A 72,089-nucleotide genomic window follows, 5' to 3' on the forward strand; every position below is an offset into this window, starting at 1 on the left:
GAATCTGTGCCTCATCCACCTTTGTATCATTAATGTGTAGTACAGTACCTGGCACAGAGTAGTTCCTTGAATAGTTAATGAATGGATGATGTTCTATCTGCAGAACTGTGAAAGATGCATAGTTTGGCATTTCACTAGATCCTGAACCACATCATCTTTTGTCTCAGCTCCTCAAGATTGGCTAATAACACCTTATTGAAAAAATATATGAATTAGCAAGGGAAAACTGAATGTGTAGTGCCAGAGTGGTAGCACACTTCCAGTACTTCCATCTCACCACATCTTTCAGAAAATAACACATGATTCTGTTGCTGTCACCAGAGTACGAACTGCTCTTAGTAGGGGTTTTACACAAATGAAGAAACAATACAATTCAAAAGTCGTAAGCATAATGGCTCGTTACAATCAGCTGTGAACTAAAACAGGAACAAAATTTGTTGCACTAACTTTTGCGATCAAATTTTAGAAGGTTTTGCAAAGAGGGGTGGGGGAAATGGGGACAGGGAAAGACAAAAGGGGAGTAGAGAGAGATGAGAGGAGGGAAGGGACAGAAAGAGGAGAGAAAGAGAGACAGAATGAGACAGTGCCATTCAAATAACTTTAAAAAGTTTAGCTTCCAAGCTATATATTTGGACTCCAGGAGGAAAATTAATTCCAAGGAAATTGTTCAAAATACGAGTGTACATAACCCTTTTATCTACAGAAAATTAATAGTTGCCTTACCTATGGACTAAAGCCAGAAGTTGAGAAATAAGAATAGTTTGAGATTATACACAGGCCTACAAAAAGAGCTAGATGGGAAGTCAGGATATGTGGGTTTCAGGTATGACTTCATGGCTCTAGTACTCTTTCTTTGTAATTAGAAAAAAGAATTTTGGGTTTTGGTCTAGGTGCCTCAAAGGCCTCTTCTAGTTTTAAAATGTCATGTTAGAGAAAAAATATTTTTGTAGGAGTATAAAATTTACAAAAATATGTAACATATACTATGGACAAAGAGAATTCAGATTATGATAAAACAGAGAAAACTGAAGTCCCTAACATACCAAATATTACAGAAAAGAAAGACTCTTTACTCCAGATGGCTAACTGAATAGAAGATTTCTGTGAATGCACATGAAAATGGCAAGCATAGACATAAACTTGGTGTGAAATAAATCAGAACAATCATGCATTTTTTTTTTACAGTGTAGAAACTTGTATTTATAAACAGGGAAACAAGAAAAGTAAAGGACAGAATAAGATAAAGGAGCACATGTAACTCATATATTCAAGGTTCATGGCATCAGTGAAAATGACAGATAAAAAGAACTTTTTTTTCCTTCTTGGATCCATTACAAGGTATTTGTAGAGACTGTGAATACTATTTCAGCTAATGTGTATAGAAGCTCTGGATTTTCCTACTAAAAACAGCACTTTTTTTTTTAACAGTCTGACTTTTAACAATCAGAGATGAAATGCAGCATGTGTTGAGACTCTCCATCTTTGGCATTCCAACTGTTTTTTCATAAAAATGAAAAAAAAACCACAAAATGCAAAAAACACTGTATCACACAAATAACACATTAGTTGCTATTTCTTCTGCTTGATGAGCCTTTTTCTTGATTCAGTCAGCTCTATGTCTCTGGCACAGAAAATCTGGGGGAAAGGGGATGAAGGGATAGCAAACATGAAATCAATTCTTGTTCTCATTAAGTGAATTCTTTCACATTAAGTGAAAGAAAGAAAAAGATAACAGATTAGTTATCCACCACCAAAGTGCCTGGATGGTAATGGATAGAAAAAAAATTAAATGGCATAAATTGATATGATTATCAGTAGATTTGTATCCAATTTCTGAGCTCTTGATGAGTGTGTAGCTAACTTAGTATCAAGAAGCCATGGCAAAGCAACTGCACATTATTTACATCAACAACAAACCAGTACAAACTGAGGGCACAGATTCCAGTTGCTGCTAGAATTGCTCCATCCATGACTTGCAGGGCAGAGTTTCAGCTATGGAACAGCCAAGGAGTCTTTAAGGTCAGAGACAACGTTGTGCAAACATTTTATATCCCGTAACACAATACGGAAAGATCCTGTATTCAGCAACAGAGAAACCTAGATCAAAAGAAACATTTAGAATGAGCAGTTTATGTTGAATTCGACTCACAATGAACAATGTCTTGAGAGAGTTGTCATTCTTGTCACAAACTTTGCAAATATGTGACTCTGCTGTCCGTTATCCCAAAGCCCACATACTGTCCTTCATTTTCTAAAAGCAATGAAAATTGCAGACGGCAACAACCTGCCGAAAACCGAATAGCAACTTAGTAATGAGATGTTTAAAGGAATCATGTTGAGACAAACCAGACTCTAGATAAATCAGCCTAAGTATTTTTCAGTTATTGTTGAGGATCTCCATGATCACAGTTTTTGACATGGAAAGAACCTGTGACAGTTCTGGATGATTGTTTCCAAAGAGTAACTAAAAAGTTGTTTGTTTTTGCCCCCCCAGAAAGTCAAACACCATTTTTAGCTAAAAACCAAACAATAAACAGTAACCATTAGGTGATTTCTAGAACTAAGAATGTTTTCATTTCTTTTTGGTTTCTAATTAAAAAAATAACATCATCAGTAGGGTGTACTTTAAAATAAAAAATAAAAATCAAAGGACATGTTTGTATTGTATAGAAAAATGACTTTCTGGAATTTTATTTAGCTCAGTAAGGCTCACAATGAAGACGTACATGATGAGAAACTCAATATTCCTCGGATCAATATTGATACTTGAATGCTGTTTTGTGATGTCTTCATATACTTAAATATATAAAATGGCACATCAGCAGACTAAGATTTCTTGACAAAATCACCACTAGATTATAGATACGTTTCTTTCAAGGTTGACCCTTCTCTCCCATTTTAAAAAATTTTGATTATGAAAAATTTCAAACATTCCACAAAGTTAAAATGTATTGTAGTGAACATCTGTATGCTCATCACCTAGATTCTACCATTAACATTTTACTGTATTGCTTTATTCTCTATTCATTTGTCTGTCCATCCCCCTAGGTATCAATCAATCCATCTTATTTCTTGATGCATTTCAAAGTACGTTGCAGACTTCAGTACATTTCCCCCAATTCCTCATTAGGTGTATTATCTAGAATTCAACATTTCTTTACAGTTTTATTCTTATGATTAAAATTGATAATCAATAAAAGACACATATCTTAAATGTGAATTCTGTGTTTTGAAAAATGCATGCATCAGTGTTACCAGAACTATCACAATGTTAAATATTACCATCACTCCAGAAAGTTCTCTACACCCCTTCCCAGTCAGTACCCACTTTCTGCCCCTCAGAAGCAACCATTCTTCTTATTTTTGTTCCCACTATAGATTAGTTTTCTTCAGAACATCCTTTGAATGGAATTATACACCCTTTGAATGGAATTATATGTATTACCTTAACTCTGCCTACTGCCCAGGCCAACCTGCGTTCTGAAACTTATCTGAGCTTACATAGAAAGCATGCAATTCATTAATTCTAATTCTACTCTTGCATAAGTCATCTTTCAATTGGCTTGTTGTTTGGTGTATCAGTAGTTTGATATTTTTTATTGCAGAGGGATATTCCGTTATGATTATACCAAAATGTGTTCATTCTATTTATGAACACCAGTGCTGTTTCCAGTTTTTGACTATTATGGATAATGTTGCTGTGGACATTTCTATATAGACCTTTAGATCCTGCATCTTATCTTCAGGTTCCCAGTCTCTCCCCACAAAACTGAGAGTCCATTGGGTTTATGTAGACAACTGTGTACTTCAGACTACCGAATAAGTTTCCATTTCAGGCCCTGCTTGGCCTTGATAAATTCAGTGTAGCACTTTTTTTTTTTTCTCCATCAAGCATTTGAGCACAGATGGAAAGAATAAAAAAAAGAGGAAGTAATGACCTTAGGCGTATTCTTGAAGTGTGAATGCACAGTTTTCGTCAAATAACTTCTATGTAAAATATCAGTTTGCAATTCTAGGAGGAAAAAAACTAAAAGAATTGTTGTATAATCTCTGTACTTCTTCCATAAAGATTGACTGTGACTTAAAATAGCCTGGAGTTATTAGTGCTGTAAATCCTTCTGAAAGAGATTTCAGTGCTTGTTCTTCTTGCTCTCAAAAAACAAAATAAAAAAAAGTGTAGCTCTCATATAAGTGACATAATTTCGAAATCTATCAAGATTAGTCTGTTTCTAATGCCCAGGGCTAAAATAAATTGTGAAATTCTTAGATATTTATTTAAATAACTAAAAGTATTGTAACAAAGTTTGCTGGTTTAGATAGACCATTTCAAATGGGCCACCTGAATATTTGAAGCTTTGACTTCTGTAAGACTATACAAGGATGATGACCATATTATTGAATCAAATTCTTCAAAGAAATTAGAAACAACTGCTTATGTGTAACTGTAAGGGGGTAGTTGGGTAGGAATAAACAGAAGAGTTTCTCCTAATTTATGCAGTTTTATGCCAAAGGTTATTATAATGTCATCTAAATTCTTTTTTCTGGAAACCTATGACTATATGAACACACAATTGAAAATCCTGCATAAATGTCATAGAATGAGTCTTTTAAAATATGGAATAATTTTTACATTATGAAATGTCTAGAGATTACATACTTATTCCATGTATTTAAAAAATAAATGTAGTTATCTTTCTATTTTGTCTCTATCAATTCACCTACAATAATTCACTTCTAAGACTTCTGTTTTTCAGGAAGAAAAATGGACACTATAAGCTATTACAAGCAAAAAGAGATAAAGTTGTTTCATTAGATTAATATCAAGAAAGTGAAGTGCATGCACAATGCATGAGATCTATAGAATGATGCAGACTATTACTAATCTTACTGAAATGAATATTATGTCAGCATTTGAAGTGACAGTAATAGCAGATCTTTTAAAATTTTTGTTTTTATTATTATTATTCTTTTAAATAGATGAGAACAGAAAACAGGGTATGGGTCAGGTGAGCCATCTGGCACTAATTTTAACCACCATGGAGGAACCAATAAACCCTGTACTAATATTCCAATCTCTTCACTAATGGTGATAATCAGAACATCTGGTTAGGGTTTCCCTTTACTAGGGTCTCCTGCAAAGACTGTATTAGGTAGAGAAGTTCCTGTTGAGCTGTGTTGACTATCAACAACAGCTTCCTCCACCCTGTCTCTGTCTAACTCTAGCCAGGCATATTACCTTACCTCTGCCTACAGCCCAAGCCAACCCACATTCTGAATCTCATCTGAGCTTACATAGAAGGCTTGTAATTCATTAATTCTAAGAGCCAAACACAGTTTCTACTAATTTTGTGCCTGTTCTTAAACCTTTTGTCTAAACTCTGATTTCTTGTTTTCTAGACTATATCTTGGGTTTCTGCTACCATATTGTTCAGAATCTACTTTGGGAGCTGACCCTTGGTTCTTCACCCTCTTCAATATTTCTTCTCTGTGTTCTCAGACATTCTAGATTGAGCTCTTGTTTCTCTAGTGACCCTTGATTGCTTCTTTTTCTCTATACCTCTTAAGCTGCTTGGATTGCACCCAAGAGTTTAAAATAGATGATAGATAGATAGATAGATGGATGGACAGATAGATAGATAGATATCTCTCCTTTGGCCAATCCAAATTATAAGTCTAATTAAGTATAGCAGAATTCTCAGAGCAGAATTCTGAGGTATGTGGATTCTACTTTGGACTTACCATAATTAGCATTCTGATCTGGGATTTCTGTTCATCTATACAATGGAAAAGCCATACAGCCAATTTTGTTTCCAGTTATGGCATTCTGTAATAGTATATATATCTTTATGGGAATAACAATTATAACCCACTGTGTGCTACTAAGTAGGTTCAAATATATTCAGAGTTCTCCAGTTACAATGACTATCCCCAGATAAGTGAGAATATCTAGTCAATAGACATTTGCAGTAATCTCAACCTGGCTGCACATAAGAAATATATGGGGAACTTTTACAGAATGTATTGCCTGGGTTCCATTCAAACCAGTTAAATTTAGACCCTGGAAGCAGGCATATATGTTTTGTAAAATCTCCCACATGTGATTCTAATGTACAGCAAAGATTGTGAACTACTGCAACAGTCAACATGAGTCAGCTTATTGGACACAGATATCTTTTAAATGACCATTTAAGGAGTAAATCAGACAACGTATTTCCTGGAACAATATGGAATATTAATAAATGCATGAATTCATGAAGTAAAATGTCCTGTCAGTGTAGACAAAGCTTACCTTTTAGAAAATATAAACATAATGATTTTTGGCCCTAAACTTTATTTGACTCATATACATACTGGTTGATCTAAAAGATAATAACTCGTCAATCTTTGAAATATGATAGAGATGCTAGTCTTTGGGAAATTGTTCCGTTTCTCCTAATAATTTAGTTATATACATTATTTTTAGTCAATAAGTCAGTAGGGTGTGAATGTGGTGCTAATATCACAGACCTGCAAATAGCGTTGATCAGGAAAATCACCTGGATTTACTTGATTGATAATGAATTGATCTCATTACCTTTCCACACTCTTGCTCTTAATAAAATTTCACACATATTCACACAAGTATGAAATAATAAGAGCAGAAGACAAAGCCCATGAGTAAGATAAAATGGATAACAGAAGTAATCACTGTGTATTACTACTGCAAAAATCAATAAAGCAAATATGTTATTCTTTTTAAGTGTCATATTACAATAATGTTTTTCTGAAGACTGTTGTCTGCATCCAGTTTAAAAAGGCATCTGCTTGTGTTTGCTTAAAACAAAAGGGTGGTTGATTTAATGAATTATTTACAGGCATGCAATATGGCAACAGTGTCATTATGAACTCTCTTCTAAGATCTCCTCTGGCTACTCCTGGCAGGGTGTCAATTTGCTTGTTTTTATGGTAGGTGCACGAAATTGTAAAGCTATTCAGAGAAATGAGATTTTACCATTGGACTTACTAATGCACAAAAACCCAGTAAGAAAGCCCTGGTGACAAGAATGGCAAAACATTTATTTCGCATTAACAATGTGTAACGTGGAGTTTGAGTAAAGAAAGAACCATTAGAATTACATAAAGCTGAAAGCAGCATTGAAAATAGGCCTAAAAGAAATCAGGACAGACCTATGAAAGGAGCTGAAGAGGAAAGAAAGTACACTCTGTGACCTCTTCTTCCTGCCGTATATACTACCTATCAGTATCTACTTGATAAGGAATTATTGGGAGTGTTTATGTATTTGCACCCAGTGATGAAGCATAAGAAATTAAATGAACTTTGCTGTTTATAAAAAATGAAACAAAAGGCTTACAAAGAAAAGTCATAAATACAAAGTAATTTTGACAGATTTAAAATCTGATTATTTTATTTGGCATCATCCTACCAATCCCAAATTTTCTAAAACCACCTTCTATTAAGCCAGTGTACTTAGAGTCTAAACAGACAATGTATGAAGGCAAGTGGCTGTTAGTCGGAAGCATGTCAGAATCCAGTGGAGGCCAAGAAACCAAAATCCCGTAGAGATTTTAAACTACTTTCACATAAAAACCACGTGTAATCTGGCAGAATTTCTTTACTCTAATCACTGATCAATGATATTGTCTGACAGAGTGATGTGAGTGAACTAAAATTTCATTTTTATAAAAAAATGAAAAGATGTTTGTAAACTAAAACCAGATACTGCTGGTAATTTCTTCTGCATGATCCTACAATGCCAGTCCTGGAATAGAGGGAAGGAGCTCTGAAGAGAGCGAGTAGGAGTTGTAGCTCTGTATTCATTCTTCCGAAACTATTTGGTAATCATCTCTGCTAGGCCTGGGACATGCAGTGGTGAAAGGTGTCCATATTTTCCTTGTTACAGAACATTATAATATGATGGGGAATTTTCATTTGAAGATTTGATGGGCTTTCTGTGTTAGAGGTTCTCGTAGAGAACCAGTATTTTTAGCTTAAAATGTTTATTACACTCTGAGGGTCATAATAGTTTAAAGCTATCATTTCATATTTGAATCAAAGACACCAAAATATAATTATAGTAATTTTCTTATTAACTCTTTCAAAGACAAACTCTTAAATGCTAACGAGAAGTGAACAAAGTATAAAAGAGTATGATTTATGCTTAACGCTTGAGCTACATACCCTCTCTTGATGGTCTGAATAACAGTGGTATGATTTTATTGTGAAAATCATAGCCAAGGAAAACGGGCCTCTGGTGAATTCGCAGGGCCAGCATATAAATGCAAATTGTAGCTGTAGCATTTTCCATTTTGAAGATGGAAGAAAATCAGGAAAATCATCCCCTTTCCCACAGCGAGTAACGTCATCTCTGACTGACATGGCTTCGAGACTCTGATCAAAGAAAGTAAGAAATTAGCAACCATCAGACCACTGGGTAGGACTGATTAATTTTCTCTAGCTCTAGTCACAGATCAAATTCACCAGAATATTGCCAAAATACAATTTGCCCGTTGTTAGTGCTAGATAAAAATTTAACACTGGGGTTGCCAAATCTAGTGGGCTTGTCTTTTTATGGTTCCTGTAGTCATGTTACTTTTATACTCTGAGAGCAGCAGGGGAAAGATCTAAGAGCATGGGCTCTGACTTCCAGAAATCCGGGATGTGAGTCTTGACCCTTGCCATGTATGAACTATACAGCTTTGGACAAGCCGTTTAATATTACTGAGCTCCTGTGTTTTCATTAGGAAATTTGGAAAATAGCAATTACTATTATAATAATACCTAAATAATAGATTTACATTAAGGTTAACTAAGATAATTAATGTAATAGCTCTTAGTCTAAAAAGTATAATACAAGCTCACAAACATTAGACTTTTATTTTTACTTTAAATGTTTTAGTTTCCCTACCAATATCCAACCCCTGGCAATCTTTTAATGCTGAGTCACCGTAGCAATTTGTAAGTAAGCCATATGAGACCCCAGGTCTACCAGTTGCATGGCTGGGAACCATCACACAAGAGAAAGGCAGAAGAATGGCATTTGAAAATTAAATCAGAAATTTTCATGTGCTGGCTATAAACTCTAACTTCTATGAAGAACTCAAAGATTTATCCCTCCTATTTGCATTCATTCCACCCCCAACCAGGGAGAACTCTGATACATGCATCAAGGGCAAGGGCAATAGGGCCACCCCACTCCAGGGCACCTCGTGAAGAAAGAGGTCAAGGGCTCTTCCTGCTGGAAGAGTGCTCTTTAGACTGGTTTCCTTCAGGATTTATTTTCTCTTTGGAATATGTGCATTTTCTTCTTCAAATTTCTTCATGTTAGTTTGTCCCTCCTTCTCTCCCAAGCTGCAAGTCAGGGACTTAACATTGTCCCTTGTTTGGGAAGAGTTTCTGAAATGGGGAAGATTCACAACTCAGATGGGATCCATGGGAAAGAAACGAGGGAAGCTGTGCTCTAGGGGGAAGGACTTTTCCTTGCATAGGATTTTCACTTTACTGTGTGGTTATGGCTCAAGGACAAAAACCAAGGAAGAGAGGCCAATGGGATCTGTTTTCCTTTAGCCAGCAAGGTAGGAGACCACAAAGGGTCCAGAGACTCTAGAATTAATTAAGAGTTCACTCACTGAGAGGATCTCTTCTGCAGTAGCTATTCTTCAGAAATATCTGGGTGTGGTATTCAGTGATGAAGGGTTCCAGGATTCTAATTCTTTTAATATACTCTGGAGTATGAGGGAACAGAATTGATGTTTATCATCAATAAGTAAGAAATGCCATTTAATTAAACACTTCTTGGAAAATCAAATTTGACTGATATCTTGCTAATTTAACTTCACTATTTTTACTGGCTTGACATAATAATACCTGTCATATAGGTCTATAATCAGCCAAAAAACAAGAAGTGAGGAATCAAATATACATTTTTTCTCACACCCTTATAGTTAATCTCAATTTCATATTTATTTTATATTTTTAAAAGAAATAAATTTCACAACAACCTGTTTAAAATATTTTATCAACTATTGTAATGCTTTCTATTTATATAGCTTATACATTATTATCTTAAAAATATTTTAAAGTATAAAGTAAAAACAAATATATTATTGTATATAATTAAAAAATAATAATTCCAAGTTATTATTATTTCAATTTAACAGATAAATGACCTGATACCTGGAGAAGTTTTAGCTTGTGTAAGATCCCAAAGTTAATAAGTGATAGAATTAGGAAATGAACCCAGGTGCTCTGAGACAAAGTTTTCAATATTTTTTTATTACACTGCAGTTGACTTTTTGTTATAGGATCCAGGTAGTGAGGAATATTGTATCCCAAAATAAAAAAATAAGTTTGTATCAACTAATTTTTCGCAGTAGAATGTAGTCCTCATGTGAAATATCATGCATGAAATGAATAAAATTGTGTGGGTGAGCATCTGCTTGATCCCCTCATCTTGCAGAGGCTCTGAGATGCTTCAGCTAAATCCAAGGGGCTTCCTACACAATGTGGTTTGAAGACGTTTAGTGTCTAGCTCTATCTCATCACCTTTGGGCATACTCATGTGTGGGCAGGACTGGCTATATAGTTTGTGAGGTCCACTGTGAAATGGAAATGTGGGGCCCCATGTTCGAAATTATTAAGAATTTCAAGATGATGACAACAGAACCAAGCATGGGCCTTTGTGAGTGCAGGGCTCTGTGCAATTGGATCGGTCACATGCCTGTGAAGCTGGCCCTGTGTGTGGACCAGGATTTAGCTTCAAACCCCTTTGCTAAATAGTCTCTAGACCAGGATCTTCATCTTTTATCAGTGATCCTTGCCTATCTCTAATTCATTCTCCTATTCATATGTATATTGGGGAAGAGTCACTGAAACAGTTAAAATTATATTGTGATAGAGGTGGCAGAAAGGAGAGTTACGTGTTCATATCCTTGTCTTCTGAGTTTCATTCTCTGGGGGTCATTTTGGAGAAGAGGAGTAACTTTAAATACCTTGAAAGGACTGTTGCAGGTAATCATTTCTTCCCTTTATTTGCATTTGGGATTCTAGGAGGAGACTTTCTTATTTCATTCAAGGATAGATCACATCAACCCGGTGCTGCACCAAGTCCAGGCAGGGGGAGTCCTTAACATTTACTTTTCCGTTGCTTCTCCTGCTTTCTAAGTTGTGTAGACAGAACATATAGTAGCAGAGAGAGAGAGTTTGATTGAAGAAGGGGCTAGGGGGATTGCTGGTGTGGGGTAAGATGGCTCTCTGGCAAGGGCAACTGAGGGAATAACCAAGACAGTGCTGAATAGAAATCATAGCCACACCTTACAGAAGTATGTGGAAAAAGTGCAAACTCAAATGAGATCAAAATCACCAGAGAGTGGTAATAGGCCCCGACTGAACTAAGTCAAGGTGTCACAGCCACAGAATTCAGCTGTGAACACCTTCAGGACCAGCAGCACATGGATGCACAAGTGACAAATTGCTTGGGGACAAGGGCCCTGCTTCTTTCCCACTCACTCCTGGAAGCTCTCAGAGGCGGTACCTGTCAGCCAAGGGCGGGGGTTGGGGGTGGGGGTGGGGTGGGAACAACCTCTGAGCAAAACATGCATACTCCAAAGACCGAACTCTGTGCAAATGGGCTGTTTAAATGATCAGAATAGATTGTACTTTAGACAGGGTTCGACATTCAGCAAGTTTTTTTCCTGTTGGACGTTAGACTGGAGTTGGGAAGTTGGTGAGCAGAGTGTGTATAGTGACAGGGTCAAAAGCTTAAATAGTTTAAGACAAAATGAAGTATTTATGTTTTCTTTGCATATCTGAGTTTTGCTATGAGTTAAATTTGGTGAGTTGGCTACATATGATTAAAAGAAAAATAAATCAAACAATTTCAAACTGTCTGCTAAAATTCCATACTCCCCAGAACTCTCTCATGTGGGAAAATCTGGTGAGGAAAGATTTTTCAAGATTTGATATTACTCCCTATATTTATCCAGTGGCACCCTGTATTTTCAAAGTATAATTTTCCCACCTCTCTTCTTGCAAAATATAACACATAAGACAGCAAAGTGCATAAAACAGTGCCAGGTTTTTCATGTTTTCTTCCTAGCAGTGCCCTGGAAAACCGAGCCTGCCAAGAACAATGTCAGAAACATCAACTGACTACAGTGATAACAACATACCCAGAAGGCAGGTTGTCTGACGATAAAGTTGCCAAAAAAGAAATTGCTGTACCTGTGGAGACCTTTAGTAGTTCCACAGAGGTGGCCCATAACCAATAATAAAGGCAGCACGGAGCAGCCAGACATTCTTTTTTAACCCATTGGGAGCTTCCTGAGGATTCTCAGCCATTTGGCTTTGCTGGGTCATCAGGAAAGATACAAGTCTTACCTATAGAACAATGAACATTTTACTGAGAAAACAACGACAGCCATGAAGCACTTCCTTCCTCAGCCCATCTTTAAATTTCATTTTGGCCAATGATTGCAACTCCATCCTTTCTGGTTAATTGGCTACCAGATATAATTGCGTAAGTGGAAAACAGCTAAGCATAAGTAGGAGAGCAGTTGGTGGCTCTCCCTTCGTGTGGTGGTTTCGCATTTATGCTAGGTTGCTTTAACCATCTTTTCTAACCAATGCTTGAGTGCAGCAAAATGGCCAACCATGTAAGCAGTAGTAGGAGAGTCTAAGCTTGAATATTTCAGAGCTTAACTGCAAACTGAGTGTATAGTTTCTGCGTGGGCTAGAACATTTCAAGTCATAGATTATATCTGTGTCCAGGGGACTTGCCAAAGTGTTTTCATCAGGCTGGCTTGGGAAAGGCTGAAAGCATGGAAAGTAAGAATAGAGATGAGACGTAAAGGTCCCGAGATAGATGATAAAAGTCTGGGTGAGACCCTGTCCAGCTCTTGAGAGTGATGCTGACTTGTAGATTTTTTTTTCTTTTCCTTTATCTTTGAAGTCTACTTGTACAAGAGAGGGAATGAGGAGAAAATGGCCTAGACTTCATGATCTTATCACCTGGTGAAGTATCAAGATCTGTGTGTGTTCAAGTGTGCTACACACTTGCAAATAACCCAGGGCTTGATCTGTTATTATACTGATGATGCAGTAGTTTTTCCTATCAGACGACCTATATAAGCTCATTTTAGGCAGAAATATGATGTCAGTTAGGGCCCTAACAGGATGGCACATGCAAACTAGGATTGTTCAAGGAGGGCCAAATAAAGGTAGTGTTCAGAAAAGGGCAGGCAAAGTGAAAGAAGACTGGAGGGGGTGGTGCAGCACCCCGGGATAAATAGAGGGGCTGTTACCACCCTAAGCTCAAAGAAAGCCTGAGGAGGAGAATCCTGCAGAGAGGCTTAGTGGCCCCTCACAGACACCAGACAGAGGAGGGTGGGCCAAAGAGGGAGAGACAGTTCTCTTTTCCCTTCCTTGGCTCTTCTGCCAGGCGTCCCCATGGGCAGAGTTCAATAGGAAGCCAGAGGGCTCAGGAGTCCCGAGTGCCTCGCTGAGCTGAGAGCAGGGTTGAGAAGGGCTGAGAGTGGATCTGGGAGTAGCAAACTGAGGATTCCTAGCATAGACATGTCACACTTTTTCTTTTAAATCCATAGCACCTGGCTTGATGGGCGTCAGCAACCAGCTGTTTGATTAAGAGCATGCTCTTGGCAGCTCAGGGTCCCTTCTTCCTTATCCGTATAGTAGTGATGCACTGGCCTGCTTCCAGTCCCCACAGGAAAGGAGTGGTTTATATCTGTTTGAGGTGCCCTAAAAGTACCTGACTACGGGAATAATTTTAAAATATAATTTAAACCGAACCAATAATAGATCCCTAAAAGCTCTGATCAAGAGTCCTAAATAAATTCACCTTCTGTAATTGCCAGTACATGTCTATGTCCTAAATTTTATGGACCAACTCCAGGATCCTGGAGTTTACATCCCTCCTTGATCAATCTTCAGTAAGGAATTTACTTCTCCAATAACATACTTCCCAACATCAGGCAGGTCCCAGAATGACCATCAAACAGAGGCAATGTGAACAGCTGGGAGTATCTGATGGTAGTAAACACAGATGTGCCTGCCAGGACATTAACTGCTTAGCAGGTTGATGTAACTGACTTCCCTACCTTCAACAAAGCTTTCTAGTCCCTGAGATGCTACTGCTTGGGTTTAATGATTGCCGTGTTCCCCATCCACTCTTTGGCGAAGGTGTTTCTGCAGCATTTGATGCAGTGCTTCAGCTCAGTGTTAATTATGAGATCAGCTCAATGCCTGTGATTTAGAGGCTAGGCTCAGAAACCTTTCAGTAATTCAGTTCCCGTAAGTCTGTGTTATTGGCTGCTGAATGCACTTGCTTAAGCTAATTAAAAAATAAACTGAAGAAATTCATTTCTTATGCAAAATTAAATCTGGTATACACGCTGAATATTGCACCTTGTCATGTTCATTTCTAGCTCAATTCTGCCTTTTACTGCACACTTTGCAGCTTGAGAATTACCATTTAAAGCAAATGTTTGGATTCTGAAGAAACAGATTTGGCCCTTTTGAAAATGTTTGGCTGTAAAACAACTTTGATATAAAGTATCAAAATAAAAAAATATTCTTAATGTTTCTTTTGTGGCATTATCAGTCAACCGACATCATCATGAGGCTGACATGTTGATAGTCCAATGGTGAAATGGGAATCATCCTTCAAATAACATGTCCTTTGCCTTAGAAAATGGCATTGGTGGACCTGATAGGCATGAGATATCAGCATTGATAACTTGATGAATGGGTACTGTGATCTCTACCCTGTCCTCCCCAGTCTACCTAATACCAATGTCACGGATATATGTGCAGTGCAGGTTGATAAAATTAAGAGCAGGCTTTTGCAAGAAACAAAGCTTTGTTAGCTTTTTAATGCAATCGAACAAATACATAAAGCAAACAAACAAGAAAGCCACCCAGTTTCAGACTACATGTGTCTGTTTATATGTAGGATTCCAGATCTGATGAAGAAAAATCTGAGGGTGTGGTCTATCACTAATGTCTGTAATCTGCACCAACTGTCTTGCAAATGTATTCTTCAAACAGGGGGTATGCTGATCAGTGAAATATATCACTGCTCCAGAAAATTTTCTGAATAGCCTCAAGTGACTGTTGGTGGGTGAAGAGTGCCACTGCCATATAAAGCACTTGGCAAAGACCTTGAACAACTTGAGCACTATTTTCTACTACAGAATTGCTACAGTCAGGAAGGCAAGTTGGTTTTATCTCTTGGCCATTCTGATTATTCAAAGCAGTTATCTGGAGCAGTGTTCTGACCAGGACTCTCAGATAAGCCCCAGGTTCATGGAAAGAGGGAGGGTTGGCTTGGTGATGCTGGAGGGAATATTGCATCATATTTTCATCTGTCAACCTTTACTCTGCTTTCCAGGCACTGAGGTGAGCCAGTGTATCTTAAAGTGTAATTGTGTGCCTCACAGATTGCATATGTGATGATTTTATTGCAATGATTGTTTACATATAATGTATGTGTCTATATAATTGATTTATACAGAGTAAAATTTAACAAGCACATAAAATTCTGAAGGAATTCACAGGATTTGGCTAAGTACAATAAACAATTTAACTTAATGTCTATTTAAAGAAAAATATCTAAGTTCATAGGAGAGGTGATAAATAACTGTGGCAAAAATCCTACAGTTAGAAAGTAGGTCGGTGCAAAAGCAATTGTGGTTTTTGCTATTGCTTTCAATGGCAAAAACCGCAATTAATTTTGCACCACCCTAATAAATTACTCTAGGAAAATTATGTTAAATTATATACTGGTATATATATATATATATAATGATATATATATATATATAATGATATATATATATATATATATATATATATATATATATATATATATATATATATATATATATATATATATATATATATGCCAGTATATATTTATCTCTATTTATATAGAGATAAATATATACTGGTCTCTACCTTTGAAAAACTTGCATTCTTTTTCTTGTTCTTCTGGGATTTCATCCAAGTTTCACTCTCACATTAATGTCAGCTATAGTTTTGAGATGAGTCACCTTAATCAAGTACTGGCTTTCTTTGGATGTGAATGATATGGTAGCTCTTTAAATCCTGAATGTTGTGAGTACCTTGGAAGAGAAGCAAGGTAACTTCTGCACCTCGTCCAATAATCAGTTTACTTGGGGGATTTGTCATCAGTCCCCAGAGAAGTGAGTCACAGCAGTTACCATCTTAGGGCACTTTCAGCAGGCCACAGTGATAAATTACTAATATACACTGGAAATTTTAGCTATTTACTAGTTTGGAATACTTCAGTCAACCCATCAAGGCACTCCTCCCATTGGGGAAAGTAAATTAAGACCAGAAGTTTGGGATGAAGTGGTGGCTTATGTCTGTAATTCTAGCACTTTGGGATGCCGAGGCAGGAGGATTACTTGAGTCCAGGAATTCAAAGCCAGCCTAGGCAACGTAGCAAGACCCTGTCTCTAAAAAATAAAAAAAATTAGCCAGGCATGGTGGTATATGCTTGTAGTCCCATCTACTCAGCAGGCTGAGGTGGGAGGCGGAACCTGGGAGGTGGAGGTTGCAGTGAGCCGTGATAGCACTGCTACACTTCAGCCTGAGTGATAGAGTGAGATCCTGTCTCTGAAAAAAGGAAAAAAAAAGAAAAGATAGGTGCCTGCTTGGTGATTAATGTATCAAAACCAAAGGAACTGAGTGATTTACAAGTTTGGTTCCAAAACCTCTTTTAGAAGTCAATCAGTTGCTTCATTTGAAATTCTCATTCTCTCTCTTTATATATATATATAATTTTTTCTCTCCTACCAACTGGAGTTTATGACAGTTATTTACTCAGGTTAAACTGAAAAATAATTCCTTCTTTTTGGGAAGGAAATATAGTTGTACACAGAGATTTTAACCTCTGTTTTTTATCAAAGTAATTCTTTAAAAATAATAGTAGTTTTTGATGGGGTTGTTTGTTTTTTTCTTGTAAATTTGTTTGAGTTCATTGTAGATTCTTGATATTAGCCATTTGTCAGATGGGTAGGTTGCAAAAATTTTCTCCCATTCTGTAGGTTGCCTGTTCACTCTGATGGTAGTTTCTTTTGCTGTGCAGAAGCTCTTTAGTTTAATTAGATCCCATTTGTCAATTTTGGCTTTTGTTGCCATTGCTTTTGGTGTTTTAGACATGAAGTCCTTGCCCACACCTATGTCCTGAATGGTATTACCCAGGTTTTCTTGTAGGATTTTAATGGTTTTAGGTCTAACATTTAAGTGTTTAATCCATCTTGAATTAATTTTTGTATAAGGTGTAAGGAAGGGATCCAGTTTTAGAAATGCAAATGAAAACCACAGTGAGATACCATCTCACACCAGTTAGAATGGCCATCATTAAAAAGTCAGGAAACAACAGGTGCTGGAGAGGATGTGGAGAAATAGGAACACTTTTACACTGTTGGTGGGACTGTAAACTAGTTCAACCATTGTGGAAGTCAGTGTGGCGATTCCTCAGGGATCTAGAACTAGAAATACCATTTCACCCAGCCATCCCATTACTGGGTATATACCCAAAGGACTATAAATCATGCTGCTATAAAGACACATGCACACGTATGTTTATTGTGGCACTATTCACAATAGCAAAGAGTTGGAACCAACCCAAATGTCCAACAACCATAGACTGGATTAAGAAAATGTGGCACATATACACCATGGAATACTATGCAGCCATAAAAAATGATGAGTTCATGTCCTTTGTAGGGACATGGATGAAACTGGAAAACATCATTCTCAGTAAACTATCGCAAGGACAAAAAAACCAAACACCGCATGTTCTCACTCATAGGTGGGAATTGAACAATGAGAACTCATGGACACAGGAAGGGGAACATCACACTCTGGGGACTGTTGTGGGGTGGGGGGAGGGGGAAGGGACAGCATTAGGAGATATACCTAATGCTAAATGACGAGTTAATGGGTGCAGCAAAACAACATGGCACATGGATACATATGTAACAAACCTGCACATTGTGCACATGTACCCTAAAACCTAAAGTATAATAATAAAAAACAAACAAAAACAAACAAAAATAAAATAAAAATAATAGTAGTTAGTAATGGTAATGTGCTTAAATGATAAGATTTAACTCAATTTCAGCTGCTTCTCCAGACCTTGGCTATTGTGGGCATTCTGGTAGAAAAGGGAAGGTATGTGGTCCATAGGTAGAGGTTGGTGAAAAGATGGGCTGGGATGCTACTAATGAGACCAGTGTGGAGGAGGGGATGGAGGGGCAGTTATAGTGCATGGACAGTACTGAAGGTCCAAGCCCTCACCCTTCTTTGATCTCTTAGAAGCCAGCAATTGGGTGGGAGATAAGGATGCAAAGGATGCTGACCTAGGCATTAAGAGGTCATCTTGAAAGGCAAAACAAAGAGGCAGGATATCTTAGTGAAGGAAATCTGGGCCAAGACGTCAGTTCCTGGGGTTAGATAAAGATATTCTGAGTCTTTAAACACAAAAGTAAGTACTCGCCCCTTCACTCCAAAACGTACAATGTGTTCTTCAACACAAGGGCAAGAGTAATGTGTACAGCATATTATTTAGGTTGGTGCGAAAGTAATTGTAGTCTTTGCCATTAAAAGTAATGGCAAAAAATACAATTACTTTCGCACCAACCCAATACATATTACAGTTCCCAAAAAGTTGTTTTCTTTTTTTATGATTACTACATCAATTTTTAAAAATATATATAATATATAAATGATTTTCCAAAAACACATATGCTTAGTTTGACTTTTAGGCATTCAGTAATGCTAGTCTGTAAGTATTTGGGATAGTTGTGAGCATTCAGAATTCAGGTGATTCAGCTCTGTGAGGATAAGGTCTGCCCACTGGACATCATGGCATGCCAACCTGGCACAGTGTTCTCAGCATTGATGGAACTAATAAATATGTGTAGTTGGACAGACTGACAGATGAAATAGATCTTGTATAGAGAACTTTTACTGACTCATATCTGTTAGGTTGGGAGTGGAGTTGGAAGGGGATATGCTGTCCAATTCACTGCTAGGGCCAGAAGGTCAGTAATGCATCTTATTTTTCATAGCTTTTGATTTTTTTTAGGTTTCCCACTTTAGGAATATCTATATTATTTTTTTGATATCAGTCCCTAATTTCCAGGTGGTTATCTTTTCTTAAATTAATTTTAATTGGGCTGTGTCTGGTATTTACTTTCTCTTTTGCCTCTTTCTCTTCCCAGTTACTTGGCTGGCTCTGCGAGGAGGGCAGATATGGCTAATTTACAGCTGTATCACCAGAGCCTGATCCAGAGTAGATGGTCAATGTATATTTGTTGCATAAATAGATAGTGGCTGTCTACTTATTTCTTTTCTGTTTTTTTTCTTGATCAGAGCTATCTAAATAAGGTGGCCATAAAGTTTGTCATTGAAACCAGGACTTTACAGTGAAAAGAGGTGCTGTTGAATGTTATGCCAGGACAAGGGCATAATCTGGGATTCTTCCACCCAAACTGAGGAATATCATCATTTATCACTAAAGATTTTTTTTCCCCTGGGTCTTCCTTAAAGATTGATGGAAATGGGCAAACCAATTTTAGATAAATTAGGGATCTTGCAAATTTTGTTCTTGCCTTTATAGCAAATAGCTAATGAGTTGTTAATGATGCTTGCCTGTCTCCTCAGACCTCTGTAACAAGTTCTCTCTCTGGTAATTTATTCCTGGTTTTGCTAGTTTGTTTTCATTGCTCTTAAGGATTCCTTGTTATTATCATTATCAGTGTGGGTACAAAAAGAGTATGAATGTGCCAGGCAGTTTGAGTTTACGTCACAGCTATTTACAGGAGTTGTCTGGGAGAGCTAGCTTCTAGACCTAGGGATCTCTGTGGCCATGAGAAGTTGCCATCAATCCTGCTGGGAGGTGGAGTCCCTTGGATCTGTGGGATGTTGAGTTGTGAGCACTGCTTAAAACAAAACAAAGCAAACAAACCAAAACAAAACAGCTGTAGATGCTGTGTTATTCACATTCTACTTCCATCATGCTATTCATAGAATCAGTCAGCATGACTATAACTCATCAGTGTCAAATAAAAATGCAAGTAAACCTAAACGATTTCAATCTGAAAAACACATTCAGGAGATAGGCCTTCTTACTGTTTTATTGAAAGGAAACTCCATTGCTTTCTTGATTCTCTTTTAATGGAGGTGGTGATAAAAGTAAAATGGAAGTGAAAGATGATAAACAGCTTACAGGTGCCTTACTCAATGATAAAAACAAGACATATAAATAGAAATATTAATCAATGCTCTGAGCTTCGTTCAGGTACTAAGCTGTGTAATACATCCCACAGCTTAATTATTATTTTTATGGACATAGTGGCCCAGGGTACCCCAGGCAATTGCATCCATAAAATCTTCTCCTTGAGTGGGTTCAGCACAGGGCTGTGCTACTTTTCTGCCAGGAGAACAGCTTTGGATTTATGTTAGATTCATGCTAACAGTTTGAGCAGTGTGTCCTGGATCTTCTTTGTTTTAAACACACAGTTGAGGACACCTGCATTCAGTTTCAAGTAGGACCTTAGTTTTGTTCTGGAGATGTACCTGTTCACAACGACAAAAAAAAGGAGTCAATTGAAGTGAGCCATGTGATGCTACATAAAAATCAAACTTGCTGCAAAAATAAATTGCCTGAAACAAATGCTTTCATCAGAAATGTCGCTACTGAACAAGAAATAAAAAGAGATTTTTTCTTCTCTTGGCAGGGAGCAGCAGATTACAAAGATTTTTTTTGTATTCTGATATTAAATTTTAAATACATCTCTTTTACAGAGAATTAGCATTTTTTAGGGCACATAAAGCGGATCAAGATCTCTCTCTTCTGGCAATGAATCTTTACAAAAATAACTTACTTTAATGTAGCCATACTTCAGAGGAAAAAAAAATTATGGGGCTATCATGCTAGAGAGTTTCTTTTTCCCTCTGGGTTGTCACATTATAATATTACTAATTATATTATAGTCTCCTACTTGGTGAAGTTGGCAACTTCAGGTTCCAAACATGATAAAGTAAATGTTCATAGGTCTTCAAGAACTTAAGAAGAATAGAGAAAAGCCAAGGAACTCTGACCTCAACCTTCTCTAAAATACCCTTTCTATGTACACCCCAAGGACATGATCACGTTTATTTCCCTGAAACAGAATTCTGGCTGTAATTGCCATTTATTTCCTTGAAACAGAATTCTGGCTGTAATTGCCAGGTTCAAAATACCAACTCAACTAGGGAAACAAGTTTGAAAAAATATTTTAACGCTACATTCAGTATTGTTTTACCATTTCCTTTCTATAAATGTTTAATCAAATTTATTCGGAGAGACAGAAGATTTTGATTTTCATCCCTCCGGCTTTTCTCTGATATGTGTTTCTACATATATGTGGTTTCAGCAGATGCGATTTTAAAAATATAACATCAAGTGAACTATACATGAAAAAATTTTACAAAGAAATGCAGTGGTAATTTTGTGCCAGAGCCATATCTGTGAAAAATGTTCAACCATACAAATGTTAACTCTGAGAAAATTTTAAATATTGGGATGTTTTGTCTATACTGTGCTAACCAGCCACATGTTTTGAGTTATATGGCTATTCACCCTGTGTAGACAAAGCAGATGGATAATTGGCAGCATCATTCATTTTTCTTTAATCTGGATATTCTGCCATCCTGTTGGCAACACCTTTCACCAGCATTTAACCGTCGATACTGGATATAAACTGTAGATCAATATAGTTACATTTGGTAGTTTTCCCTGAAAAACTCCTGTTTTTTTTTTGTTGTTGTTTTTTTGTTGTTGTTGTTTGGTTTTTGTTTTTTTTGTGTGACACAGGGTCTCACTCTGCGGCTCAGGCTGGAGTGCAGGGCCGTGATCATGGCTCACTGCAGCCTCAACCTCCACGGCTCAAGTGATTCTCCTACTTTAGCCTCCCAAGTAGCTGGGATTACAGGTGCATGCCACCACACTGAGCTAATTTTGTATTCTTTGTAGAAATGGGGTTTTGCCATATTGCCCAGGCTGGTCTTGAACTCCTGAGCACAAGCAATCCACCCACCTTGGCCTCCCAAAGTGCTGGGATTACAGGCATGAGCCACCACACCTGGTACTGATTTTTAAACTTCCTGAGTATTTACCCATTATTATTCTGAATAAGTAACTATTCTGACATTGTTGAGTAGCTTATGATGTACTGCTAATATGCTGTTAATAGAGAAAGCAAGCTGTAATGCACATACATACATATGTATGCCTACATAGAACACTGGGTTTTTGCATTTCATATATAAATCTTATTCCATTAATTGGCTTATATATTAATAACTGATGAGTCTTTGATGTGTAAATAAGTAAATAGGTAAATACATACATACATAGCCTAAAATTTCACTGTGATACAATTTAATTTCGAGTGTTCTTTTTGGAGTATACAAAAAATATCCCATACCTCAGGCTTATTTGAAATGTACTATTTGTTAGGTGACAGTATCTTCATATAATTTTCAAATTCTGAAGAATTATAGCTTGAGAGATTCTTTTCTTCTTCCACAGTAATGACATGCATCACTTACAGCAGGAATTTTAAACTAAGTGTATTTCTTTGCATTTCTTCAGAAGCTCCAACTTAAAATATTATTGTGACAATAAATATCTTTGCTTCAAGAATCCTGCATAAAATGTAAGAGCTTTTAACATGGAATAAATAAATGCATTGTTCTCTGAGATTAGGTCAGTGTCTTTGAAATACACTGTGTTAGAATGTTAATTGAGTTTGACATAAGCATGGATATAAAATGCATCGTGCCATTCAACTTACCAGCAGTGAAACTGATTACCAATTCTAATCGTTGTCTGCATGGTGACAGCATACTGAGATGGAGATGTTGAATATTTTAGTTTCTGATATTATCATGGTTGTTTAAAGTACTGACTACGTGTTTTGAAACCAATAGAAGTAATTCGTATGCATGTAGGAACTAGCAGGCTGAGCACATCATTTATTTATAGAGTCTTTTGATGTAACTCTATGGGGGAAAAGTTAATAAAACATGGCTCAAAGATAAATTTACACTCACCACTATAATGTGACATACAGCACAAATTACTGTACAAAAAAACCTGTTTTCTGGTGAGGCATGTTCTTTATCCCTTTTTAAGCCATTTTGCCAAGGCAAGAAGGAAAGGACTGGAGGAAATAAGAGGTATACAGGTATTATTAATTATTTTAAATTTTTCTGAAGCAACTTGTGACAATAAAAATCCATGTGCCAACAGAGGGAAATCATGGGTATGATATAGCCTTCCTATTTTCTCACATAAAACAGGTTATGTTCTCAAAGGGTGGGTGACTTGTTCACCAACAAGTAGGTATTAGAAGCTGAGAAGGACTAGCAATATATTTGGGAACCAACATGTGGCCTCCTTTGAAACGCCAGATGTACAGGAAGGTCCTTCTGTACACACCCCTCTGCAGGGAGGACACTGACATGCTGGGTCTCTATTCAAAAAGGAGAACGGTGTATTTTACAATATTGACTCAATGTCTAATTGTGGTCAGAGAACAGCTAACTCCCAACTTGATTTGCCTCAGGCAGAATCGACTCTTAAAACAATAAGCTGGAGAAATATTAAACTGCTGACAAGATGAAAAATGTGTCAAGAGTGGTGATGTGGGCAGAGGTGGGAAGAGCATGAAGGAGCAAGGATGCTGTACACACACAATTATCTATGTCATGTGACTGCCTGTCTCTAGTGTGTGTACACTTGCTCCTAATCATCGGAGGCCAAATAAAGCAATGGTTATGGGACTGGCCTGAAAATCAAAAGAGCTGGGTTTTGACTTTTTTTTAACTGACAACTGTGCAATCTTAGGTAGGGATTTTAATCCTTCCGGGCCTACTTTTCTTTATCTTGAACTGGATAGTTTCTCACTCTCTTTTTAAGTCCATGGTTTCACAATGCCTCCTCTTAGGAATGTTTTTGAAAGGGGAAATTTTAGATCTAAAAAGTAGAAAAAATTCATTAGAACTTTTAGGAAGGAGCTATTTTTATAAACAAGTACACTTTTTCATCAAATTGTGCCATTAATGTTTTGTTATCAATATTTATTAACCACAATTACCTTTCTTCAAATGGGAACTTGTATTCCAGTTGGTGGATTTTCATAGGTGTAAAAGTATCTTTTATTTATTTATTTTCCCTAGAGGGCACTTTGAAAATTTATTTTGGGCCAGGCGCAGTGGCTCATGCCTGTAATCCTAGCACTTTGCGAGGCCAAGGTGGGTGGATCACCTGAGGTCAGGAGTTAGAGACCACCCTGGCCAACATGGTGAAATCCTGCCTCTACTAAAAATACAAAAATTAGCTGGGTGTGGTGGTGCATGCCTGTAATCCCAGCTACTTGGGAGGCTGAGGAAGGAGAATCACTTGAACCTGGGAGGTGGAGGTTGCAGTGAGCCGAGATCACACCACTGCCCTCCAGCCTATGTGACGGGACCGACGCTCCTTCTCCAAAAAAAAAAAATAATAATAATTAGAAAAAAGGAAAAGAAAATTTAATTTGAACAATAAGCACTGTTTATGGATGGTTGATAAGACATGACCAGACTGTCTTAGACTCAATGACGACGAAGGAAATAGAACACAGAAATATGTAATTAGGTACATCAAACTTCTTTTTATGGTATTATGTCCTCCTCTAGAGCAGTAAACCCACAGCTCAAGACTCCTAAGACTGATTATTTATTTATTCCTTCTGGGCTCCATTGACCAAAGAACTCTTGAGTGTGTTTTTCTGTGAGTAATGAAGAAAGTAATGGGCAGCTGAGTCTACTCATTTGTATTCACATTTGGTATAAATCCTTTCTACTGCTCATTGCTGTTGGTTGTATATCTATGAAAGGGCAACAGTGAACAAAATCTGAGTCTTGGTCCTTGTATTATTTATCTAATGCTATGTAGAAAAATACTGTGTCTAAATAATAATTTGCACAGAGCCTACCTGGGATGACTTGTCTCTGGTTGAAGAGGGGTTGGCTAGGCTTATGCATACATTTGCAGTCCTACCAGTTACGTTAGCTGGTAACTGACTGGTCCCAGATGGCCTCACTTGTATGTTTGGCAGTTGTTAGAGCTGTTTTCCAGAGTGAGTCTACTCTTTTCTACATGGCTTCTCTAGCAGGCTACCATGGGCTTCTTCACACGGCCACTAGATTTTAAGGAGATGAGAACAGAAACTATTAAGACTTTCTAAGACCTGAGCATAAATTGTCCAATGTCACTTCTGCCACATACTATTGAGGAATGTAAATCACAAAGACAGCCCAGGTCCAATTGGTGGGAAAGGAGGCTCTGTCTCTCAATGGGATGAGCTGTATAGTGTCTTTACCTTGTCTGGACTTTACCCACTGAGCTCCATTGTTAATGCTTCAGGTATTTATTTTGGCAACACTCCACTTCTGATTACAATTTCTGTGTAAGGAGTCTATCGTGATATAAAGAGATACCCAAAGACTTAGTGGAAAAATAGAATATTCATTTATTTTGATCATAATTTATTGACCATTGAGAAGGCCTGTATATACATACACGCACACACATATGTATAATATACACACATACGTATAATTGGCTGAGTTTACATATGCAGTTATGGTCAGTTGCCAGGTAGATGGGAGGAGGCTGTCCTGGATGGTCTTGCTCATATCTAGCTAGTGGCTGGACTGTTAAACAGGGTACCTTGATTTTCTCCTTGTAGGTTAGCTCAGCTTCTTCATATAGTAACTAATTTTTCTTCTGTAAATTTAATTTTATTTTAGACTCTGTGGGTACGTGTGCAGGTTTGTTACATGAACATATTGTGTAATGGTGGAGTTTGGGCTTCTAGTGTGCACGTAACCCAAACAGTGACTTTTGTACCCAATAGGTAATTTTTCAACCCTCACCTCCCTCTCAGTCTCCCCCTTTTTGGAGTCCCCAGTGTCTGTTGTTTCCATATTTATGTCCATATGTTTCCATTGTTTAGCTCCCACTTTTTTAAAATTATACTTTATGTTCTAGGGTACATGTGCACAACATGCAGGTTTGTTACATATGTATACATGTGCCATGTTGGTGTACTGCACCCATTAACTCGTCATTTACATTAGTTATATCTCCTAATGCTATCCCTCCCCCCTCCCCCAACCCCACAACAGGCCCCAGTGTGTGATGTTCCCCTTCCTGTGTCCATGAGTTCTCATTGTTCAATTCCCACCTGTGAGCGAGAACATGTGGTGTTTGGTTTTTTGTCCTTGCGATAGTTTGCTGAGAATGATGGTTTCCAGCTTCATCCATGTCCCTACAAAGGACATGACCTCATCATTTTTTATGGCTGCATAGTATTCCATGGTGTATATGTGCCACATTTTCTTAATCCAGTCTATCATTGATGGACATTTGGGTTGGTTCCAAGTCTTTGCTATTGTGAAGAGTGCCACAATAAACATACGTGTGCATGTGTCTTTATAGCAGTATGATTTATAATCCTTTGGGTATATTCCCAGTAATAGGATGACTGGGTCAAATGGTATTTCTAGTTCTAGATCCTTGAGGAATTGTCACACTGTCTTCCACAATGGTTGAACTAGTTTACAGTCCCACCAGCAGCGTCAAAGTGTTCCTATTTTTCTACATCGTCTCCAGCACCTGTTGTTTCCTGATTTTTTAATGATGGCCATTCTAACTGGTGTGAGATGGTATCTCATTGTGGTTTTGACTTGCATTTCTCTGATGGCCAGTGATGATGAGCATTTTTTCATATGTCTCTTGGCTGCATAAATGTCTTCTTTTGAGAAGTGTCTGTTCATATCCTTCACCCAATTTTTGATGGTGTTGTTTGTTTTTTTCTTGTAAATTTGTTTGAGTTTTTTGTAGATTCTGGATATTAGCCCTTTGTCAGATGAGTAGATTGCAAAAATGTTCTCCCATTCTGTAGGTTGCCTGTTCACTCTGATGGTAGTTTCTTTTGCTGTGCAGGAGCTCTTTAGTTTAATTAGATCCCATTTGTCAATTTTGGCTTTTGTTGCCATTGCTTTTGGTGTTTTAGACATGAAGTCCTTGCCCATGCCTATATCCTGAATGGTATTGCCTAGGTTTTCTTCTAGGGTTTTTATGGTTTTAGGTCTAACATGTAAGTCTTTAATCCATCTTGAATTAATTTTTGTATAAGGTGTAAGGAAGGGATCCAGTTTCAGCTTTCTACATATGGCTAGGCAGTTTTCCCAGCACCGTTTATTAAATAGGGAATCCTTTCCCCATTTCTTGTTTTTGTCAGGTTTGTCAAAGATCAGATAGTTGCAGATGTGTGGTATTATTTCTGAGGCCTCTGTTCTGTACCATTGGTCTATATGTCTGTTTTGGTACCAGTACCATGCTGTTTTGGTTACTGTAGCCTTGTAGTGTAGTTTGAAGTCAGGTAGCGTGATGCCTCCAGCTTTGGTCTTTTGGCTTAGGATTGTCTTGGCAATGCAGGCTCTTTTTTGGTTCCAAATGAACGTTAAAGTAGTTTTTTCCAATTCTGTAAAGAAAGTCATTGGTAGCTTGATGGGGATGGCATTGAATCTATAAATTACCTTGGGCAGTATGGCCATTTTCATGATATTGATTCTTCCTATCCATGTAGCTCCCACTTTATAAATGAGAAGATGTAGTATTTGATTTTCTGTTTCTGAGTTAATTCACTTAGGATAATAGCCTCCAGCTCTATTCATGTTGCTAAAAAGGACATGATTTTGTTCTTTTTTATGGCTGCATGGTATCCTGTGTTGTATACATACCACGTTTATTTTATCTGATCAACTGTTGATGGACACTTGGGTTGATTCTGTGTCTTTGCTATTATGACTAGTGGGTATATTTTTAATATAATGATTTCTGTTCCTTTTTTTGTTGTTATTGTGGATAGTGCTGCAATACTAGCTCAGGCGTATTTTTAATACAATGAGTTCTGTTCTTTTTTTTTTTTTTAAGAGGGAGTCTCACTCTGTCACCCCAGCTGGAGTGCAGTGGCGTGATCTTGACTCAGTGCCAGCTCTGCCTCCTGGGTTCATGCCATTCTCCTGCCTCAGCCTCCGAGTAGCTGGAACTACAGGCACCTGCTACCGTGCCTGGCTAATTTTTTGTATTTTTTTTTTAGTAGAGACAGGATTTCACCGTGTTAGCCGGGCTGGTCTCGATCTTCTGACCTTGTGGTCCGCCTGCCTCGGCCTCTGAAAGTGCTGGGATTATGGGCATGAGCCACTGTGCCTGGCCGATTTCTGTTCATTTTAGTAGATAGCCAGCAATGGGATTGCTGGGTATAATGGTAGTTTTATTTTTACTTCTTTGAGAAATCTCCTTACTGTTTTCCGTAGAAGTGTTACTAATTAACATTCTTACTAACAGTGTATAAGCATACATTTTCTCAGTATCCACACTAACATCTGTTGTTTTTTGACTTTTTGATAATAGTCATTCTGACTGGTGTAAGATGATATCTCATTTCTCTGATGATTAGTGATGATGAGCCTTTTAAATGTTTCTTGGCTACTTGTATGTCTTCCTCTGAGAAATGCCTTTCTCAGTCTTCCTCTCAGAAATTCTGTTCATGTTCTTTGTCCACTTTTTAAGAGTTATTTTTTCTTGTTGAAATTTTTGGGTTTTTTGTAGATTCTGGCTATTCACCCTTTGTTGAAGCATAATTTGCAAATATTTTCTCCCATTCTCTAGATTGTCCATTTATTCTGTTACTTCTTTAGCTGTGCAGAACTTTTGAAAATTTAATTATGTCCCATTTGTCTATTATTGTTTTTTGTTGCATTTGCTTTGAGGGTCTTATTCATAAATACTTTGTCTAGGCCAGAAGAGTTTTTCTTAGGACTTTTATAGTCTCAGGTTTGAAAATTTAAGTCTTTAATCCATCTTGAGTTAATTTTTGTATATCGTGAGAAATAGGGGTCCAGTTTCATTCTTCTGCATGTGGCTAGCCAATTTTCCCCACTGTTTATTTTTGTGGACTTTGTCAAAGATCAGTTTGTTGGAAGTATATGGCTTTATTTCTAGGTTCTCTATTCTGTTCCATTCACCTATGTGTCTATTTTTGTACCAGTACCATGTTGTTTTAGTTATTATAGCCTTATAATATAATTTGAAGTTGGGTACTGTGATGCCTCTGGCTTCATTCTTTTTGCTTAGGATTGCTTTGGCTATTGGGATTTTTTTTTTTGGTTCCATATGAACTTTAGGATTTTTTTTTCTAATTCTGTGAAGAATAACATTGGTAGTTTGATAGGAATTGCATTGAATCTGTAGATTTCTTTGGGCAGTATGATCATTTAAGAAATATTGATTCTTCTGATTCATGAGAATGGGATGTTTTTCCATCTGTTTGTGTCATCTGTAATTTCTTTCATCAGTGTTTTTGTAGCTCTCCTTGTAGAGATAACTTACCTCTTTGGTTGAATTTATTCCTAGACATTTTATTTTTATCTTGGCTATTGTAAATGTAATTGAGTTCCTGATTTGGTTCTCAGCTTGAAAATTATTTGTGTGTAGAAATGAGTAGTTAGATTTCAAGAGCACAACAATTAAAAAAAGTTTTCAAGTATTCATATCTAGCTTACAGACATGTATAGAGAGTAAATTAATGACTAAACCCTAGAAAAGAAATTGTGTGAAGGTAGGTAGAGAATAAATAATATAAAAGGACAATAGGGCGAATGTCTCAGAAATGGTATGCACCACATGAATGTTATTGAGAGTTCAAACCTAAATACCCAATTGATGAAATGATACACACTTTATTATTAGAATTGCATTTAAAATATTGATGGATAATTTTTATGTTGTAGTTAAGATCAGAAAGTTTGACCACGAAACCTAAATATAAATAATATTTATCAAAATGTTTTTCTCCAACTCCCTAAATAAGTCTACAGTTTTCTCTGGTGTCAAAGTAATCTTTTGGTAAAATATTAAATATCCTTGAAGGGGTTGTAACTCTTTCAGACCATGCTTGTATTATGTAGTATATTTATAACTGCTTAAGTTATTTATTCTGACTAAATTATATCCTACTACCAAGAGTTGACTTAGTGACTGGTAACTAGTGTGAATAGCCCCCATTTTACGTATAACAGCTTTCTAAACCCTTCATATCAACAAGCTTCCCAATAATAATAAATATCCAGGAATCACCCATATCCATCTTTCTCCAACTTTGTTGATTGAAGACTCATATGAGGTATTTGCTAAACAAACAAATTCTCAAGCCTCAACCTGGACCTTTTGAATAATAATCTCATGTGTAATTTGATGATCTCCATGTTTAATGATCACCTCTGGGAATTCTTTTATTATTATTATTATTTTTTTTTTTTGGCGATGGAGTCTTACTCTGTCACCCAGGCTGGAGTGCCATGGTATGATCTCGGCTCACTGCAACCTCCACCTTCTGGGTTCAAGCAATTCTTCTGCTTCAGCCTCCCAAGTAGCTGGGACCACAGGCACATGCCATCACATCTGGCTAATTTTTGCATTTTTAGTAGAGATGGGGTTTCACCATGTTGGCCAGGCTGGTCTTGAACTCTTGACCTCAGGTGATCCACCCCTCTCGGCCTCTCAAAGTGCTGGGAATACAGGCATGAGCCACTGCGCCTGGGTGGAATTCTTATGATTAGGGGAGTATGGGAAGTCCTAACCTAGGTAATACATTTGAGATTCATGGAGTACATATCTTTATATTCTCCCACTGCATATAACAAAGAGTCTTGCAAATGTTTTAGTTATGTTTGAGATTATTAAAAACAATCTAATTAATACTTGTGAGTATATAGTAAACACTCATAAATACACATCTCCATAAGTCAAGGTTATATTGCTCTCTAGGGAAATATATCAGAAATTTAAACCACTGCAAGATTCTGATGACAGTTTGCTCAATTTAGAAAGAAAAAGGCTATTTGGAATAAAAACAGGTTTTACAAAAGAATTTCAAAAATGTGATGCTATATCCTCTTAAAGTCATTGTAACTATTTTAAAGATACAAGGTGATACATTGTATATATAACATTTCCCCCATTTTTACCATGACTTACACTTCCATGAAGATTAATTTGAAATGTGAATTTTGATTACTTGATTTGCACGGAAATTCACTTAGCAAAACTTCAGCAGGTTGAAGCACAAGTAAATATAATGAACTACAGTACAAGAATAGTCTTATGATTTTAATAAAAATTAAACAAATATATTATTTGAATAATTAGTACCAAGCAGTCAAAAATAGCTACCTATATCAAAAAATACATTACAGTATTAATTTGCTGAACAATTCTGGCGGGCAGGTATACTGTTTGCAGATTTAAGAAAAAATGCACACACACACACACACACGCCCTCAGACACAGATGCTCCTTGACTTACCATGAAGTTAAATCCTGATAAAGCCATTGTAAGCTGACAATATCAACTTGAAATGCATTTATTTAATACGTCCAAACTACTAAACATTATAGCTTAACCTAGCCTAACTTCAATAGGCTCAGAGCAGCTACATTATAGTTGAACAGAATCATCTAATAGAAGCCTACTTTATAATAGAGTTTGAATAACTCATTTAATTTATTGAATATTATACTGAAAGTGAAAAACACAATAGTTGTATGGGTATTTGAAGTATGGTTTCTACTGAGCATACATCACTTCCTTACCATTGTAAAGTTGAAACATTGTAAGTCAAACCATTGTTAAGTCAGTGACTCACTCTCTCTCTCTCTCTCTCTCTCTCTCTGTGTGTGTGTGTGTGTGTGTGTGTGTGTATTACCTGCTTGCCAGAACTAGCTAATAGTCTAACTCAGGGGTTGGCAAACTTCTGAAAATAGCCAGATAAAAAATATTTTAGGTTTTGCTGGCCACAAAGTCTGTCACAACCACTCTACTCTGCCATTGTAGGCTGAAAGCTGCTACAGTCAATATGTAAACAAACAAATGTGTATTCCAATAAAATTTTATTTATAAAACAGGCATTCAGCTGGCTTTGGCTCACGGGCCATAGTTTGCCAACCTCTGATCAAATGGGGTAAAAAATTATAAAGTACCCGATAAAGCTTACATAATATCTATCTTGTACGTCTATTCTCCTCCCTGTGTGTACATACCATTTCTCAGATCAAAAGGTAGAGCTCACTTTCCTTCTCTTTGAATTCTGACTTATAACTGAATATGACCAAGATAATAGCAATTTCAGAAGAAAAAATGATGTTCTGAGACCTTGAAGTCCAGGCTTTAAGAGGAATGGAAGTTTCTACTTTTGGCCTTTTGGAACACAGTCACCGTGCTGTGAGGATCCCAGATCATATGGAAAGACCATGTAGAGGAGAACAGAGGTGTTCCAGTTGGCAGCCCTAACTAAGCTCCTAGTGGACAGCCAGAACCAACTGTAAGCCATTTTGGACATTCTGGATGTCCAGGTTGAACCCCCCCAGTGACTGCAGCCCCAGGGAGTATCACATGGAGCAGAAGAACTGACTGAGCCTAGCCAACTTGCAGTGTCATGAGAGATAATATAGTCATTGTTTTAAGTAACTACATTTTGGGATGGCTTGTGATACAGTAGCAGATACTTAAAACATCTCACTATTGGTATTATTTGTGTCCAGTTATTCATGCCTACCAACGACTTGGAATCATAACTTTAAGAAGAAACTAGTAGTGTTAGTGAATCACTAAAGAGCTCATGAATTTTTGTCCTCAGATTTCCTAGTCTGAGTCATATTATTCAAAATTCCATTCTGGATATCTTGTATAACATATTCCAGGAATATGTGTAATATATTCCAAGATTCTCTGAATGTGTAACTGGAGGATTGTTTAAGAAACTAAGATGACACATTTTTTAAAAGTTGGAAAGTCAGAGAATCTATGATCTGATATGTCTGGGTCTCTCCCCATCTGCAGAAGACGCAAATGAAAGCTAGACAATCTGAAATTATCCTCCTCTCTCTTACATCAAGAAGCCTAGAAAGCATAATAAAAAGACACTAATAATTAAAAATTTTGGTTGTGATATAAAAGATATGATATATTTATTATAGGCTTACTATGTCCTGGTTGTGATTCAAGGATTTATCTGGAATATCTCATTTAATTCTCCCAACAATCTTGAGAGATATTATATTCCCATTTTTCTGATGATGAAGTCAAGACTTGGTCATTGTATACAACTATAATGAACACAGCCAAGATTCAAACCTAGACTGTTTTTTTCCAGAGCACAGGTATGTATTAGTCCATTTTCACACTGCTATAAAGATACTACCTGAGACTGGGAAATTTATTTTTTAAAAAAAGATTTAATTGACTCAAAGTTTTGCATGGCTAGGGAGGCCTCAGGAAACTTACAATCATGGCAGAAGGTGAAGGGGTTACATTCATGGCAGAATGCGTAAGGGAAGAAAGGCACATCTTACGTGGCATCGGTAGAGAGAGAGAGTGTGCAGGGAAAACTCAATAAGATCTTCTGACAACTCCCTCACTATCATGAGAGCAGCATGGGGGAAACTGCCCCCATGATCCAATCACCAGTTCCCTTCCTTGATATGTGGGGGTTACAGTTAGAGATGAGATTTGAGTGGGGACACAGAGCCAAACCACATCATTCTGCCCCTGGCCCCTCCCAAATCTCATGTGCTTTTCATATTTCAAAACCAATCTCATTCCTTCCCAACAGTCCCCCAAGGTCTTAAGTCATTCCAACATAAACTCAAATGTCCAAGTCCAAAGTCTTATCTGAGACAAGGCAAGTCCCTTTTGCCTATGAGCCTCTAAAATTAGAAACAAGTTAGTTACTTCCAAGATAAAATGGGAGTACGGGCTTTGCCTATGAGACTCTAAATCAGAAATGAGTTAGTTACTTCCAAGGTAAAATGGGGGTACATTTACATGTTAAATGTTCCCATTGCAAAGGGAGCAACTGGCCAAAACAAAGGGCCTGCAGGCCCCATGCAAGTGTGAAACCCAGCCAGGGTTCTTAAAACTCCAAAATCTCTTTTGACTCTATGTCTCACATCCAGGGCATGCTGATGCAAGGGATGGGCTTCCAAGGCCTTGGGCAGCTCTACTGCTGTGGCTCTGCAGGGTACAACCCCTTTGGCTGCTTTCAGGGGCTGGTGTTGAGTGCTTGCAGCTTTTCCAGCTACATGGTGCAAGCTGTTGATGGATCTACTATTCTGGGGTCTGGGGGATGGTGGCCCTCTTCTCACAGCTGCACTAGGCAGTGCCCCAGTGGGGACTCTGTGTGGGGGCTCCAATCCCACATTTTCCTTCTGCACTGCCCTAGCAGAGGTTCTCCATGAGGACTCTGCCCCTGCTGCAGACTTCTGCCTGGACATCAAATCCATACCTCCTCTGAAATGTAGGCAGAAGCTCCCAAAGCTCAACTCTTGTCTTCTGTGCACCCACGGGCCAAACACCATGTGGAAGCTGCCAAGGTCTGGGGCTTGCACTCTCTGAAGCAATGGCCTCAGCTGTATGATGGCCCATTTTAGCCAGGCTGGAGCTGGAGCAGCTGAGACATAGAGCACCACATCCCAAGGCTGCACAGAGCAGTGGGATCCTGGGCCCAGATCATGAAACCATTTTTCTCTCTTAGACCTCCAGGCCTGTGATGGGAGGGGCTGCCATGAAGGTCTTTGACATGTCCTGGAGACATTTTTCCCCATTGTCTTGGCTATTAACATTCGGCTTCTTTTAACTTATGCAAATTTCTGCAGCTGGCTTAAATTTTTCCCCTCAAAATGGGCTTTTCTACCACATGGTTAGGCTGCAAATTTTCCAACCTTTTATACTCTGCTTCCCCTTTAATCATAAGTTTCAATTTCAAACCATCTGTTTGTGAGTGTATATACCTGTATGCTTTCAGGAAAAATCAGGTCACCTCTTGAATGCTTTGCTGCTTAGAAATTTCTTCTGCCAGGTACTCTAAATCATCTGTCTCAAGTTCAAAGTTCCACACATCTCTAGGGCAGGGGCAAAATGCCACCAGTCTCTTTGCTAAAGTATAGTAAGAGTCACTTTTATTCCAGTTCCCAACAAGTTCCTTATCTCCATCTGAGACCACCTCAGCCTGGACTTCATTGTCCATATCACTATCAGCATTTTTGTCAAAACCTTTCAACAAATATCTAGGAGTTGCAAAATTTCCCATATCTTTCTGTCTTTTTCTGAGCACTCCAAACTGTTCCAACCTCTGCCTGTTACCCAGTTCCAAAGTTGCTTCCACATTTTCAGGTTATTTTTATAGCAGTATACCACTATTCTGGTACCAATTATCTGTATTAGTCCATTTTCACACTGCTATAAACAACTATGTGAGACTGGATAATTTATGAAGAAAAGAGGTTTAATTGACTCCCAGTTCCGCATAGCTGGGGAGGCCTCAGGAAACTTACTATCATGGCAGAAGGCAAAGCGGAAGCAAGGCACATCTTACATGGCAGCAGGAGAGAAAGAGAGAGCACAGGGGAAACTGCCACACACTTACCAAACGACCAGATCATATGAGAACTCCTTCACTGTCACAAGAGCAGCATGGGGGAAACAACTTCCATGATCCAATCACCTCCCACCAGGTCCCTCCCTCAATATGTGGGGATTACAATTTGAGATGAGATTTAGGTGGGGACACAGAGGCAAACCATATCAAGGTGCGTAGTATCAGACCAATAATACCACAGTGCATATCTGTGCTTAGTCCAAACTTTTCTGCTGAATGTGACCCCTGCATTTTGTGACCAAATGACTAGCCATGGTGGTTGGCTAGCACAGCAGAATGGCTAGAATCAGCCTAAGAAGAGCCTGCTTTCATCCATACACTCACTGTTTCTAACTTGGAACCCTGATTTACAGGAGAGTTACAATGAGAATTCCTATCTTTAGATAAACTGAGTAGGGAAGGAGAAGAGGTACTTTTCTGGGTGTTTCCGCTTCTGTCTATTTCATCTCTGTACTTGTGCTTCAGTATTCAAACTGTCTACCTGAACAGCCATTAATTCATTCGACCTCAACATTCATCAAGTAGTGTATCACAAAACCCAGTTTATGTTGAAAATCCTATTCATGTGAATTTTTGAAAATGGAACACTGGAGTTTCAGAATGGCCACTTTTGGCAAAAATAGGGCTAAACAATGAAAGCAAATGAGAAAAATGTTTGACATTTCCCCTTCATACCTGAATTTATGTGTTCCTACTGATGCCCCATTCCTGCATATGAACTCAAACTCCTGCATTACACACAGCATGCTTCTGCCGGGCCTCATCATCTTTTCAGGCCCATTCATAATTTTTGTTATTGCTTTCTTGCCTTTACAAAGGTTAGTGCAAAGTACACATCTCACAGGTCTATGGCTATAGCAAGGCTAAACAAGTAATGTTCAACTTTCATTGAATACTGAATATTAAGAGGCAGAATGACAAATTCTCATCTTTTCATCCTCTGGATGGAAACAACACCAGGGTGTATAGAAAAGAAAGCTATCTTTTCTTGCCTTTCCTATTTGACTTTTATCACCTCTTCTTGATGTTTGGTAATTATTTCTCTACAAGTGCATTTTGCATGGTTCCCAGGTCCCTCCCTCAATCTGTGGCTAATATAGATCAACGTTTTCTCAGTCTAGCTTCAAATTGCATGCTGGTATGATTTTCAGAGTCTCACTCTTAACTAAAAGAAAAGGTTTAAGAAAATTTCTTAAGCAACATGTTTATATATTTCTTGATTTGTGGTTAGTTCATCATAGGAGAGGCATAAAATTTAATATTTAAGAAAGGGTAATTTCACTAAACCACAAACAAATTAAACATGCATAAAACTTATACTCTTGTAAGGTAGAAATACAGGTTTACAATAAATATATATTTATTGATTGAATAAATTAAGTGTGAAAATACTTCAGTTAGCTAAAGGATTTCAAATGTCTCCTTCTAGGCTTATGGAAAGTACATGAATGGCATGATACATTGAAGTTAGAGAAGTCCTCATTTTGCCCCTTTCCTTTCTTTCTTCTTTGTGGTCACAGTTTATTGACTCTTTAAAATGATGGGATTTTACAGAATTCCTACTTTTACCTTTTTGCCTACATTGTGTAATATAGACAAAAACTAAATAGTAAGTGAAGCAACAGGCTGAGGATAGAAAGGAAACCTCATTCTTTCACTGATATTTTTTCCTCATGTTTGTGTTTTTCTTGTCTACCAATATAGGTCCACAATGTAAGATCAATAATTGGTCAGTTTTCTTTTAGAATCGGGTGGTTGAATCAAGGCTAGAACAATATGAATAGAAAAAAAAATCAGAGATGTTACCTTTATAGATAGAGCATTTCCTAGTTGTTTTAAACTGTGGTAAGTTGCAAAATCTGTTCAAGACATTTCTCATAAAAACTGCTGTAAATGTGGAATGTTTACTGTGTGCCAGATATTGCACTAAGCACTCACAGATGTATTTCGTTTAAAACACAGAAGGACCTCCTGAATCTATTTCTCAAACGGAAAGTCTAGATCCATTTGTTAAAACAGTTTAGTCGATCATGACTAGCATTAAAAACAATAAATTAGATTGGAAAATAACATTGTGCGTCATATATAATAATTGCAAATACTGCTTCTTAAAATGTTTGTTTCAGTGTATGTGCATGTATGTGTGTGTACATGTGTATGCATGTGTGCACATGTAGAGTCCAAATGTAAAATGTACTTTTTACTGATAGACACGATTGAAAAACTTCAAAAGTCCTGCCCCATAATGTCATAGTATTATATTAATTTTTAGAGGAAAAATAAGAACAAAATAAAAAAAAATCCAGCTTTATAACTCTTATTTCCAAAGTTCCCAAATGAATTAGTTTCCACAGAGTTTTTAATGGAGACTAAGATAATGTTATTGTTGCACGTTGCTTCCTGTCTCTCTCATGGTTTGCATTTATTTTGCAACAAGGCAGGCCTAACACGGGGTGATTAAATCTCCTCCTCAGATCAGGCCATCTGTGCCATTGAGTAAGTGAGATACTTCAAATAAGTGAATGATGAATTCTGTTCCAGACTGTCCCATAAAATTATAATAAAAATAATAATGAAGTGCTCTATAATAAAAAGAAAGTCGTTACAAATACCGTGCTATTGATTTCAAAGGGCAGTAATTTTAGAGGAGCTCTTTCATCTGTGTTATAAATCTCGGCAACCAGCGGAGAAAATGTCAGGATTTTAAAAGCAAACAAATAGAAAAAAAAAAAAAATGTCTTCCTGCTCGTCTTTCATGCTGTTTTGAGTAAAACTAAGGTAGTACAAATATTTAAACAGATGGCTCAATGATATGCTTTTTTCTTTACTAATCATAGTTATTAAAGCACTCACTTTATTTTTATTGTGTTTTAAACGGGCAGAGAAAATCTGAGTCTGATAATGACCTTTGTACATCATGCTGCAAATTGATTTTGATGACCTTTCACTCTCCGATAATTAGGCTGGCTTCATGCACATTCATCTCCCTCCCTCCACTCTCCAAGTGCGTGGTGCGGTGTTTTTCCTGCCTGCCCCTCCAAACCCTATTCCCCTCCCCCTAGCTTTGTCTCTCCCATTGCTGGCTTGGGTTTCTTTCTCCTCTCTGAAAGCCATAGATTCTTGAATAAAGAATGAATAGCGGTATTTAGAGGCTGACAAAAAAGAAGAATAGTTATTTTACTGATGTTTTGAATGATCAGATATCTGAATTGTCATGTAATTATGACCATTACAATGATGTCATTGCCACAGTCATTTGGCGATTGTGTACATTGTGTTGAAGACTTATTACCACATTGAATTATAACTCGGTAGTTTAATGAATTTTATAAGGGTGTTTCTTTGTGACTAATGTGAACAGATGGTAGAAGTGGAAAAGAAATAAACTATGCCTCATTTTCCTTTACATTTTCTTTGCTATTATGCTCTGAAATTAAAAACACTAGACTAACACACATTTATACACATATTTTAAAATTATAGCCTTTAAAAATGTACTTCATCAGATACCTCTAAACCCCCTATTTACTTTCTTTAGTCTTCTTTAGTTTTGCTTTTTTATTGTGGTAAAAATATAATATTATTTATTATTTACGCCATTTTTAAATGCACAATTCAGTGGCATTAAGTACATTCACAATATTATACAGCCATCACCACTATCCATTTGCAGAACTCTTTTATCATTCCAAACTTTTAGACATATTTTTAAACAACCACACATTTTTAGTCCATTAGGAAACGTTTCTGTCTTTCTTACATGAGGTTCATTAAATCATATTCTTAACGTAATTGTTTATGTATGAATCCCTAAGCCTGAGGTTCAGTATGAATGTATTTTCCTCAGGATTCAAGATTTCAGAGGACAGTTTATTGAGAAATAGTAAATACAAGAAACTTTATAAGTGATAGTAATATCTAACATTTATTTCTTCTGAGAGAAGCACTAAGCTAATTACTGCATGTTAAGGGGAAAAATTAGATAATAAAAGATCTCTTAAAACATTCTGTTAGGCAAAGTTGCTGTTATTATTATTATTAAGTTGATGTTTCCTACAAGTATATATTGTGAATGTGCACCAAACCACAATAATAAGATCATAACCAGACCTAGTCTTAAGGGTTTGCAGTTCCCAGTGTTAACTCTGTTTTTTCCCCCTGACTATTAGGTTTGAACCCGGGAAACTGAAATCGTACTATGATTTTTAAGTGGAGGGAAGCCAGTGCAGGAAGTTGGGCATTGAAGTGATAGAAATCCTGAAAAGCTGTCAGGAGACCCTGAGGCAACCCAAGTATTAGCAACAACGGGAAGCCACTATGAGGCTGAAGGACTAAAGTGCTGGTGCCGTGTTACGGGAGCCCAGGAGTGGAAGTCACTTCATGCAAACTGAGGCCCTGAAGGAGGCGTAACCATGATGAGAAATGCTTCCACAGAGAGAGAGGAAGAGAAACTATCCTGACTTCTCTCTCTGCCTCATATGTTTTCAACTTCCTATGATTTTTTCCATTGGCCAGACCTAACCAGAAGCCACATGATGAGGTAGCCTGGCACACAGAGTCTAGAGGGAGGAGCAACTCTTTCCTTCCCGGTGTTACAAAGAGCAGAGCTGGGGAAGGGCAAGGAAGAGATACTGGGTCAAAGACCGGCACTAACTTTCCAAGTCAGGAAATACCCTCCTTTAACAAAGGCGAAAAGAGGAAAATGTAGAACGATTAATGGAGCAGATGATGAGTCGTGCTTTGAGAAAGCTTTTCAGGGAAGATGACACCTGTCACCTTTCTTATCCATGAATCTTATCTTTTCCTCATTGCCGACATCCAATCCATAGATAAGTCTTATCTGTACACTCCAAAACATGTTTCACAGCCAACTACTTCACCACTTCCACTGCTACCACGATCCTCTCTTACTTGGATTTCTGCAATCATCTCCTAAATGTTTTTATTGCTATTTTTCTCTTTTTAAAATTGAAGTAAAATTTCCATACAATGATATGCACACATTTTAAGTGAGTTTTGACAAACCTATCTGCCCATGTAACCAACACCTTGATCTCCTTATGTCCATTCAATTCAGTCAAATTCCATCCATTGTGGGCAACCACCATTCCAATTTCTAACACCACAGATTTATTGTGTCTGTTATTAAATTTCACATAAATAGAATCGTACAGTATGTATCTTTGCATGTCTGGCTTTTTTACTCATTGTAATGTTTTTGAGATTCCTCCAGGTTGTTATATGCATTATTAGTCATGTTTTTGTCCATTTCTGATTAGAATTCCATTTTATGAATATACTGTAATATGTTTATCCATTCTCCTGTTGATAGACATTTGGATTGTTTCCTACTTTTTGCGATGAGTAAAGCCATTATAAACTTTCAAGTGCAAGTGTTTTGGGGCAATTAGATAAATCCCTAAGAGTGAAACTCACTGATCGTATGATAAATGTAGCATATAATAAAATGCTAAACTATATTCTGAAATGCTTACACCATTTTACACTCTCACCATCATCAATATTTGAGCATTCAGGTTGCTCCACTATCTTGACAACATGGTATTGCCAATATTTTAAAGGTAGCTATTTTAGAGGGTGTGAAGTGGTATTTTATTGAAGGTTTAATTTGCATTTATCTGACAATAAATAATTTTGAGATTTTTAAGTGCTTTATGGCCATTCATATATTTTCTTTTGTGAAAAGTCGCTTTAAGTTTTTCTTTCTTTCTTGTGTATTTGTCATTTAAGTGAGTTTTAGTAGTTCTTCATATATTCTGAATATAAGTCCTTTATCATTTAGATATATATATATAACAAATGTTTCTTCTAGTTTGAGCCTTGTATTTTTATCTTATTAAAGCTGGGTTGTTAGGTTTAATTTGGCTGAAATCAAATTTTTCTTTTTTTTTTCTTTCTTTTTTCTTTTGTCTTTTATGGTTGGTACTTACTATTTTCTTTCTTTCTTTTTTTTTTTTTTTTTTTTTTTTTTTTTTTTTTTTTTTTTTTTTTTTTGAGACAGAATCTAGCCCTGTTACCCAGGATGGAATGCAATGGAGCGATCTTGTCTCACTGCAACATCTGCCTCTGGGGTTCAAACGATTCTTCTGCCTCAGCCTCCTAACTGGGATTACAGGTGCCCGCCACCTTGCCCAGCTAGTTTTTGTATTTTTAATAGAGACGAGGTTTTATCATGTTGGCCAGGCTGATCTTGAACCTCTGACATCAAGTGATCGCCCTCCTTGGCCTCACAAATTGCTGGGATTACAGGCGTGAGCCACCGTGCCTGGCCCTATTTTTTCTTTGAGAAACTGTATACCCCAAGGCCATAATGATATTCTGTTATATTTTCCTCTAGAATTTTAAGATTTTAGCTTTTACCTTTAGGTCTATCATTCATCTCTATTTAATTTTTGTGTATTATTTGAAACAAGGGTCAGGATTCATGTTTCTTTCATACATTTATCCAGTTGTTGCAATGCTACTTGCTGAAAAACCTTTTTTTCATATTAAATTGCCTCGATCTTTTGTTGAATAAAAAATAGACCTGTACGTATACGCATCTATTTTTGGACTCTGCTGTTTTCTTGAACTATATCTCTGTCCTTATTTGTCTGTAACTTTCTTGTTGGTGTACTGTTGCTTTGTAATAAGTCTTGAAGTAAGGTAGTGAATGTTCTCCAACTATCTTCCTCTTTTTCAAAGATATTTTAGATTTTTTGCATTTCCCTGCATATTCTAGAATCAGCTTGTCAATTTCTACATAAAAGCCTAGTTAGATTTCTGATTAGACTTGTATCACACATTAATTTGGGGAGAATTGACACTTTTTCATCACTGAGCCTTCAAATCCATTAACACAGCATATGTCTTAGCTAGCTTGGGTGCTACAACAAAATACAATAAACTGGGTGGCTTATGAACTATGAAATTTATTTCTCACAGGTCTGCTGGCAACAGGTTCTTTCAGCTTTTGTTTATCTAAAAATATCTATTTCATGTTACATTTCAAAAAAAGTTTCATTTGGAACACTTCGTACTATTTATTTGTATTTTCTCACATTAGAATGTGAGCAGTAGGAGGTTGGAAGCCTTATCTTGTTTACTTTTCTATTCACTTTACCTGGAATTGTGACTGCCATGCAGTATTGGCCGATCTGTTGGAAGAAAAGAAGGAAGGAAGAAAAAGAAAAAAGAATGGAAAAATGAAAGATGGAGAGAGTAGGGGGAGAAAAGAAGGAAGAAAGGACAGAAGAAGGGAAGAAGGAAGAAAGAAAGGAAAAGGGAAAGCAAGAAAATTAACTGGCATTGCTATTTATGGCCTCTGTGAAAATGTTTGTGTTTGGCAGTTCCTTGAAACATTAGTTGTATTCATCTGGTGTTTGAGTGTCACAAATTAGTTTGCTTAAAATAGCAATAAAAAATACCTGGCAATGGCTGGGCACCGTGGCGTAAGTGTATGTAATCACATTGGGAGGCGGAGGCAGGGGGATCCCTTGAGCCGAAGAGCTCAAGACCAGTGTGGGCCACATGGCGAAACCCCAAGTCTACAAAAAATACAAAAATTAGCTGGGCATGGTGGTGTGCACCTGCAGCTCCAGCTACTAGGGAGGCTGAGGTGGGAGAATCACTTGAGCCCAGGAGGTGGAGGTTGCAGTGAGCTGAGATGGCACACTACACTCCAGCCTGAGTACAAAGCAAGACCTGTCTTTAAAAAAAAAAATACATGTATATGTGTATATATACATATGGCAAAAAAGAGGTAAAGGGAAATGCCAAATACATATAACCCTTTAAAATTAATAATTCATTTTAAACTACAAAATGACAATTTATGTCAACTGATCTATGACAAAGTTGCCAAGGTCACATAATGGAGAAAGCAATCTCAAATAAATGGTGCCAGGAAAATGGAATATCCACATGTAGAAAAATGAAATTGGGCCTTATCTCACCCCATATACAAAAATCAGCTTAAAAATGGGTTAAAGACTTAAACACAAGACCTGAAACTATAAAATGACTGGAAGAAAACATAGAGGAAAAGCTTCTTGACATTGGTCTTGGCAAAATATTTTTAAAAATATGACCAGAAAAGTGCAGACAACAAAAGCAAAAATAGACAAGTGAGATAACATCGAACTAAAAAGCTTGATGGAAATAATCAAGAGAGTGAAGATACAACCTACAGAATGGGAGAAAATATTGCAAATCATACATCTGATTTGGAGTTAAGATCCAAAATATATATGGAACTTAATATAAAAAAATTAGGAAATGGTCAAATAACCTGCACAGACATTTCTCAAAAGAAGACCCAAATGGCTAGCAGGTAATGGAAAAAAAAAATGCTTAACATCACTAATCAAAAGAGAAACACAAGTTACAACCACAATGAAATATTACCTCACACCTGTAAGAATGGCTTTTGTAAAAGCTTGAAATACGATTTCCTTCTTTTCTCTCTAATTTTCTTTAAAATCTCTTTACTCTCTAAGAGTCACCTTTTTTGGATGTTTATAGCTAGAAATAATCTATCATTAGCACCTTTTTGCTTTATGGTTCTTATCACTCTTTAAAATGATTTGAATATTTGGTTAAGTGATAAAATGTTTCATATTACTCAGATCTACTCTAATTTTTTTTTTTTTTTTGAGACGGAGTCTCGCTCTGTCGCCCAGGCTGGAGTGCAGTGGCGCGATCTCGGCTCACTGCAAGCTCCGCCTCCTGGGTTCACGCCATTCTCCTGCCTCAGCCTCTCTGAGTAGCTGGGACTACAGGCGCCTGCCACCACGCCAGGCTAATTTTTTGTATTTTTAGTAGAGACGGGGTTTCACCGTGGTCTCGATCTCCTGACCTCGTGATCCGCCCACCTCGGCCTCCCAAAGTGCTGGGATTACAAGCGTGAGCCACCGCGCCCCGGCCTACTCTAATTTTTTAATTGGCTGGGCTGTACATTATTACACTATTTAGATATACCATGACTTAAAAAATCTGAGTGATATTTAAGTTATTCCCTGTTTTAAAATTATCATGTTTTAATATAATTATATATCATTATGTTTTTACGTGATTTGTATTTGTTTTTAATTTGTATTTGTTTCAGGGTCAGGAAAGTTAAGACTTTTTCATATGCTGACTAGCTATTTGTTTCTTTTCTTATAAAGTGCCCTCTTTTGTTCATTGATGTTTCTTGTTTGTTTTTCGTGAGTTCTCTGTTTTAAAAATTAATTTGTAAAGCTTTTTCCCTAAATTTAGATAATTAGCTGTGGGTCCTGTGTTTCTTTTTTGTTAAATGCTTTTTCCTTTTGTAATGTTTTAAGCTTTGCTGAAAGAGTGTTTTTTTTTAAGTGTTGTCTAAATTATCAAATTTATGGTTTCTGAATTTTGTGTCTGCTTAGAAAGACCATCTCCACCTTAAGTTATAAATAAATTCAGTCACGTTTTCATCCAGTTCTTTAATGGCTTCATTGTTTACTTTAAATCTTTGATCCATCTGGAGTTTATTTTTATCTAAGTAGTGATTTGGAGATGTGGCTTTACTTTTTCCAAATGACTATATAGTTATCAGAGATTTATTGAAAATTTTATCTTTACCCACACTGGTTTGAAATGCTCTCTTTACGGTAATTTCCATATGTATTTGGGTGTGTTTCTGGACTTTCTTTTCCATTGATGCTTTTGTGTATTCCTGTCCTATTACTGAAGTGATATGAACTGCAGCTTTACCATATGTTTTATTATCTGGTACAACTCCTTATTCTTCCTCCTTATAATCCAGCTAGTTTTATATGTTTACTTTTCAGGCTACTGTAGTAACAGTTTTATTTTGTAGATTTTAGAGTGGTTTTTTTTCCAAAAGAAATGATGATTTAACATTGAGCTCTTATTTCTAAGAACAAGATAAACTGCAATTTATTGAAGGCATACAGTATGTCTTTCCATAGATTCTGAAAAATTTTCACCTTGTAATGTCCTACACTTTCCATATAAAGTTTGTTTTTGCAAAGATCTTTCTGTTTGGGACTGCGATTGAGATCTTTTCTTCCATTATATTTTTAAATTGGTTATTATTTATATATGAGAGTTTATATTTATTAACTATATAAATATCATAATGTCTTCATTTGTAACAGATTTCTAGTTCATTCTATTTTTTCACATATGCAATTATATTATCTGTAAACAACACTTCATCTTTTATTTTTAAATATTCATAATCTGTTTCAGATTAGTATAATTGTAGTGCTGCTTATCTGGGTCCAAAATCAGATATTGCCAAGTTAGTGAAATGTTCTGATCCTCAGTTTCCTCATCTGTAATATGCTGAGAAGGGCAGTACTTACCCCAAAGGGATAATATAATGATCCAGTTAGTAAGTGTATAAAGCAATTAGCAAAATGCTAAGAACATAATAAGCATTTACAAATGTTAATCATTGTTTTATTTTTTCTCAAAGTTAATTGCAGAGTCTAGACTTTTATTATCATCATTAAATAATATTAATAGCAATTTTAAATGACTTTCAATGTTGATATGTGGAATGGCCTAATGGTCTATGTGCAGAGTACTGATTATAGTATACTGAACATATAGTCTACATTTTCCAGAGCTACCACAGCATGCAATTTTATTATTTTAACTAAAGACAATAAATTATTATGAATCTAAATGGCACTTAATTTTATGTTTCTGTGAGATATAAATATAAGTGAATTCAGAAATTGGAAAAAGAATGGTGATAGTAGGAAGCTTTGATTAGTATTTCATTCTTTAATGGAAATATTTATTACTTTGTATTTATATCCTAAGTCTTTATTTACGCTTTATCTTTCCTGATTTTAAAAAAGTAGGCATCATACAAAGTTGACTGATCTGCAATGTCAGTTGGGAAAATTGACAGAACCTTATATGGTGTGTTGCCGCAAAAAGACATTCAATAAATATCGTTTGAGTAAAGGCACAAATAAATAAACCCAACGATTAAGAAATAAATGGACTCAGAGAGTATATATTTTTTTCCAGATTCCACAGGATGCGAGCATATGCAGTGAAAACATTGTGTTATTCCATCCTCGGAAGAAAAAAGACAGTATTATACTTCATCTCTTGGTAGTACAGGTAACATTCTTTATTAATAGAAATATATTTAATCAGGAGTCAGTATGTGCAAAAACATTAAGTAGAGGCTTAAAATGTTAAATACTCTTTCATCAAGGAAGGTTTTTTTTTTTTTCTGCTTAATGCACATGTGTTAAATCTTACTCTAATCAGCTATTTTTTTTCTTTTACTCATAGTGGAAATTGCGGATATCTTGTTTTTACTGTAAAACCTGATTTATAAGCTTCAGCTAAATGGAGAGATTTCATTTGTGAATGGTAGTCGGTGATTTATTTCATTGTTTTCTTTTTTGGACAAGTCACTGCAAAATATTTTTTTTTTTTTTCAAGCAGGATAGCATTAACCTTTTCTGATTGCAATGCTACTCTCCTAGCAATATCAATAATACTTTGTCATTTCGGTCAGTTACTTTACTACATTTGATAAACAAATAAATACAGCCCTACATATCAAAAAACTGAAATGACCAGTTTGAGAATCACCCTTTGATAATCTTCTACAACAGATTTTGGAGCCTCTGTAATATTTCAAAGAATTGGCCTTTTTCCAGTTGCTGCTGATATTGGGATTTGAGTTAATTGCCGATGCATCTCAAACAACAGAGCAGGTGCTGGTAGAAAGAACATTCCCTGTATTTTCTTTGTTATTTATAGTCAGAGCTCTTCTCCACTAAACCCTTGAGCTGGCTTTTTAGAGCCCACTGTATAACAATTTCATTCACTTTCATGTCAACAAGCTTTGGCTTGATAAATTAAAATGGAAAAATGCTGGCTAAAGCACCACAGCCCTACATGATTCATTTTGCTGCAAGTTTCTGGCAGCTGCCCAAGAATGACCTACTATCTTTCTAGTGTCCTTATCATTTTCCCATCTGGAGAGGGCTAAACCTTACTGTACACTGGGGAGTTAAGGGCCTGTGCAGGCTGCATTTGAAGGCCATTAACAATCATAACTCTAAAAATCATCACCCTCTTCCGGGCAAGGTTAGGAGTAGTCTATAGGATAGTTAGGAAGGTCAATATTATACTTTTATTTAAATAAATACAAAAAAAAGGCACAATTTCTTTAATTACGTAGGACTGCATGCTAACTCGAACCATTATATTTTTAAACATTTTGATCTGTCTTATCGTTAACCAAAGGTAATTTAGGGGAGCCCATCCTAAATTATGTAACTTCTGATATTAGCTGCGAATTTACTATTAAGCAAAATTACTTATTTATTCGCTTAACCTTCCTTTATACAAATGGATTTTCTTTATGGATTCATAGGTAGGATGGCTATTTTAGTGATTATTTTAACAATTAACTATCAAGTTGCAAAAGCTATTAGGGAAAAATACCTTATTTTTGAAAAGAGAGGCTAAATGATGGGAGAATCATTATAAACTCTAGTTACAAGCTTGTCCAACCCATGACCCACAGGCTGCATGCAGCCCAGGATGGCTTCGAATGCATTCCAACAGAAATTCGTAAACTTTCTTAAAACATTATGAGATATTTTATTTGCGGCTTTTTATTTATTTATTTTTTTTTGCTGATAAGCTATCATTAGTGTAAGTGTATTGTGTGTGTGGCCCAAGGCAATTCTTCTTTCTTCAACACTCCTGCTAATTATAGCAAAGTTTTATCATTTATAAGTAGGGTTTCTTAACTAACACTATATGTAGATTATAAGTAAATTAAGTTTAAAACCTGATACTAACTGAGCATTTATCACCCAAGAAATTGGCGAAGCATAAATATAAGGCTGTGAATTCTAAACAATTACAACTTTCAGGAAACGAAAGCTCCTTTGTTACTCGATATTTAAACTAACAATTTAAGGCTTTCAGCAGTGAACTTATAATGCACGTTGGTAATTGTTACTCTTGTCTCTATAAAGTGGAAAAAGATGTAGCGATGGCCAGGATCTTTGACCAGCCATCATTGCTAAGGTAATGAGGAAGAGCTAAACACAGAGGGCAAAGCCAAGCAAAATGCTCACTCTTTTTTGTTGTTTGTTTTTTTGAGATGGAGCCTTGCTCTATCACCCAGGCTGGAGTGCAGTGGCGTGCAAATTACCTCCCTGCCTCCCACCCCAAACTGGTCATTTGTTTAGGAAATGTAACAACTTGCAGGGGCTGCTGGGTGGTTAGAAAAGTCCAGAAACTTGAACCGTGAATCCTGTCTGGCAACTGAAACACTGGAAGGCTGTGGAGAAAAGGAAGGGAAGAAAATGCAGTTTCAAAATTAGTGTTGCTGGTATTGAATTCTGCCTAGAAAGATGCTTATTTGGGGGTGGGGTGGAGGAGGTGGCAAAAAACTTCCAATGGGATTTTGTTTTTATAAAGGTAAACTCAAGATCTAATCCTGGAAACTGAGAGTTAAATATCTGTGAATAACAATGAAAGAGGTAAACTTCACGGTAAATAGAATTGAGCCAGTACGGTAATTCTGTACGTGTGTGGCAGATCTGAGAATGGCCTATCAGCACCTCTGTGAGGCTTGAGACTCAGGGTGGGGGTAGTATCTCTAGGCTAAGAAGAATATAGTCAAAGACTCTCCCACTGCAAGGGAATTTTCAACTTTTCATTCAGTCATTTAACTAATATTCATTCACTGGGTACCTACCTTATGCTGACATTGTCTAACTGGGCAATGGTCATAAAGAATCTTTGGGATTGGGTATGGCCCTGAGACTGTAAGAGCAGGAATGCCTGCCTAGTTTATTTCTGTTTGTTTCTTTTCCTTTTCTTTTTTTCATGTCCCTTCTGTACTCTTAAGCTGTTACTAAAGTTTTATTAAACCCCACAGCCTTGTTGTAGATTATGGTTAAGAATTTAAGAGAGGAATGTTTTTCAGCTTAAAAGCAAAGTGACATGACCATATAAAATTGCTGATATTAAGAGAAGAAAGAGAATTATTTTATGTGATGGCAATAGATGGCCAGAAAGAATGGGGCAAGACACCAGCTTGCTAGAGTGACCAACAACCACAGAATAAAGTTGTGGCCCATATTAATCCTCCTCAAAAGAGTCTCAGAAATGCTTCTAAGGAGTGCCTAAATGGCTAATACTGCCCTCAGATTCAAGCAAGTGGGGTCTCTTTGGTGCCTGGGACTGGTTAAGCCAACCATTCCTCTGGGACGAGGTGACCTGAATCTGCACCAAGGACGCATGAGCCCTGGTCCATGTTTTTTTCTTTCAGGGTATTCTCCTACCATTTTACCCCCACCCCACCTGTAACAAGGGTTGATCAGTTGCTTCTAAGGAGCATCAAGACCCTCATCTATGGGACATCCCAGGGGCCTGTGTCCAGAACCCAGTTTCCGGATGGTGGAGCTATGCAGAGTGTTGTTGTTTTTTTTTTTTTTTTTTACTGGCCAGCCTGCTTTTTCCATGCAGGATCATGCAGAGTTGGGCCTAGAGAATGCTGCTGACAAGCTGACACATCCTCATTCACATGAGGCACAGAATAATTTCGGCATTCTGTCTTGCCTACCATCTACCGTTGACTTTTAAGTTTAAAATGTATGTAAAGGCCATGTGTTGGCTCTTTTGAGTTTTCACCACAGCATCACCTCAAGTCCACAGCACACAAAGGTGGTGAGGGCTGCCATGGTGTTATTTACTCTGTATGCACCCCCAGTGGCACCTAGGATTGTCAGTCCACCCCCTCACCAGGCAGTCTTGGGGGAGCAGACTTATCTCTTCAGAGGACAGACAAGTGCTATGCAAAGCCAACAGGCCCTTCAATTGATATCGTCTTTTGCTTCTTATTGATGTAGTGATGTTTTACTCACCCTGGTCTGTCTTTAGCTGTACGACATGAGGCACAGACATTTCTTGTGAGAATGAGACTGTTCTGTCCACCCTACCTAAAGGCTTTTTGCCTATTGTCCCTGCCGGTTGTGGTATATGGAAGTTGAGGAAGCAGTCAATATTGAAACCAATCAAATTATAGGAATGCTATGATTATGCCCTACTCAGCTGGGAGATGTGTAGTTCTATGTTTTTACAATGTAAATTTTTGTATGGCAAATTTAACATGCCCAGAAACAAAATGTGGTTCGCATTTTTTTCTGCATACCCTGGATATTCTTGTATTGTGGTCATCATCAACAAAGCTCAGTAACAACTGTTGAAAGGGTCATTGGAAGCCATTATCCACAGAAAGCAGGATGGATAATGCAATGGTGTGACTAATGATGGAACCAGCAGTAAGTGAATGGTATTAGATAATTACAGAGGCAAGAAGGTCTATATTGTTTCAATACAAACAGTTTCTAAAGAGCATGGCATTATTGGTAATAATGTTGTTGCTACCTCTTTTCTCCCAGTGGGAGATATGAAATTAGACAGGGATGGCACACTTGGCAATAAAGGGACACAAGAGATGGTTCTTGTGTCCTAGCTCATCTTGGACAGCTATTATGCCTGGGGATTCTTTTAGTTTGAGCAAGTGGGCCTAAAATCTCTGATTTCAAGTCAGTCTCATGTGTACCTTTTCCTCAGGTCTAATTCTTGACCATGGTGCTTGAGGCTATCCAGTGGTCAGAATAGATGAAGAAGGAGGAAAAGAAAAAAGAATAAGGAAGAAGAAGGGAAAAAATTAAAAGAAGGAGGAGGAACAGATAAAGGATATACCAAGGGGAAAAAAAAAGATTCTTCCTAAGACAAAGGTCAAACATTTGATAACCTCTAGGGGCCTCTGCGGGCTGCATAAACGAGTGTACAGCAGATGGGCTGAGATAGTAAGGAGTGGTAGGAATTCTGGCTTACTTTACATTGAGCTCCAAACAGTTATTACTATGAAAGATGCTGGGCCCAATTTTGCTAAATCTTTCAAATTTTCAAGAGAAGCTAAAATCAAATTGTTAGGTGAAATACTACTAGTTTTAAATACTGGTAACTAATTAAGACATTAGAAGTTCTGTGTGAACTTTAGGAGGTGTCTGGCGCACCTACAATCAGTTTGCCAGCTCAGCCCCAAGACCTGGAGAACAGCATAGGTTGGCAAGCCAGTGACACCCAGGCCTTCCAAGAATGGGGAAATCCCTGTCAAGCAGGAGATACAGCAACTTTTGGGAAAGGAAATAGGAAATGATATCAAGAAATACAATCCAAAGAGAGTCGAAAATCAAGCATTCTTGATTAGTTCTCTTATCCCTTCTAAATCCCTGCTCCCCAGCACTATGGGCCTGGATAGCTTTTTGCTTCTTCCTGGATGTAAAGTGGGAGAAGGGCATGGTGGGGTTTGGTCCCTTTCTGGGATAGTGAAAGACGGCCTGTGACCTTCAGGATGTTGTGTTAGAGAAGGGATGAATCTAATTGCAAAGACATAATTTTTGAGGTTTTGGATGAAGAAGGATTTGGGGGAAAGTCCCCAAGGCAACTGGCTTGATGTAAACAGAACCATTTAAAAAGCACCTCTCTTCAAGCACATGCACTCTGTGGGGCTCTGGAGAAGGGTGAGGGATCAGGTTACATTGCTTGGACTAAACGTCATCTTAAGTACACGTCAGTAGTTGGAGATATATATATATATATATATATATATATGGAGTTGGAGATTATATAGTAGTTGGAGAGATATATATACATATATATATGGAGTTGGAGATATGTGTATATATATATATATAGTAGTTGGAGATATATATATATATATACACACACACACACCCCTCCAAATACACACACACACATATACATATACATAATACATATATGCATGGAAATTAACTATGAAATAGGTTTAATTGAGACCCTTGGGAAATCATAGCCAAAATCGATGCGGCATTTACTATAGGTTCTAAGGTCTTTTGCATGTATTAACTCATTTAAATTTCACTATAGCCCTAAGGGATTGGTAGTATTTTTATACTCATTTTTCCAGGTGAAAATACTGATGAAAAGAGAAATTAATCGCTTGCCCATGGTCACTGATGAAATACTGATGAAAAGAGAAATTAATCACTTGCCCATGGTCACACAGCCAACAAACAGGGAACCCAGAAAACCCAGGCAGGTTGGCTACAAAGTCTGGGTCCGTAACTAGATGATTTATCTGTAAGAGTATATCGATCTTTTCCCTGTCGATTTACTTAAGTTGTAAAATAAAAATCAATGGCTAATCAAGGGTGAAGAATATTAACTAGGGTTGGTTAATCAGAAGAAAAGTAAGATCACCAAGTTCTCTTTCTCAGGTTCAGATTGTTTTTTGAGCCTGGAAGCAGAGGCACTCTGGGGGAGCAGAGAGCAAAAAGACAAGTGAAATTCTTGCTATGGGAAATAATTCAGTTTTTCCTGTGTTGAGGGAACAGTTCAGGGAAACTCTTGGTCACTGTGGAAGTGGTAAATTGGCCAGGAAAATTAAGTTCTTCCCTCTTATGAACAAAGAAGAAGCAGCTAGTAAATTGGGGCTGAGATAAGGTTTGGGGTAATACTGAGGGAGAGAGAAAGTCAATTTTAGATTAGCAGATGTCATATTGGTTGAATTTAATATTTTCCTCTCTGAACTCTTCTCTTTCATAGCACATTGTGATCAATATTAAACAAAATATAGTTTTTCAGAAAAACTGTTTATTGGGCAACTCTATTTGCCGAACTCTGCACTGGCTTTGCAGGTGTACTGTGAATCCTCATATGTTATTATTATTCATTTTACTGATGATGAAGATGAGACTAAATTTAAATGACTTGGTTAAGACCACAGCTAATAAGGAGCTGAGTCAGAATTTGCAACTGTTTGTTGCTACAAAATCTGCACTATTTTCATTGAATTAATTTGATTCACTCAATCCTTATTTATATGAAATATACTGAGTAGAGGATGTGCTCCAAAGCTATTCTCTAGTTTCCCCTTCTTATGCCTCTAGCTACTGAGCCCATGTACTTTTATTATAACCCTGAATTTTCTAAGTGATAAGGATGGTTTCCCAGCAAAATAAGTGTTTTTTTTTTAATTAGGAATGAGTTTACAATTACCAGACCTTCACTAGACTAATTATCTTCTATTTAACAGGCTGTATCACAGTTTTTGTAGTGGGAAATGATAGTAGATTTTAAAAGATTATCTTAAAATTGCAATTCCTCTTTTTCTCTCTGTGGAGCATGACAACTGGCAACTAATCAGCTCACTAAACATGTGGCACTCAGATTCTGCCTTCTTTAGACATTGGCCACCATCCAAAGCAATGAATAGGCAGATTTTTCTTACAAGTGACAGAATGCGTATTTTAAAAGTATCCATAAAAACTTTATCTAGAAAAGTAACTTGCTGAATTGATAATATTTTTTATAGTCATGCAGTGAAGTGTATTAAACATAGAGTATTTGTATGTTTTGATGATAAGATTGTTCTATACCATGTCTTTTTAATGATTCTTCCAAGTGCATCAGTCTGGTTGCAAAGCTAATGGGTTGAGGTTGTCTGTGAAGAACTGGTCCAAACCCCTGGAGAAATTCTCTGACAGCACATAGTTGAAATCCTATTATGGCTGCTCCATAGCCAAATATTTGAGGCACCGATCAATGCTGGAAGTATAAGACAGAAAGAGGTGCAGAACGAGATTGAGGGCTCTTCATACTGCCTGTTGCTCTTTCACTTTTATTTGGTTGTATAAGCATTAAATAAAATTTTAAAAAGAGGAAAAGAAAACCTTCAGCCTCAAATTGAAAAAAAAAAAAAAAAGCATTTCCTCATAGGACTACTTTATCTGTCAGCATCACTTATATTTCCCCTTAGTAAACCAAAACATTAGCACGGTCTTGTAGATACAAGCTACAGGTTCCTCGGGGCAAATTGCACACCTTTAACTCTTTAAGGAAAAAGAATTCTGTCCCGTAATTATTATTGTGTGTCAAGTTTGTTATGAAGGAACATGAACTATATAGCTTCTCATGAGGCACTTGAAGATTAAGGCCCTCAGTCAAAAGGGAAGAGAAGAGAAGAATCAGAGTTTACAAACTTTAAACAAAATAGAGACATCAGTATTTATTATCTGTGCATCAATGAGATTCACAATTCTTAAAATATGCAAGCTAAACAGTTGTGAAGCAGATAAAAAAGACTACAAAACATCCAGAGACCACTTATATTTACATATAAAAGAAATATCACATTGATGCATGTTAGCACTAATGATTTAAAATACTGAGCACATATTTTCTCAAAACTAAGAACAATCGTTAGAAATTTTTAAAGTCCTTTAAAATATGCAGTAACAACACCATAAAAGTTAATACCTTGCATATATTCAAGGATTAAATTAAAAATATTTGGTATTTGGAATGAGGCTAATATAACATGAAGCTTAGGAAAAGTATGTTTGAATAAATGAAAAATGAATGTAGAAATGAAGCCAGTGGAGGTGGAAAAAAGCCAGGGCACAGGAAAAAGAAAACAAAATGGGAGAAGTGTGTCACGTAAAAAAATAAATGCTCCTGTATTATTTGGCAGCTACATAATTCACATTCATTTTATTTTTTGCAAGCAAAATATGAATATTTTGATTTTACACTGAAGGAGATGCTGGTAGAGCAGTTATAAATAAGAAAACCCTTTAGAGACTTTATAGTCCGTGTAAAACCTCACTGAACTTTAAATACCGTTTTTAAAGGACTCAGTCAACCTCCTATTGTTCTTGTGCCAATTTTACCCAATCATGTAACCAGTGGCTTTGGGAGAAACTCCTTTAGAGATGTATATTTTGCAGATCAGTGACAGAAAACAAACTTTGCTTTTCTTTCTTGTGGTCTGCTCCTCTTCCTTATGTTGTATTAGTCAGGGTTCTCTAGAGGGATAGAACTAATGGAATATATATATGTGAGTTTATTAAGTATTAATAAATGTATATGAGTTCATTAAGTATTAAGTCACATAATTGCAAGGTCCCACAACAGACTGTCTGCAGGCTGAGGAGCAAGGAGAGCCAGTCCAAGTTCCAAAACTGAGGAACATGGAGTCTAATGTTCAAGGGCAGGAAGCATCCAGCACAGGAGAAAGATGTAGGCTGGGAGGCTAGGCCAGTCTCTCTTTTCACATTTTTCTGCCTGTTTTACATTCTAGGCGTGCTGGCAGCTGATTAGCTGGTGCCCACCCAGATTAAGCGTGGGTCTGCCTTTCCCAGCCCACTCATTCAAATGTTAATCTTCTTTGGCAACATCCTCACAAACACACCCAGGATCAATAATTTGTATCCTTCAATCCAATCAGGTTGACACAGTATTAACCATCACACATGTGTTAGAGGACTCTGCAGTTATCCAAAACACAGAATGAGAAACAAAGCAGTGTTGCAGATGGCGGCATACAGAAGGGGCAGCATGTAAGAGCAATGAATATAGACTATACTTATTACAGGTTCGCTTTCAGGGCTGAATTTCCAAGAAAGATGTGGATATTATTCTCTACTCTGGGGACTGTTATTTTCCCACTTTTTTCAGAGATTCTTCACTGTTGTCCAGATTCAGTTTATTAAGTTCAGGAGTCTTCTCCTTGACTGTGAACACCACTTTGTAGCCAAGCAAGGTTTGAGGAAGACGTTGACAGGCATTGTTTGTAGGGAGAAACTGTCATTTCTTAGGAGCCAGATATGCCAGGGACTTTACATGTTGTAGCAGTCAGGATCCTAGAAAGAAACAGATGGCACACTCAAACAGGGGTAAGTGTGGAGAATTTAATAAAGAGATGCTTTACAAAGGTGTGTGCAGGGTTGTTTTAGGGAAACTGGCAAAGGATGTTGCAGTGCAGAACTGGCAAAGGTAGGGAAGCCTTGAGCACCAAAGCACCAGGAGATGGAGCAGCTGGAGTAATCCAGAGAGAGAAGGGGCTTCTTAACAAAAGCTCTGACCTTCAATAGGTTGGCACAGTTTTGCTGAGAAAACCCAGCAAAAGAATGGGGAAAATCAGTATCCTGATTATGCTTTCCTGTCTTCTTAAAATCCTTTTGGTCTCTTCTATCTGCCACTCCAAGCAAGAAGCCAGAGGGCAAGGTTGTCCATTGATTTAGTTGATAAATGTCAGCTATCTAGAGCACAGAAGAGTGTAGAAGATGGGCAAGTAGAATTGGAGAAGGAAATGAAGAATACCTAGAATAAATGTTGCGCAGGGGACATAACATCTCACTCACCCTTTACCATATCCTAATAAGAAACACATTACTAGTATCTGCAGTTTGTGCTTAGGAAAACTTAAATCCAGAAGGTCAAGGAAGTTTTTACAAGAACACACAGGTAATAAGTGACAGCACCAGTATTGAAATCTAGGTCTTATCAATCTAAACCTTTTTTTTTTCTTTTTTGAAAAAAAACTATATGAAGTTTCTCATAGGAAAGTGAGAGGGTTGGTGGGGGTCGGAAATAAAAGCACAAGAAATGGGAGAAAAACAAGACTAGGGGACAAATGTAACTGTATTTACCGAGCACTGGCTATGCCCCAGGCACTGGTTTAAGCTTTTTATGTTCAGCATCCCATAGATCTTCTCAACTATATGAACTAGGTACTGGTATCCCTGTTTAGAGAAGAGGAAGCAGACCCGTAGAAGACTCAGTAAGTCAACAGGGTCACTCAGGCAGAAAGTAGTAGACTCAGAACTGGAACCTATGTAGATTCTAGAATTCATACTTCTAACAATTAAATTATACAGAATGTGGAGGGGAAAAAAGAAAAAAATGTCTGAGTATCTGGCAAAATTGTTCCGAACTCTCAGGTATCCTACGTGCTTTTTCTTAATATAGTGAGGTCACTCTTTTCTTTCTGTTTCTATTCTGTTCACCTTGCTGTTTATGTGTTAGAACATCGAAAGTGAAGATGGTGGCAGAAAGAAGGACATAAATGCAACTTGGGCCATTTTTTAATTTTGGGAACAACTGTGCATATCTGAAAGGTATATTCAAATCTGAATTCACCATATTCCCTCTTCAATGTACTCCTCTTTATATATGCTCCCTCAATTAATGGCACAATCTACTTTTTATTCTTACCAAAAACCTGGAACTTTCTCATATTATTATATTGCTATTATTATTTACTAGATTCCTCTGAATGATTCTTTAAAATCACTTTCTATTATTCTGAAAGCACTGCATCCTTTTTTAGAACATTTATTGCGCTCCTTTGAAATCGTTTAGTTATATATGTCTATTATCAGGCACTGTATCTTTTGCAGCTACTTTTCAGTCCCCAATATGATGCCTGGTACATAGTAGTGCTTCAATAAATGGTTTTTGAATGACCAAATGGAAATTGGGCCTCTGTAACTTCTCTGTGTAATAGAAAGCATCTGACTTGCAGTGAACATATTGAGAAATGGATGTCTCAGATTTTCCAGCCTTTCTCTCCTAGCAAAGGCCAGATAAGGCTGTGATAGCCTGACTTCCTTTTTGTTGCTTTTGATGTCTCACCTGATGTAAGCCCTGCTGTTTTTCAAATGTCAGACTGACTTGGAGTCAACCCTTTGATTTGCTGTTTCGTGTGGTTTGCAGATCCTGAGTTAGGTGCATTTTGATTCTCTCTGTTTTTATTTCCATGAACTCTTCCAGAGGACATGGGTCAGGAAGATTTCAAGGTTAACTGATGACTAACTGGCATTTTCAACCAACAAGACTATATTTTTAAACTTGCAAATACATTGGACAGCTAGTCAAATGATTTGGCACTTGTCCCTATTATTAGTAATGATTTAAACCCTATTATTAGTAATGATTTAAAACCAAAGAATTCTTGAATTGAAGGTACCAAAGTAGAGTTTCTTTAAGGTCAATGAACATAAAGCAAAAGCCTTTTGCTTGCAATGGAGGTGTGCACAGCTTGCACTGAAGAAAGAAGCATGTGAGGCTACACTCTCCAGGCTTTGAATGCTACTTAAAATGTCTTTTCTGCCACAGAGGTAGATGCATTCCAAATCTCTCTCTCTCTCTCTCTCTCTCTCTCTCTGTCCTACAATGATAATTTCATTGGTGCTCAACTTACCTTTCTGCTAGCCATCTTGCTGAGAAAAGAGCCCAGGCTCTGGGCACTGTAGCTCTGGTTTCTAGTGGATTGTTTGCTCTGATGGCAATCTCTTGTCTTGAACTGACATTCTGCCCTGCTCACTGCTCCCAGTGTCATCTGTTATATCAGCATCTGTAGCAGCTGCTGCTTCTTTGGCTGAAAAGTCTCAATGTTTGCCTTTAAAATGTCATTCCTTCACCTCTCTCAGTACTCAGACTTACTCATCAGTTTGTTTCCAGTTGTCCTGAAATGTGTTCAGAATAAATGATGCACAAAGGACAGTTTAAACATAGCGAAGCAGCTGTAGGCAAGGCATCTCCAGCTCACCGGGCTATTCTTTCATAATAAAATGTGTCACATTGTCATTTGAATGTGTCTCTGGCACAGGAGACACTGGCTGTGTATCTGCTGTGGCAATAACAACATGTTTAGTGGTTGCCAAGCAAAGAGGGAAAAAAGATTAAATGAAGAAGGTGTAGAAAGATCAGTTAATGTGAGTTGCCTTCCTTTGCTTTTTCCTAAATTTAACTTTTAAAAATGTTGTTTATAACTGACACATGATAATTTATTCATTTTAATTTTATTATTTTATTTTATTTTTATTTTACTTTAAGTTCTGGGACACATGTGCAGAATGTGCAGGTTTGTTACATAGATATACATGCGCCATGGTGGTTTGCTGCACCTATCAACCTGTCACCTAGGTTTTAAGCCCCGCTTGCATTCGGTATTTGTCCTAATGCTCTCCCTCCCCTTGTCTCCCATCCGCTGACTGGCCCTGGTGTGTGATGCTCCCCTCCCTGTGATAATTTCACATGTCTACATGTTTTTTTACATGATAATTTTACATGTTTATGGGGTACAATGTGATGTTTTAATACCCCTGTATATTGTATAATGATTGAGTTTGGGTAGATAGCATAGCCATCACTTCAAACATTTATAATTTCTTTGTGGTGATGACATTCAAGATCCTCTTTTTTAGCTGCCTTGAAAAATATGACACATTTTTATTAACTATAGTCACCCTGCTATGTAATAGAACACTGGAATATATTCTTCCTACCTTACTGTAACTTTGTACTCAATCCCTCTTTCCTCCACCCCTCCCAAGCCTCAGTTAATCACTCTTCTATCATCTCTACTTGCATGAGATCAGCTTTTTAAGATTCTATTAGTGAGGTCATGTGGTATTTGTTTTTCTGTGCCTGGCTCATTTCACTTAACATAATGTCTTCCAGGTTCATCGATGTTGCCACAGATGGAAGGATTTCATTATTTTTAATGGTTAAACAGTATTCCATTGTGTATATAGACCACATTTGCTTTATCCTTTCTTCTGTTGAAGAATATTTGGTTCCATCTCTTGGCTATTGTGAGTAGTCCTGCAATAAACACGGGGGTACAGATCTCTCTTTGACATGCTGATTTCATTTCCTTTGCATATATACCCAGAAATGGGATTGCTGCATCATATGGTAGTTCTATTTTTAATGTTTTCAGGAAACCCTATTCTATTTTCCATAATAGCTATACTAATTTACACTCCCACCAAAAATGTATAAGAGTTCTCCTTTCTCTGCATCCTTGCCAGCATTTTTTTTTGTTTTTCTTATCGTAGTAGCCCTTCTAACTTTGAGAACTTGGAGTCTGATGTTCAAGGATAGGAAGCATCCAGCACAGGAGAAAGACATAGGCTGATAGGCTAGGCCAGTCTCTCTTGTCACATAGTAAGATAATATTACTATCTCACTGTGGTTTTGATTTGCATTTGCCTGATGTTTAATGATCCTGAGCATTTTTATATGTGCTGGCCTTTTTATTCTTCTGAGAAATTTCTATTCAGATCATTTGCCCATTTTTAAATTAGATTATTAGTTGTTTCATTTCCTTATATATTTTGGATATTAACCCCTAATTAGATGTATGACTTGGAAGTATTTTTTCTCATTCTGTAGGTTGTCTTTTCACTCTGTTGATTACTATTTTTGCTGTGCAGAAGCCTTTTAGTTTGATGTAATCCCATTTGTCTATATTTGCTTTTGTTGCCTGTGCTTTTGAAGTTGTATCCAAGAAATCCTTTTCCAGTCTCATATCACAGAGTGTTTTCTTTTAGTAGCTTCTAGCAGTTGTAGTTTCAGTTCTTTCTCACTGTCCTCATTATCAAGTTGGCCTTAACCATGGCAAAAAGTTAATTTATCTCTTGCCTGCCAATACCTTCACCATTTCTCTCCACGGCATCTTTGCACCCTAACCACATTGAAGGCTTGCTCAGACTTCTCAAGTTCAGTGTTTTACCATCTTGGAAATTAGAATATGGTAAGACCAGTGGAAAAGTTTTTTAGTGAAATATCAATTACCATACAAATATGAGGTATTGTCATGCAGTAAGCATGCTGAAACCTCACTCAGAATTCAAACATGGTCTCCTCTTCGGGCATAAGAACGATGTAGCTCAATTTATATTTTTTAAAGCATTAAGTTAACTTATTAAAATGACATTGCTACCTCACTGCCACTAGGGCATGATTTTGAATTATTTTTCTAGTGGCTAATTGATGAGTAATATACGTACATTTCCACTGTGTGGTCTGCCTCGTTCATGATCTATTTGCCTCATGGTTAGCTAGGGTTAAGGGTTCAGTCTGTGGCCAAGAGTAGGGTGAAGCCATATGACCCATTTTGGTTTTAAACCTATCACTTCAACGTCATAAAAAATAACTAACCACAAACATAGGCTTTAGAAAGTAAAATTCCCATCCTGGCATGTTCAGTCTTAACTTTTGACATCAAGGGAGTTACAAAATAATATTTTTTTTAAGGCTAAATCACTCCACAAAAGTTGTCTCGTGCTCTTTGTTAATATGCTTCAAATAAGAAAACATCAGCCTGCCTTTTATTGCTATAGAGCAAACATTGTGTACTTCTTGCTATGTACTAAAAGCTTTACTTAAATGCTCTGTGTTAAATTGATTATTCCTTACAAAGCTCTATGAAATAGCTATTATTCCAGTATTACAGATGGATAAACTGAGGCATATAGAGATTAAATAACATGATAAGTGGTAGAACTGGTATTGAAGCTGAAGCTGTAGCTGCAAAGACTATGACCACTATGCCATCCTGCTCTCCACCCCCAGTGATCTTGAGCCACTGCCATCTGCAACAACAAGCACAGACTTGCTTTCTCCTTTTATTTTTCCTTTTTTGTCATGATTCTACTATGTCCAATTCAAATGTCAGCTCTCTCAATCACTTTGCCTGGGACCCTCACCGAGATAGTAATTGTAATAGTTTATCAGTATTCCCATAGTACTTTATGCTTTCTTTTATCTTTTTTTTTTTTTTTTTTTTTTTTGAGGCGGAGTCTCGCTCTGTCACCAGGCTGGAGTGCAGTGGCGTGATCTCGGCTCACTGCAACCTCCGCTTCCCGGGTTCAAGTGATTCTCCTGCCTCAGCCTCCCGAGTAGCTGGGATTACAGGCATGTGCCACCATACCCAGCTAATTTTTCTATTTTTAGTAGAGACGGGGTTTCACCATGTTGGTCAGGCTGGTCTTGATCTTGTGACCTTGTGATCTACCCGCCTCAGCCTCCCAAAGTGCTGGGATTACAGGCATGAGCCACTGCGCCCAGCCTCTTTCTTTTATCTTGACACCATATACTAATGCAGATATTCATCTATGTCTCTTTCTTTCCTAGCAGGCTGGGAACAACAGAGTTGTTACATCTTATATTTCCAGAATCTATATAACATCTGGCCTATAGTAAGAACTCAATAATGATTTATTACATTAAATTGAAATAAAATAGTTGATACTGGGCCTTAGTATGAATCTGAAACATAACTGAAACATATCTGAAACATAATTGTAACGTATCTGAAAATTTCATTAAATGTTATTTCATTTTACTTTGCCAAATGCCAGTCTGGTTACAAGCTGACACAGTTATACCATAGAGTTTAAAGCTGAAAGCAAAATGATTTTGTGTCTTCCTTGATTATGGTTGCCTCAATGTACTGCTATGAAAAAAGTCGTTTGTATGTTTCCTGCTAGCCTTTTTCCTTTGGTGCAGCTCCCCACTTGAATGGAGTGGGTCACATATGTCTTCTTCTCCATGTTGCTGGTATGCTTTGGACATGGACATCATCATGAGTAGTATCTGTCTCTCTAGCTATCCATCATCATCTCACATTAGACTTTAGTAAGTCCTTCCCAAGGTGTAGAAAAGAAAAAAAAAGCAATCCCATCTCCTCGAAGATTTCATTTATGCTTGAAGATGTAATTGACAGTTACCCTATATTGGTCAATGATGGGCATTCAACTTCCTCTCTTTTAATCATTTTCCACATCCATTCCATCACCAAGATATGTCAGCAAAACCTTCATGATATATCTTAAACCTGACCAATTTTGTACTACTACCACCCTAGTCCCTCTCTTGTGTGAACTTTTATTTGTTATAAAATAACTTTTCTAACTTGCCGTCTGGTTTTCATTCTTGATGTCTATTCTCCACCTGCAACCACAGTGAGAACTTGAAATTGTAAATTAAAGTGTGTCACTCCTCTGTTTTCAAGCCTCCATTGGCTTCCTCCCTCCCTCCCTCCCTCCCTTCCTTCCTTCCTCTCTTTCCTTCCTTCCTTCTTTTCTTCCTTCCTTCCTTCCTCTCTGTCTTTCCTTCCTTCCTCTCTGTCCTTCCTTCCTTCTTTCCTTCCTTCTTTCCTTCCTTCCTTCCTTCCTTCCTTCCTCCCTTCCTTCCTCTCTGTCTTTCCTTCTTTCCTTCCTCTCTGTCTTTCCTTCCTTCCTTCCCTTCTTCCTTCCTTTTTTCCTTCCTCTCCTTCATTCCTTCCTTCATTCTTTCTTGTTTCTTTTTTTTTGAGATGGAATCTTGTTCTGTCATCCAGTCTGGAGTGCAATGGCACAGTCTTGGCTCACTGCAACCTCCACCTCTCAGGTTCCAGCAGTTCTGCCTCAGCCTCCTGAATAGCTGGAATTATAGGCAAGTGCCACCATGCCCAGCTAATTTTATATTTTTAGTAGAGATGGGGTTTCACCATATTGGCCAGGCTGGTCTTGAATTCCTGACCTCAGGTGATCCATCCACCTTGGCCTCTCAAAATGTTGGGATTACAGGCGTGAGCCACCACCCCTGGCCTGAACCTCCATTGGCTTTCATCACACTTAGAATGATGTCCAAAGTCATTACCATAGCTCTACGTGACTTGACCCTGGCTGACCCTTCAAACTTACTTTCTACCACTCTACTACTTGCTCACACCATGAAACATAAACTGGCTTCTCTGATGTTCCTAGAACTTGTCAAAGACACTCTTAACCCAGGGCCTTTGTACCTGCCATTCAGACCCTCTGCCTGGAATACTCTTGCCCCGCATATTCAGTGTTCGCTTCTGTTTAATTTGTCCCTGTGCCAGAAAGTAGCTTGTCTAAAAATATTTCTCTCAGACATACTCTATTCCCTTACTTTCTTTATCTTTCTTCACAGTATTTTGATTTGTTTATTATGTGTTTTCTACTAGAATGTAAATGCTCTGAGATCAAGGACTGCTTTGTTCATAATTTTATTCCCAGCAGATACATTTGGTACATAGTAGATAGTCAATAAATATGTGTTGAATAAGTGCAATTTAACTTAGTTCTAGACCTAACATATGGGCTCTTAATAGCATCTTTGCTTGAGTGTTGGAAAATTTGAGTTGCTCAATTTCGACAACTACTAGTAACCTTTCAGGAAAATTGTTGCAAATACTTAGTTCTTTAGTTTTTGAAGAATGTTACTGATATAGGAATAAAACAAAAGATGATTTACAGACAGAGCAATGGAGAGAGTAATTGGAAAAGAGAAAGATGGAGTTCTTATTGTTTTCAACAATTTAAAGTGTGGATACTGTGTTGAACCACTTTGCATGTAAAGATCCACTGAAACCTTATTAATATGACTGATAAAAGTGATAGGAATAGATATTTAGATCTTTTTAAGCCTCAGTTAGTAGTCAGCAGATTTGAGGTAATGCTTTAGACTTTAAACTTTGCCAAGGTTTGCCAAATTTGCAATCCTTTTGGAAAATGTTATCTGAGCCTGGCTGGGTACCTGGGAAAGATTTATGGAAGGAGTTGAACGTTACAAATAGGAGGAGGAATTCATTGCATTCTTTGTGGGTTGCAGTTGAAGCATACTGGAAGTTACAAGCCTCTGTGTCTTTCACTGTGGATACTTGGCTGCATTTAAACTCTATAAGCAAAAATTTGTATAAAAGTAGCATCATCTGATAAAGCCTAGACTCACAGAGCTCAAACCTTTAGTTTGAATGACTCAATTGCACTCTTACTCGGTGACTTTCTAAAGGAAACTATTTAATATGCTTAGTATATCATAATACTTCCCATGTCATCTATTTTAAAACACAGCTCATACATAATTTGACAGCATCCCACAGCTCTGACCCCAGTGGTGGTGCTGACAATAGCTGGGCAATTCACTGAAAACCACAAGATACATTTTGCACTGTGGATTTGATAATGGGTTGTAGCCTTTCACTATTGGAGCAACAGAGTTACATAATTTTGGAGAAGTAAGAGACTTTACATGGCATCTACTCAGACTCTTGCTCTTTACAATGACCAGAAACTAGTCCCCAAGCAGGGGCGTGGCAACCCATTTTCATCAACAAATGAGCTGGCCATAGAGCTAAAACTGGAATATGACTTCTGATTGCTAGTCCAGAGATCTTTATTTTGGTGGGGTTGGGGAGCATACTTTATTGTAAGTTTCACCAGTGTGGGAGGCATAATTTTGGCCCTCATGACCTTCATCTCTTGATGTTATATCTATAAATATGGTTTCTCACATGCCGAATGGGACTTTCCAGACGTAAGTAAGGATACTAATCAGCTGACATTAGCATAGAGAAATTATCCTGGATTATCTGGTTGCAACCAATATAATCACATAAAGTCTTAAAAGGAGACAAGAGGACAGCAAGATAGGAAGTAGAAGAAGGATCAGACATGCCACTGATAGCTTAGAAATGGAGAGTTCAGGAGCCAGGGAATGTGGGCAGCCATGAGAAATTTCAACGAACAGCAAACAAGGAAATGGAAACCTTAGTCCCACAGCCACGTGGAACTAAACCTGCCAACAACGTGAATGAGCCTTGAAGTGGATCTTTCCCAGAGCCTCCATGAGAGAATGTAGTCTCAATAATACCTTGATTTCAATTTCAGAATTCAGCTGAATCATGAAAGAACCAATGGGTGTTGTTTTAAGCCATTAAGTTTTTGGTATTTATTTTTTTACAGCAGCAATAGAAAAAGGAAGTAACCAATTTGTTAAAATGCTTCTCCCATCTTTTCTTAACCTTTGACAAGTGTCCTTACAAGAGTGGCAGCATTTCCTTCCCTACATAGGGAAATGTTTATGAAAATATCAAATTGCATTATAACCTTCACCCACGCACTAACAGGGCTTCACCCATCTGGGGAAAGTGTCCTTCAGATCTTTCTGGAGGTCCCCAGTGGGATGGATTACTTATGTCCTCTCACCAGTTGGCCCTTTCTCTCCTTCTCCGGCCCCTCTTGCCCATTTCCAGTGCTTCGTCAATGTCCCAGTACATCATGAGGTGACTGACATCCAAGATAAGGGAGATACTGCAGGATGCTCCCCAAGCTTTGAATTCCAAGGAGCGGGAGGTTGGTTGGTTCTGCACAGAGGCAGGGAGAACAGCCTTTCCTGTCTCAGAGCCACTCACAGTCTCTGGGCTCCAAAGCAGCTCTCCTGGTGCTTGGGGGCCTCATGAGGTCTTTTCTGCTTTCTGTGAAGAACCTCACGAGATTCCTTCATTGCCTTCCACTTTGTAGTATCTCTTTCTAGAAGGAGAATGAAAACCACTCTATAAGACATGATATAGGAATACTGCCCTCCTCTTTCCCTTGGCTCCTCACCCACTGAAACATCTCTTCTCTCAGTTATAAAACAAAAACTCTCACCTACTCTAATGAATACAAGCCAGAGAGTAGACATGAGTGTTTGTGTGTTTGTGTGTGTGTAATTACTAGTGGTAACCAGCACAAATGTTCCCTATACATCTATGAATATGAGTCATTGCCACCTGATTAAAATAAATCAGACAACCTTTACAGTCTCTCCCAGTGTATATTGATAATAGGCATTGTAGTGGGCTGAAGGATGTTCCTCAAAAAGATATGTCCACCTGCCAATCACCAGAACCTGTGAACATTGCTTTATAAGGCAAAAAGACATAATTAAGTTAAAGATTTTGAGAGGAGGAGTTTGTGCTGGATTATCTGGTGGGCCCCAGATCCAATGACAAGTGTTCTCATAAGAGTGAGGCAGAGTGGGGATTTTGACAGACACACCAGGCGGAAGACAGACAGAGGAGGCAACATGGCCTTGGAGGCAGAGATTGAAGTGATGCACCCTCAAGCCAAAAAAAAAAAATGCCTGGAGACAGCAGAAACCGGAAGAGAGAAGTACATGATTCTCCCCAAGTGTCTGACTGGAGGGAGTGCAGTCCTCCTGAGACCTTGATTTCAGACTCCTGGCCTCCAGTATGATGAGAAAATAAATTTCTCTTGTCTTAAGCCAAGGTTACAGTAATTTGTTATGGCAGCTGCAGAATACCAATATAGACAACACACTGTTAGGTTTTAAAATTGTGTAAAACACACAAAACTCCATCTGTTTTAGACACTTGTTTGTAAACAGAGGAACTTTACTACATGCAAATTGGTGTTAACACTACCAGAAGTTGAACTTAGAATATCAGGTGTAAGTATTTGTCAATGAGATCGCTCCCCTTAAAAGCCTGTAAGGTTGTTGTACTGGATGTTGCTAATCAATTTATATTATTGAAAGCTTACTCTGAGTAGATCAAATCAATACGCCAGAAACCATAAGGGAGGGGGAAACAGTGAATACAATGAAATAGTAATAGTAATAATAATAATAATATCTGGCACTATTCTAAGTGCTTTGCATATAGTACATTTCACCTTTACAATATCCCTGTGAGGCTGGAACTTTTATTATCCCACTGTACAGAACACCGAGTCACTGAGAGGTTAGGCAACTTGCCCAGGGTCCTAGAGATGGTAAGTGGCAGAGCTGAGATTCAGTTTGTACTCATTTGACTGCCACTAACCTTGGGTGATGGAGAGAAGTATACCTCAGAGGATAGAGAAACTTTCAATTGCTGTCATGCCCAGCTACAAAAAAACTTCAAAAAAGTCACCACCATCTGATAATGTACTTTCTATATAGGATAATTTCTGCAGAGTGTGTCCAGATTCTTAGCAGACCTGTGATAATATTAATACCTTGTTCTAAGTATTCAGTTTTCTCCTTAGGGCTGGGTTCACTCATGGAGGACTGATGAGAGAGTGGGAGAATATTGCACCTAAGCTCTGTTTTTTCTTTCCTCTAATTTAGATATATGCAGATCTCAAAGTCTCTGAAAATCAAGGCTCCGTTTCTACATAGGGCTTATGGGAAAGAATCACACACCCAGAACAAGATCCTTTTCACTGGAAGGATCATTTGTCGGGGAGGTGAAGGGGGAAAGACATGGTAATGCCTATTTGTTTGACTTCTCCCAGCCCCTTCTTTGGAGCAGTTTTGAATTTCTTGGCTCAGCTGCCCCATCAAAGGCAGATGTTTGAAGCTCTTGTGTTCCGTGAAGGTGAAAGAAGCAGACAACCGCCTCTTTTGTTTCTCTAAGTTTCTTTTTTTCTGACAGTCTCACTCTGTTGCCCAGGCTAGAGTGCAGTGGTAAGATCTTGGCTCGCTGCAACCTCTGCCTCCCAGGTTCAAGGGATTCTCTTGCCGCAGCCTCCCGAATAGCTGGGATTACAGGTGCGTGCCCCTATGTCCAGCTAATTTTTGTATTTTTAGTAGAGATTTGATTTCGCCATGTTAGCCATGCTGGTCTCGAACTCCTGACCTTAGGTGATCCTCCCACCTCGGCCTCCCAAAGTGCTGGGATTATAGGTGTGAGCCACTGCGCCTGGCTTCTTACTTCTCTTTTCACCAAGTTGATGGACAAGAGGCTGTGAACTTTGATATACCAAAGAAACATGGGGTTTGTGAGGGTTGAAACTGCAGCAAACAGATGCCTCCTTTATAGCTGGAGAGGCCGTGAGAGGAGACTGTCTTGTGGGCAAGAACTCAGGATGTGTGAGACAGTGTGCCAAAACAGTTAACAGAAATTATGAAGCAATTTCGATTTATGTTGCAGCAAAAAGAAGAAGGAACAGAGGAAATTGAACTTCCAGTGAGGTCTGATAATTAAACTCAGGCATACTGACAGGGTAGCTGAACACAACAGATAAATAACTACTTTCCGGTAATTATAAGGCAGGATGGTAACATATTAGACAAGCTGGCTTGCTCGGTATTTTCAAGGCTGACATTTCGATTTTAGGGGATATTTGGATCTGTGCTAACAGATTTCTTTCTTTTTCCACACTTGCTTTTCCTTTTCCACTCCCCATTGCTTGCTGAAAATAAAATGTGATTTTAAAGTGCCACTGTTCAGCATGTTTCATGCGTCTGTTCACCTCACATAGCCGACCTCAAAACCCACTGCTGCTGGACACGGTTGCTGAAGTGGTGTCTGCTTTTCTAAACACTGTAATTATTTAAAAGATTTTAATCAGATGTCCTCTATTAGAAGAATATGGTGCAAATCACGTAGTCCATTTACAATCCTTCCTTGGCCATAGACTGCTAAAGCTTTTAACAAATCATTTCATAGCACAAACACCTCTTTTTACAAAAAGGAAATGGAGGCAATGGGTTCTTGTCTAAGATGCACTGTTTTCAACAGAAATAAAGCAGACACTTAAGTCAAGGGAACAAAACCATTCTCTTTTGTGAATAGGGATCACACTCAGACATCCAATTTTCCTTTTGTCTTTGAGAATAATGTTACAATACTTTTAAAAGGGGAATTTACATAATAGAATACAGATGTTGCCCTTTTCTATGTGATGTGTAGACTGTAGATTGTATGGTATATAGACTTGATTTTCAGGCAGAAATTTTAAAATGAGTGCTTTTTTCATTGTCCCATAATCAAACCATCTCATGAAGAATGAAGATCTGTCCCTGTGGGTCTCTAGCCTCAAGGATCTGCTGTGTCGTGACTCAAATTCCAGATGGTGTAGATTTACTTTGTTGACCCAAACCCCATGTTTTCTTTCTTTTTTTTTCTTTTAATTTAAAAAAACAGTATCATAATTTATTAATTGCTCTTGGGGAATGAACTTCCAATGCCCATCTTGGGGCCTGGCAGGGAGAAATTTCCCAGTTCTGTTTGAGCGAGCTGTCCACTCCACTTGGCCCTTGAACAGGCTAAAACGGAATGTCTTTTGTTGTAAACACCTAATTTGTTCATTTTGAACTGTCTGAGTAACTAGATCAAAGACCAGTGTCAAATGCCCAAAGCAGTGTTTGTCAGCAGTGGACTTTTTATTCTTCTTGTTCTATAGCAACTGAAAGAGAAAAAGACTCTTACTGTATTTCCACAAAAGCGTAGGGAAGCTCGCGTTGGCAGCCTCTTGCGACAGAATGAATACATGCTACTGAGTACAGACCATTTGTCTCCTGATTACAACAGACCCCAGGGGAACTGCTGTTGGCTTTGAATTCCACCTCTCTTTAACTGAGCGCCTCGTCGCCGTGATAGTTCCACCCCCAATCCTCACAGCACAGAGCGCCAGGGACTCAGATCTCTTCTCTGCTGTGGGTTTTTGTCGGCTTTCTAAATTCAAACAGGGCCCTCTTGTTTGAAATGTGTTGACTTGTGTTGAACAGTAACATATATTTTTAAACTATTCTCATTTGGAATTCAGCGGTGGCCATAATGAATGCCTTTAGTGCTTCTGTGCGTTTCATATGCATGATAACATGGGCTTCGGTGTAGAGGAAGGAAACAGAGAATGACGACCTAAAACGTCACCGAGTTCCTAATATTAAAAATGGTACAAAAATGGTAGAGCATATGATGGTCTTACTAGTTATGTGTGAACCCACCTGATCATTTTTCCCATTGATTTATAAGGGCTCACGTTGTTTCTCTCCCTACAGTATTGTTGTTTGGAAATGGACGAGAATGTGTCTTTATTATGCTAAGAGTACAGCTTTATTATTAGGCAGTCTTGAGGGCTGCTGGGATGCATTCTCGTTAATTACATCTATTTTCACTGATATTCCCTAAGAACTGCTCTGCTCATATTTCCATTGGAAGGCCAAGTTCAGCCTGAAAGGTTCACTTCCTACTTAACAGCAGTTGCAGTCATTAACATTTTTTTTTCTTGTTTAGTTTTGCTTTATTGTTCATTTCCTTTAAAGGAAAGTAGATCATAAAACATTCGTGAAAGTTTCCTCTATTTCAGATTATCTGAATTTATTTTACACATTCATCTCTGTTTTTTCTTATATTCCTATTCACTTTATTTTCCACCTTTGCAGTTATTTTTTTCTTATATTAAGAAAGAGAAAAGAAGCGAGCTGTCATTTGGCAGTCTCTTTTCCATTATGTTTGCACTGCTGGGAAACGCTGGAACAAAGGCATTCAAAGTGTTACTGAATGGGGATCAGCATTCAGCCCTGCTGGTGATGCTGCAATCAGTCTGACTGGGATGAAAATGCGTGCTTTTCAACATTGGTTGGAGATGTTTGTATTTATCTTTGGAATGCATGCCTGGTCCATGCAGTCACGTGATGTGTTTTTGCCATGTCCTTATGTGTCCCAGCTTTTTCTGTGGTAGAATGGACGAAATGGAATGTGACCCGTTAACCCTTAGTCGGTATGAAGTAGTCTAACAGATACTCCTCAAACACAAAGAGTCCCTGCTCATGTCAAAGTCAATTTCTAAAACACGTTTTTATCCGGGATTCAGTTCCTGTCCTGTTCTAGCCAGATGTGCATGTGGAGAAGCTATGCCACTTCTGCTGACACGTTGGTAGTGAACAGTTCTGGGGTCATAAATAGCAATAATGGGATGAACTAAACAGGCAGTAGGTGTCCTCAGGCCTGGGAAAGGCATAGGAGGGTTAGGGTGGTTATTTAAGTCACACTGTTTATGTCTCCCATGTGCCAATTAAGATATAGAGCATTTCTACCACCCCCAAAATTTTATTGTGCCATTTCACAGTCAGTTTCATCCCCAGCCTACAAGTATCCCTGTAGATTAATTTTTCTGTGAACACATTTTCTTTTGAATTGCCAAACCATGTCATATAATGTATACGGCACATCAGAAAAACAGATAGTACTGCTTTTGGACTTGAGGTCTTGGGTCTA

The sequence above is a fragment of the Nomascus leucogenys genome, chromosome 2 (genome assembly GCF_006542625.1).
Source record: "Nomascus leucogenys isolate Asia chromosome 2, Asia_NLE_v1, whole genome shotgun sequence".
NCBI classification, from domain to species: domain Eukaryota; kingdom Metazoa; phylum Chordata; class Mammalia; order Primates; family Hylobatidae; genus Nomascus; species Nomascus leucogenys.